The 71,005-nt window shown below is 37.9% G+C and overlaps 7 protein-coding genes, 1 long non-coding RNA gene and 1 pseudogene across 14 annotated transcripts in view; 5 read left to right on the forward strand and 4 right to left on the reverse strand.

Moving 5' to 3' along the window:
* LOC116207168 (serine racemase-like) overlaps window positions 1–890 on the reverse strand; it is a 1,070-nt gene extending 180 nt beyond the window's left edge. The window contains exons 1-3 of the mRNA XM_031540051.1: window positions 809–890; window positions 594–705; window positions 1–145 (exon numbers count right to left, since the gene is read on the reverse strand). The exon at window positions 1–145 is cut by the window's left edge and continues 180 nt beyond it. Coding sequence (XP_031395911.1) covers window positions 1–145; window positions 594–705; window positions 809–890 — 339 coding nt within the window. The remainder of the gene's footprint in view (window positions 146–593; window positions 706–808) is intronic.
* A 1,032-nt stretch (window positions 891–1,922) lies between these two features.
* Window positions 1,923–4,589, reverse strand: LOC116205275 (annotated as a pseudogene).
* A 24,768-nt stretch (window positions 4,590–29,357) lies between these two features.
* LOC116193247 (FT-interacting protein 7) lies at window positions 29,358–34,372 on the forward strand. Of its 4 annotated transcripts, none has more exons than XM_031522057.1 (5): window positions 29,358–29,583; window positions 30,430–30,548; window positions 30,733–32,156; window positions 32,268–32,927; window positions 33,243–34,372. In XM_031522057.1, the coding sequence occupies exons 3-5, from the start codon at window positions 30,777–30,779 to the stop codon at window positions 34,203–34,205; spliced, it is 3,003 nt and encodes a 1,000-aa protein (XP_031377917.1). In that variant the 5' UTR covers window positions 29,358–29,583; window positions 30,430–30,548; window positions 30,733–30,776; the 3' UTR covers window positions 34,206–34,372. The 4 variants fall into 4 exon arrangements, with proteins under 4 accessions (XP_031377917.1, XP_031377916.1, XP_031377915.1 ...); XM_031522056.1 differs by having other exon boundaries at window positions 30,736–32,156; XM_031522055.1 differs by having other exon boundaries at window positions 30,752–32,156.
* Window positions 34,373–40,094: 5,722 nt separating this feature from the next.
* Window positions 40,095–42,197, forward strand: LOC116192453 (xyloglucan-specific galacturonosyltransferase 1-like). The gene is made up of 2 exons (XM_031521008.1): window positions 40,095–40,918; window positions 41,096–42,197. Exons 1-2 carry the CDS (start codon window positions 40,095–40,097, stop codon window positions 42,033–42,035), a joined length of 1,764 nt encoding a protein of 587 aa, XP_031376868.1. The 3' UTR covers window positions 42,036–42,197.
* Window positions 42,198–43,067: 870 nt separating this feature from the next.
* LOC116207194 (xyloglucan-specific galacturonosyltransferase 1-like) lies at window positions 43,068–45,058 on the forward strand (the record flags this gene model as incomplete). The annotated part of the gene is given in 3 exon segments (XM_031540085.1): window positions 43,068–43,717; window positions 43,719–43,766; window positions 43,969–45,058. Coding segments are annotated over 3 exon segments (1,638 nt in total), but the record flags the coding sequence as incomplete, so codon positions are not given.
* Window positions 45,059–49,422: 4,364 nt separating this feature from the next.
* LOC116192068 (probable phospholipid hydroperoxide glutathione peroxidase) lies at window positions 49,423–51,071 on the forward strand. The gene is made up of 6 exons (XM_031520522.1): window positions 49,423–49,583; window positions 49,734–49,810; window positions 50,188–50,249; window positions 50,340–50,458; window positions 50,569–50,736; window positions 50,862–51,071. The coding sequence occupies exons 1-6, from the start codon at window positions 49,539–49,541 to the stop codon at window positions 50,904–50,906; spliced, it is 516 nt and encodes a 171-aa protein (XP_031376382.1). The 5' UTR covers window positions 49,423–49,538; the 3' UTR covers window positions 50,907–51,071.
* Window positions 51,072–51,391: 320 nt separating this feature from the next.
* Window positions 51,392–53,880, forward strand: LOC116190936 (probable glutathione peroxidase 8). Of its 2 annotated transcripts, none has more exons than XM_031520252.1 (6): window positions 51,392–51,580; window positions 52,175–52,251; window positions 52,425–52,486; window positions 52,744–52,862; window positions 53,324–53,491; window positions 53,557–53,880. In XM_031520252.1, exons 1-6 carry the CDS (start codon window positions 51,407–51,409, stop codon window positions 53,590–53,592), a joined length of 636 nt encoding a protein of 211 aa, XP_031376112.1. In that variant the 5' UTR covers window positions 51,392–51,406; the 3' UTR covers window positions 53,593–53,880. The 2 variants fall into 2 exon arrangements, with proteins under 2 accessions (XP_031376112.1, XP_031376264.1); XM_031520404.1 differs by having other exon boundaries at window positions 53,560–53,854.
* Window positions 53,881–54,174: 294 nt separating this feature from the next.
* LOC116214956 (AT-hook motif nuclear-localized protein 5) lies at window positions 54,175–58,332 on the reverse strand. Its single transcript, XM_031550492.1, has 5 exons — window positions 57,008–58,332; window positions 56,440–56,507; window positions 55,990–56,121; window positions 55,471–55,629; window positions 54,175–54,716 (listed from the first exon to the last, which is right to left on the reverse strand). The coding sequence occupies exons 1-5, from the start codon at window positions 57,498–57,500 to the stop codon at window positions 54,480–54,482; spliced, it is 1,089 nt and encodes a 362-aa protein (XP_031406352.1). The 5' UTR covers window positions 57,501–58,332; the 3' UTR covers window positions 54,175–54,479.
* Window positions 58,333–61,746: 3,414 nt separating this feature from the next.
* On the reverse strand, window positions 61,747–64,735 carry LOC116195923. 3 transcript variants are annotated; one of them, XR_004154739.1, is made up of 5 exons: window positions 64,511–64,735; window positions 64,209–64,301; window positions 62,951–63,133; window positions 62,579–62,657; window positions 61,747–61,808 (listed from the first exon to the last, which is right to left on the reverse strand). It is a non-coding gene; the product is annotated as an uncharacterized LOC116195923 (long non-coding RNA). The 3 variants fall into 3 exon arrangements; XR_004154736.1 differs by having other exon boundaries at window positions 61,760–61,821; XR_004154732.1 differs by lacking the exon at window positions 61,747–61,808 and adding an exon at window positions 62,772–62,832.
* Window positions 64,736–71,005: the final 6,270 nt, after the last annotated feature.

Here is a 71,005-nt window from a genome sequence, read left to right on the forward strand (position 1 = left end):
ACTTTCTGATAGAACAGCTGCAAGGCCAATGGCTCCGCTGGGCTCCACTGCCAGCTTAAGAATTTCGTAGCAGAGCTTCATTGCTTCTATTATCTCGGAATCATCTACAACTATAATATCATCGACAAAGTCTCGCACAACTGGCCTGCACGGAGACAGTGTAGACCCGTCATGATTTATAAGGTTAGGGAGTCATTGAACAAGCGTAATTATTCTAATACAAACTAGAATTAAACCTTAAGATAAGAACCTTTACACCCATCTCGGTTCAGTTGACAATTAGGTAGATCTTATTAAAACACCAAACCCAACAAGAATTACTCTTCATCTAAAGTCACAACTGCGTACTCTGACTGGAGAACTGGAAAAACTGCCCAGCTTTCAATTTTCTTCTTCCTAAGCAACATGAAAAAGAGCTCCTCGTTATTATTTAGAAGACATGCAATTTGGTTTGCATTTAGAAGACATGCTTCAGCAGTACCAGATGATATGATGCATCATGAATTGCAGTCGCATGTTTTACCCCGAATCTGTCTATGCTAAATAAGGGGAACCTTTCTTCTTAGTCGTATGGAAGATCAAACTATATTTACCATGTGAGATCTCCAAGAAAAGCTCGAAGGCCATCAGCGATTGTGTAGGTCTCGGGCAAAGTGATAATCCTACCAGCTGCTTTTGAATACAACCTGGGACTACAGATTGATCCTCACCCTTTTCTGAAAGCATTCACACTAGAAAAACAGCCTTCTTCCAGCAATTGCATTGATAGATTCTGAACGCATAACAGGAGTTTTGTGTATGAATGAACTGATTCGAGAATGCGCATCCCTGATGGAAGAAAGGTCAGCTGCATACTTCTCTTTGCAAGGGTCACTCTTTTCCTCCGTCATTGGAGCAATGTTCGAACTCTTCGACTCGTGAACTGAAAGATCGAACTGACCGCTGAACAAATGGAGGTTCTGAAAATTCAGAACCTCCCCCTACGTCAAAGATATCCATCCAATTCATTTGAAACACACTTGTATAAGAACAGAACCAGTAGCTCAATTGCTGCTCAGAACAAAGTTCCGGACTTGGTTCGAAAGAACTTCAACCATTGTCCAACTGAAGGTTTCCTACTGCGCTCAAACAAACTGAAGCTAATCGAGCACATGATCTTTGCGGAATCATCCTCCAAATAGCCAAGCAAACAATCACCATTAAAGGGCATACCCACTCAAATAACAGAATATATCAGACAAAGTCCACCCTGTCCCCAATAGGTTGTAGAAGTCCAGCTAAGGGTACAGACCTGGGACAGCCATTACTGAACGCAAGCTTTTGCTTTTAACATGCTATATCTAATGATGGAGCTCCAATGGAGAATCTATAGATTCAAGAATCCAGCTGGGTTTTCAAGAACTTACAGCTTTTGGCTGTGGAGGAGGAGAAATGATTACTCCAGACAAATTCACCCGTATGTATCAATCGAAACGGCTTCCTGCTCTTCTTCTTCAATAGCTCCCTCTACTCTTTCATTTGCATGATGCTGAGGTTGTCGAGCTACGTAACTAGGATCGAGACTTCCGCACTACACACAGATGACTGTCTCTTGCCTCAGACAAGGGAACAAGACAGAAAATTAATCTAATAAATAATAATAATAATAACAATAATAATAGTGATAAATATTAAATGCACAAGATGTTTTGATATTTTGCATAAATTTATTTCGTTGTTTTTAATTGTTGCTGTAATTTTGTTTCGTTGTTTCTAATTGTCACGGTCTACCCCTTCACAGACCTTTTTCAATGTCAGTGGTCAATAATTTGTAATGCCATCGATCATTTTGTCTAAATTGGGTTATGACGTATAGTCTGAATTTTCAAAGAAATTCCCTTTGCGTTGTTCTAAATATATATGGTAAATGTATTGCTGGAATGTATCAAAAACCGACCGCACTCTGTCTTGACTAAGAATCGATTTGGCAAAACGACAGGCATGAACTGAGTTCAGGAGCCCGGCACATCTAACGTGGCCGAATGACTATGAAATAATAAAAGGAAACTTTTACATGATGTGATTGCGACTCTCATAAAGGTACATTGGTAGGCAGATCCCTGCTCTTTTTCTATCTATATGGACTATGGGCAGATCCTTGCTATTTTTCTATCTATATGGACTATGGGGCTACATCCTTCTATTGCTCAAATGCTGTGTCATAACCCTTCAGAGCACGTAGTAGGCACGTCCCGTGCATTACATGAACTGCGTCAAGCCATATCACCTCTGCTTGCATGTTTGGAATTGTGATTTGATCACCGCGAGTACCAAAAGTTGGAAGGAGATACTGAAAAGGAGACGCTGTCCATCTTTCAAACTTCAAAGCTTCTTCCAACTATAATATGGCAGATAACAGAAATTACAACTCAATTTTTTCTCATATCCATCACTTATTATTGGCAGTTACGACGACCCTCGGGTTCGGTATGAAGATTAAACAAGACAAGATATCACAGCAAATGAACAGTTTATAGTTTCCAGCAATTCACAAGCAGCATATACTGTGGAAATTTATTTTATCTGGTCACCTGCACTAAAAGTTCGAGATTTACCTCTGAAAGATATTCAAACTCTTCGTGTCTTCCATAGTTTATCACATTTTCAAAGCCAGTAGCATTTTACTGCTTGCAGATCGCCGAGCTTGGAACTTCTTCCTGACTTTGATGAGGACCTTGTGCATCTCATCAAAGTGAGGTCCAGTCGCATTTCCCGTACTTTCGATCCACTGCTGTACTTTCTTGTGCGGACCAAGAATACGATCACGGTCCTCCTCATCCAGGATCTGCTCAAAAAGGAAAGACCAAAACAACATTGCACTCTTCTCTTAGCTATGAACTTGACAATTTATGTAAGACGAGAACAGATTGGGCATATCCGCTTTTTTCAGTAAAACAATTTACAGTTGTTCAGATTAAAATTGGAGAAGTATACAGTATTTACCTCCAATTGCATGATTTCACACACTAAGCTAAGATCGCCTATTGAAGGTTGAAAGCCACCCAACAAGAAACGGCCCTTCCCTTTGAGCCACACCGACTCAATTTCTTTCAAGGATGAGGAGAGAAGTTTCTCAGCTTCAGCCGCGGCTTCTGGATTCAGAGGACGACCAAGGGCAGGAGCCAGTATGGAATTCAGAACATAACCAGCTGAAAGAACAAGTGCACAAGTAAAACTTCAAGCCATATGATAGTTAAAGATTAGAAACAAAGCAGAGGTTTCATACATGTCGTTAATAATGCAAATTCCACGGCCGAAGATTGGAGCACATTTTACCTGCTCCTTGCCGCAGATTGGAGTGATGCCAGTCCAATACTGACTGAATCTTAGCTCTCCTGAAAAGATCTGCTGGGTACCTTCAAACATGAAGATAAGGTGTTAAAAAGGAACAGTATTCGTCGGCTGAAACTAATGTAGTACAAGTAAACTATTAAGGTACCAATACTTAAAAAATCGCTTTGTACAAGAGTGCGGCTGCACATACCAATGATCTGGAATTCCAGGGAATGCACAGGCGAGATAGAAGAGGATCGCGTGGCTGCAAACAGCAAAGCAAATAAATACTTCATTTAGCAGGAATTTCATAAACCGGGATCATTTTGCAAATAGTTGTTTTGTTTCTTTTTTACATCTTACAGCGCAAGTGAAGTCCAATTCATTGAGTAAAGTATAAGGTTCAGAGTCCAATTCATGAGTTTACAGCTAAAATCATAAAACCATGAAAACCAGACACCATTGGGCAATGAAGTTACACACTGTCGAAGAAGAACAAGCCGAAGGGGGTTAACAAAATAAAGACTTTCAACATATATTTCAGGAAAGATAACAAATTCAGGCCAAATAAGTCCTCTCCATCTGGAGCAATACGGGCATCTGCAATTACTTTGAAAACGATATATGAAGTTGTCGAGATTGAACAAGACGAAGGAACAGCCCGAGTACCTCTCAAACAGCTAGAACCTTCCGTCTACGATAGCAGGAACTTTCCCCATCGGATTAATCTCTGAAACAGAGATTAAAGAAACTCAAAACAACACAAGCAATCAACACGTTCTCCATCTCTTCTCCAACAGATAAGCTAATCATTATCTATCAAATGTGAAGACCCAATTCAGACAAATAATAATCATATGTAGTTGTTCACGAATCCTCAAGCAGAAAGAATATGAAAGACGAAGCTGAGGAACGAGGGACAACAAATACACCTTTGAATTCCGAAGATAAGTGCTGGCGCTTCGACAGGTCGACTCTAACCTCCTCGAAGTCGATTCCGTTGACCCTGAAAGCACCAAAAGAAACCGAAACCCCATCAGAATTTCAGAACAGAGGAAGAACGAGAGGAGCTATTGGAAAATATGGGAGGGGACGGAGAAACCCGATTACTTGCAGAAGATGATGACAGCCCGAGCGGGCGGTGACGTTGGATACGCATACACTTTCAGCTTCATCTCTTCCTCCCTCTCGCTCACTCTCTCTCCCCCTCTGTCTCTCTCTGTCTCAGCCAGTGCTTGCAGAAGTGATGATGAAACTCATACAACAATCAGCAACGAAGACGTTAGTGATATGTTGGATAATACCTTTTATATTCTATTATTCGTATATTATATATTTATTAGAATAAAATCCTTAACATATTTCGAATGTTTCATTCTGAGTTAAAGAATACGAATGACGGAATAATTTGATAAGAATATCTTTAAACTGTTCACGATCGTAAATGACTTAACTAAATATTATTTTTCCGAATAGGTCGTCACTTCTGTCTATATCCATGATTAATATATAAATACTAATGAATATGGAGTAGTGTGTCTCATGCTATATGATAATTATTATCATGACAGACATGTGGATTACTTATGTGATAAGTAGTCGAACGTAACGTGCAGATAATATTCGTACGGTAATTTACTAATGTCAATGAATATTATCTAGATCATATTAGTGCATATAGTCCTTAGACCTAAGATGGAATACTATCTCATGTATAGGTAATTAGAATTTGCTACTGCTAATGTATTTGTGCTTAGCATGAATATTCGACAGATAATGATTATAGTTAGTTATACTTGGAGATAGGTATCCGATCAAGATGAGATTCACTAACCTGAGTAAACAAGGAAAATGGCCTATGGATGTGAGTTTTGTTTTGGGCTGAGAAATCCTTGGCCAATGGTAGATAGAATTGAATAGAAAAGAGTTTCTGTTTAAGCTCTACAGATCTAAAAATGAAATCAAAAAGTCCATATGATCAACTATAGGGTCCGGCATTTACTGTAGCTCTGGCTGGATCGTAATCTTATGGTGAATGGACTTAGTGCATGGCATATACGATCAGAGATTCATCAGAATGTTTCAATTATACATTCGTCACCATTTGAATTGTCATAATATACTGCTAAGCATCACTAGTGAACTTTGGAAACCAATGGCATTTTGAGAATTTTGCTTTTGGTTACATAAAAAGTTTCTGGTAATGTCAAATGAGTTGATGTTATGATCCCACTGACATTTGGTGATCAACCTAGTTAGTCACACACATTGAGCGTGTCTAAACCATGAAATGAATTAATTATCGAACGTGGCTTGCAATGTGGTTGCAAGGGTGCTAGCGCATCCTGAAACTGAATTCATTATCAAGGATAAATCTAATTAAGAAAATATGAAAGTTTTATTATTTGGAGAGTTTCTATAATTAGATTGTCTATTAATGGAAACTCATGTCAAGGACTTGTTTCATAATTCTTTCTTAATACAACGACAAGTCATTGGATTAAAGTGTGAGGACTTATTTGTGATTTATTAATTAATGTGGATTAATTAATAATTGCATTTTGGTCCCTAGGATTTTTGGCTAAAGATATATATAGATATGATCTTCCAGATAACCCCAGATAACCCCAGAGAGCAATCTATTGATAAGGCATGATATTAGAGAGAGAGAGAGAAAGGAAGAGGGTTCGGCCAAGAACAAGCCCAACCTAGCCGCACACTTCCCAAGGCTGATCGGAATCATCCTCAGCTTCGGTTTAGCGTTTCGATGTTGTCAATGACGTCCTTCAAGTGATCCTTTCATTCCGTAACAATTCCGTTTCGAGATTAGTGACCTAGATCGGAGTGTACGGGTCGAGAAGAGCCTAAACTCAGTTGTGATGCGCTCGTGTGGACGAGCTAAAGGCCGGACACTTGGACGGTTAGTTTGATCGACTCGAATTGACAAGGTTAATATAAGTTCATAACTTTTCTTGTGGATTCGATATGTGATGTTATCTATTCGTTAGAAGGTGATTATCGTATCAAGATTTGATCTTGATGTTTTTGATTAAACGAGCACGCGATAAAAATTTGGTTTTTACCGTATTTAAACTTTCCACTGCGAACATGCTCGATTTTCTAACTGTGGTATTAGAGCCACCCTTCTATTCAATTAGATGGAAGTTTTATGGTTTTGGTAATTATCGAATAATTAAAAATTGTCCTTTTTATTGTTCGGTATCGGAGAAAGCACGGGAAATTGTTTTTCGTGTTCGGCCCTTAGTCGCCTAGACCGGCGACAACCCACGACCTTCCAAGGCCACGAGTGGCCTTCTCGGCCAAGACAGCTAAGAGGCTGCTCGAGGGCTCTCTACAACCCGTGATTGCAACCGAGGTGTAGAGGCTACTCACGGTCACTCGTTGGCCACGTTCGAGCCCTTGCCTATGGTTGTGCAATGCCATGAGAGGCGGTGCAAGGCCCCTGGTGGCCAAACGAAGCCTCTCCTCTGGATCATGGGCTAGAGGAGGCTGCAAAGGTTGCAGCAATCGCTGGTCTTCTAGCGACTGGTCGCGACTGGACGCGATGACTGAGCACACGACTAGACGCGGCTGTGAGCGCGCAACTGGATGTGGCTGTGACAACCACGGTGGCTACTGCTGGCCGTGAGTCGGCTGGTGGGCGGTTTCCCATGGCACACAACTGTCGCATGATGGGCGATCTCCAATTATTTTTGGAAATTGGATTTCCGAAAATTAGAAATTACCAAGACAAAGGAAATCCATGAAATTGTTTTAATGGAAACAGAATAGTTGAAAATCGACTAACTTAGATTTAGAAGATATGAGATATCTTAAAATTGCAAATTAGAATATTTACCAAATATATGATATTTTGTATGAATATTCTAAAACAGAAATTTCCTAATATGAGATATTTGGTTTTTTGAAAGAATTACAAAGCATGCTTGTGATTTATGTTTCCTTTTATGCTATTTAAAGTTTCCTTTCATGAATTATGAGCATGGTGTGTGATTATGGACGTGCCTATATAATCATGCTTTTATCGATTTTGAGTACATATTTATACATGTGATGAGTGAATACTGATAATGTGCAAAGTGAAACTAAATAGTAATTGGGTCACCTGAAAGAAAATATTCAAAATTAAAATATTAAGTTGGGAATGACACGAGGTTGCGAACCTCTGTCATGGCTCTCCACCAAAGCATTCTCTAGAGAGTTTTAGTTTTTTTTCATTGTTGGTCGTGGACACACGGGGATACGAAACAGACTAAGAGATCTTTTTGCATGAATGTTAAAACATGTGATGTTTTAAACTGTCGACTACTAATAATGACAGGCACCCAAGGTAGCTGACATTTAGAGTTTGGTGGGTCAAACTTAACTATGTATGATAGACTAATAACGGCAGGCACCTGAGGTTCGGAGTACTAAGAGTCGAATTGATTAAGTTGTACATAAAGATGTACTGAACAAGGAGTTGTTCGCTTGCGGAATGCTTGTTTCTAATAATGGCAGGTACTTGAGGGAATTAGCAAAGAATTCAATCACCCGCTAGGAATCTTTCTCGATTAGAACTCTCGTTTCCTATTTTGAAAGTGTAGGATTCCAAAAGATAGTGGGAGACCATTTTGATTGAAAGTCCATGGTCATTATGGTTTATATACATAAATTCATTAATTTAATCTTGTTATATTCTGCAATCATGATGAGTATGAAATCTATGAATCCTCTTTCGAGTATACTGAGTGATAATAGGCTCACTGGGCCTAACTTTCGGACTGTCTCTGTAACTTGAACATTATCCTAAACATGGAGGTTCTGGGATACATCCTAGAGACTCAGGTGATTGAACCCCCTGGTAAAGATGCTACGAGTGATCAGCATGACACATATGATATGTGGTCTGTTGATGACATGAAGGTCCTCTGCTACATGCTTGCTTCTATGAGCAATGAGTTGTAAAAGCATCAAGAGAACATGAAGAGCGCTCGTGAGATCTTGAAGAATCTTAGGGAGCTTTATGGGGAGAATAGCAGAACCGCACGATATGAGATATTGAAGGAATTGTTCCGTGCGAGAATGCAGGAGAGGACTGAAGTTGGAGCTCATGTGCAAAAGATGATAAGGTTGATTCAGCAGCTTGAGAAACTTGAGTTCCAAATGGATAAAGAACTTCATGTGGATTTAGTTCTTTAGCCTCTCCCAGATTCTTTCTCAGGGTTCATTGTGAATTTTCACATGAACAAGCTTTCATGTTCGCTACCTGAGCTGCTGAACATGTTGGTCACTGCCCAAAATGTTATGACCAATAAAAGGAAGGATAAAGAAGTAGTTCTTGTGGCTAGTGCTTCTTCTAGTGAGACTGATAAGAAGAAGAAGAAGTCCAAGAAAGGTTATGTTCCTCGGCATTTAGCAGGGGTGTCCAAGAACAAGGGCAAGGCGAAGGTTGTTGTGGATAAGAGAACTTGCTTCGACTGCGGCAAGGATGGACATTGGAAGAGGAACTACTCTCAGTACCTCGCCTCATTGAAAGCGAACAAGGGAAAGAAACTTTCAGAAGGTATGTCTATCTCTTGTAACGTTACTTCCAATGGTTCATATAGCTCATCTACAGCTTGGGTTCTTGATACTGGTACGAGCTTTGTACCTCTATGCAGGAACTAGCAAGGAGTAGAGTCCTCGGAAGGAATGAGGTCTGCCTGAAGATCGGCAATGGAGCAAATGTTGTGGCCAAAGCTGTGGGGTCGACTTCGTTGCACCTGGATAGACATGTTTTATTTCTAGATCGTGTTTTAGTTTTGTCGAATGCCTATTGAAACATTATTTATGTTTCTAGTTTGACTAGAAGTGGATATTTGTTTGATTTCAGATATAATGTTTACGACATTTATTATGGTAATAAAATTGTTGGGCGTTGGTTATTTGCACAATCATCTTTATTATCTTAGAGCTAGAAATGAGATGCTTCTGAATACGATTGAGATTAACACCGTATCCGATTCTATTCCAAGTCTAAAGTAACTTTGGACTGGGGCATGTTGCAGAGGATAATATAAGTAAGTTGGAGAAAAGGGGACTTATAGTTCCATTGGGTTCTGAACCCAATCCGACTTGCGAGTCTTGTCTTCAAGGCAAGATGACTAGGACTTCGTTTGTGAGACAAATGGAGAGGGCTAAAGAAGTTTTAAAACTCATACATAGTGATGTGTATGGTCCATTTAGTGAAGTGGCTCAGGGTGGTAATTCCTTTTACCGATGATTATTCTCGGTTTGTGTATGTTTATCTTATGAACTATAAACATGAATCTTTTGAAAAGTTCAAGGAATTCAATGCTGAAGTAGAGAAGCATAAAAGGAAAAGCATCAAGACTCTTCGATCTGATCAAGGAAGAGAGTACATGAGTATTGGGTTTGGTGATTTCTTGAAGGAACACGGTATTGTTTCTCAATTTACTTTACCGGGAACACCACAGTTGATGAGGAGTCATCAGTACCACAAACCGATCAAACGCCCATTTCGATGAACACTGATAAACCAGTTGAAAGACCTACACAGATTGAGAATGTCACAGAACTTCGAAGGTCTGGTAGGATAACTCGTACTCTCGCAAGATACCTTAATCTTCATGAGAACATGCAAGAGTTGTTCGTTCATGGAGATAATGATCATATGGATGATCCTACCACTTATGAGGAAGCTATATCAGATATAGATTCTTTTAAATGGCTAGAGGTCATGAAGTTCGAGATGCACTCTATGAGCAAGAATGAAGTCTGGGATCTTGTTGACCCTCCTGAAAGTATAGTACCTATAAGAAACAAATGGGCCTTCAAGAGGAAGATTGGTGCTAATGAAAAGGTAGAGACCTATAAAGCTAGGCTAGTGACGAAGGGTTATTGCCAGAGGTAGGGAGTCAACTTTGAGGAGACTTTTCTCGCTTGTAGCTATGCTGAAGTCCATCAGAATAATGCTAGCCATTGCTACGCACTATGATTATGAGGTTTGGCAGATGAATGTCAAGACCGCCTTCCTTAATGGATATATTGAGGAAGACATATTCATAAACCAACCCAAGGGTTTTGAATCCAAGGATAAGTCCAAGGTGCGCAAGCTTAAGAGATTCATTTATGGTCTTAAGCAGGCTTCGACGTTTTGATGAGGCCGTAAAAATCTTTTGGCTTAATCAAGAATGAAGATGAGCCGCGTGTGTACAAGAAGACTAGTAGGAGCATGATTTCCTTTCTTGTATTATACGTGGATGACATTCTCCTGATAGTTAATGATGTTGGTATGCTTACTTTTGTAAAGGTCTGGTTGTCTAAGACTTTATCGATAAAGGATTTGGGATAAACGACCTATATTCTAGGTATTCGGATCTATAGAGATAGACCGAAAAGATTGATAGGTCTGTCCCAAGCCCTGTATCTGGATGAAGTGTTGAAGAGGTTCAACATGCAAGATTCCAGAAGAGGATTGCTCATTGTGAGACACGGTATCCTAAAGAGATGTCTCCCAAGACTCTTGAGGAGAAAGAGAAGATGGCACAAGTGCCTTATGCTTTGGCTATAAGTAGCCTGATGTACGCTATGTTATGTACAAGGCCGAATATTGCGTATGCTGTTAGTGTGACTCGCAGGTATCAATCCAACCCACGACTTGATCATTAGACAGCTGTCAAGAACATCCTTAAGTACTTTAGAAGGACTAAGGATATGGTTTTGATATATGGAGGAGGTGAGCTAAAACTAGACGGGTTAACAGATTCTGATTTTCAGTCAGATGTGGATGTGGATGATAGAAAGTCTATTTTCGGTTATATATTCACCTATAATAGATGTGCAGTTAGCTGGAAGAGTTCTAAGCAAGAGACAATTGCACATTCCACTACAAAGGCTGAATATATCGCTGCATTTGATGCAACGAAGGAAGCAGTTTGGATTCAGAAGTTTGTGATAGAGTTCAGTGTTATTCCCTCCATATCGTCACCAGTAGAGTTGTATTGTGACAATACTGGAGCAATTGCTCAAGCAAAGGAACCGAGGTCACATCAGAAGTCCAAATACATTGAGAAAAGATATAATATTAGTGGGGAGATTATCGGGAGAGGCGATGTAGCCGTGCAGAAAGTAAAAAGTAGCTTCAGCGGACAATATCACTGATCTACTCACTAAAGCCATGACACAGCAGCAGTTAGAGAAATATCTTGAGAAGATGGATCTGAGGTACCGTATTGAGTGGCTCTAGTGCAAGTAGGCGATTGTTAGTGATATGCCCTAGAGCCAGATTTATGTATCTGGATAATTCTTTTTACGGTAGTAAAATTTATTCTATTGTTCGTATATTGTCTATGTTTATTAGAATAAAGTCCTTAAGATATTTCGAATACTTCATTCTTAAAAAGTTATGAATATGAGTGATAGAATAATTCGGTAAGAATATCTTTAAGCTATTCACAATCATATGAGACTTGGCTTAGACGTTATTTTTTCAGATAGATCGTCACATATGTCTGTATTCATGATTAATATATATATATATATACTAATGAAGATGGAGTAGTGAGTCTCATGCTATCTGATAACTGTTATCATGACAGACATGTGGATGTTTATATAATAAGTAGTCGAGCGTGACGTGCAAATAATATTCATACGGTAACTTACTAATGTCAATGAATGTTATCTAGATCGTATTAGTGCATATAGTTCTTAGACCTGAGATGGAACGCTATCTCATATATAGGTATTTAGAATTTGCTACTGCTAATGTATTTGTGCTTAGCATGAATATTCAACGGATAATGGTTCAAGTTAGTTATACTTGGAAGTAGGTGTCCGATCAAGACGGGATTCACTAACCTGAGTAAACAAGGAAAATGTCCTATGAATGTAAGTTTTGTTTTGGATCGAGAAATCATCGGTTGATGGTAGATAGAATTGAATAGAAATGAGTTTCTGTTTAAGCTCTACAGATCTAAGATTGAAATCAGAGAGTTCATATGATCAACTATAGGGTTTGACATTTATCGTAGCTCTGGCTGGATCGGGATCTTGTAGTGAAGGGACATGGCATATACGATCAAAGGTTCATCAGAATGTTTCAATTATATATTCTTCACTATTTGGATTGTCATGATATGCTGCTAGGCATCACTCGTGAAATTTGGGAACTTTGACGAGAAGAAACATGGCCAAAATTATAGATAGTCATAATATCGTGGGTGAATCTTAAAGTAAAACTATATATGGCACTTGTACGATCATGATCTTATGTTAGAGTATCCGACGGCCGAGAATAAAACAACCATGGTGGTTGCTTATACTTGTCAACCGTGGTAACATCACCCCAATTGAAATAGGTCCCTTCTAATATCTCGCGGAGCGGCATAGCATCTTAGATATTTTTATTTTTTAAAAACTTTATTTAATTTTAATTCTTTAGATTTATTGGACTTGGACATAAATTCACAGTCACATTCAGTAATTGATTCGGCAGAATTAGAGAGCTTTTCTCCAAAGGTCATGAATACCAGAAAATTCTAAGTATAGGGCAATTACCAAAAGTGGTGACATAACGTAATCAAGGACTTCATTAAAATTTTAAGTAAACTCTTTCGATATTCATGTAATTTATTAATAGTATAAGTAAAAGTTAAAGAAATTAAAATCGGTCCGTATCAAGTACATGGGAACACGTGTCCTCCATATCTTTTTAAATTTTCTTAAATTAATTATATATTTAAAAACTTCTATAAATTTATGTAATGCTTCACTTTTACCCTTTTATTCTTTTCAGTGTATTGGTTCCAAGCCTCATATATTTGCGTCTTCTCAACCTACTAAGCATATCTTTTTGAAAATTAATTTCGAAATGTAAGCATATTGTTTTGAAAATTAATTTCGAAATGGAGTATGTTTTACATGCATTCTATAGCGGTTGACTGAAATAAAAACAATCGCGGTGGTTATTTTTTTAGTCAACCGCTATCGAGTCGCCCATTTTTTACATCATTATTAATAAAAGGTATTTCTAAAATACTTACAATTAACCAATGTACCCATTTATTTTAGAATAATATATCGTCCGTCAAACAAGTCTTGAAATCATTATAAGTATAATAATAGAAAAGAAAGAATCTAAATAATACACATATAATTTTTCAAAAGAATCCATGTTATATTTATATCTTTTACTTATTCATCCTTTTTAGGTATCAATTTTCTCGTTCTTCCATTTTATCGTTCAAAATAATTTCAAAAATAGTATGTTTTTTTTATTTTCAAATATATTGAATTATAATAATTTTGATAGAGGCCATATTCATTTTCTTTTTACTTTATTGGAATATTATTGACTTTCTTCTGAGCATTTTCAATCTCTAATCGTGGCCCAATATATGCTATTTTAATTAGTATTTTTTATTAAAATAATATAAAAAAATATTTCGTAATTTATAATATAAAGATAAATGGATAGTATATTAAGATTGAATACATATATATTAACTGTATAAACTTTCTAAGATACAAGGTTTTTTGCAATAGGAAAAATATGGTACTTCATTAAGAAAGCAATCAGAGTCGAGAAGAATATATATACAAATAATACAGTTAATACAATTAATCAAGTTCGATGATATAATATGATAATAATTAAATGATAATGATTAGATGCAATCACGATGAAATAATATAACACACATGTACCACATATGTTTTTAAGTTACTTATGTATTTATGATTTGTTATTGTAGCCTATATGTACCTAAATAATAATTATTAATTATTATTTAAGTCTATATCCGACATCAATTATTTTTTTACATAAAAAGGAGAGAAAATATAAATAAATCTTTTGCGGCTTAATTTATATTTAGAGCTAATTAGTGAATGTTATTTTGACCCGCGGCGTCGCGCGGGGTTATTACCTAGTTAATATTATCGTTGGACAAACAGATAGTAGTGGAGGATTCACATTCAATACATACATCAGCGTCTGCCATATAGCCACGTATATGTGGGTGTATGTGAATATATAAATTGACCTTGATGGCTTCGCAGGCCCGGCCCATTGCAAGGTGAGTCCGATGGGCCTGTCGGCCCTCGATCCGCCTGAGTGGCACCCTTGTAATTTATTGCGAAATAAAGGTTTTTTTTTTGTTTTGTTTTGGGGGGGTGAATTTCTAAGGGCATTTATTAGCATAGATGAACACAACGTGCTGGATGATGGGGAGGGAGGACATGGGGGGAGCCTGTCAATATAATTGATTTCTTGTACAGAACAGGAAGCATATTTAATATTTCCCCTTTCTGTATGCGAAATTAATAGTCGACCAAACTATATAACAAATTCAAAAAAATCTTCCCATATTAGTACCTCACCTTCTCTTCTTGTATTAAAAAGCCCCCATTTATGCATCCCTTTAATTTGCCGACCTACTCAGGTCATGTTGTCATCTATATCTACAAAGCGAGTGATGGAAGATCCGGAATTTCGATAAACCTCATACGTGTAATATCGAATAACTAGGCTTTTGAACTCGTGCCTTGTTATTCGGATTTGTACTAGGATTAAGGTTAAGGAATTAATAGTTTTGAATTAAAATAATAGAGTTATATATATATATGTGTGTGTGTAACTTATCTTGATATAATTCTCAAAACTTATTTAACAAAAGTTTACATCTATTGAGGATTGAAAATATTTTCAGCCTCTCTCCTCTTCATGTATGTAACTGAAAACTATAACCTAATGATAAGTACGTAATCAAATTGGCATTGTATGTCTTTCCCCACGGATAATAACATGTTAAAAAATGAAATATTTCAAACCGAAAAAACAGAAAACCGTGAAATGAAGATTTTATATATGAGATGGAGATGCATATAAAAATTTGATTTACTAGATTAACCACGTCGTATTCAGCACTCTAATTCTATTGTTTGATAGCGAGAGAAAATTTAAATATATATGGTTGATGAATATGTATCACGTGAGAATGAGAATAAAACTTTTAAGCCTTATATTGTACAGTTCTTATATTAATTGTATTAGTAGTCATTTTCTACTGTTATGAGCTCGATTTTATGAATAGTCGATCCATATCTATATGAAAGTGAGCCAAGTTGGGTCCGACTTGATGGTATCACAATACTTGGATCACTCAATGTGATTTTTGTCAAGATCAAGAATTGTATCTGTTATTCTATTCATCAACGATGAAGAGTCTACAAGATATACAAGTCCTCTCTACTTCACAATAGGAAACAAAAACTAACTTTAGAAAAATATCAAGTGATGCCTAATCTAGAAGATTAATGAAATATTTGCAGAATATTTACAGAATATAGCATATCTCATAATACTCCCCCTCAAGTTAGAGCATGAGATTGTCGAATGCCCAACTTGCCAAGGAGAAATGTAAAACGATCTCGACCCAATGCCTTTGTGAATATATCCGCAAGTTGCAGCTTGGTGGAGACATGTGCAGTGGCAATGAACCGAGATTGGATGTGCTCACGAATAAAGTGGTAGTCCATCTCTATATGCTTAGTTCTTTCGTGAAACACTGGATTGGCCGCAATGTGTAAAGCAGCCTGATTGTCACAAAATAATCGCGTCGGATGAGTAACCTTCACTCCAAGTGAACTTAACAAACTCCGCAGCCATAGTATTTCGCTCACAGTAGCAGCCATAGCCCTATATTCAGCTTCTGCAGACGAACGAGACACCGTAGACTGTTTTTTAGTTTTCCATGAAACTGGCGATCCTCCAAGTGTGATGAAATATCCCGTAACCGATCTTCTAGTTATAGGGCAACTAGCCCAATCCGAATCACAATAGGCCACAAGATCCAGAGAGTTGGGTTGTATAAAAATTCCTTGTCCAGGAGACTGTTTCAGATAACGCACAACTCTTATGGCTGCATCCCAGTGAGGCTGACGTGGATCCTGCATAAACTGCGCCAATACGTGAACCGAATAGCTCAAATCAGGTCTAGTAATAGTCAGATAAATTAATCGACCAATTAAGCGTCTGTATCTGCTAGCATCCTCAAGCCGTGAACCCAAAGTGGCAGTGAGTCCATGATTCTGCTCCATAGGAGTATAAGATGGCCGAGACCCTAGCATACCACATTCGGTGAGTATATCAAGTGCATACTTCTTTTGACATAAGAAGAGACCTGAATTAGTACGAGTCACCTCAATTCCCAAAAAATACTTCAATGGACCAAGATCCTTAATCCGGAAGTATTGATGAAGATACTTCTTAAAAGAAGCGCAATGAGTAGTGTTGTTACCAACAATTATGAGATCATCCACATAGACAAGAACCCCCATAAATATGTCTCCTCTTGAAAAGGTGAATAATGAATGATCGGCACCTGACTGTTGAAATCCATATCCTCTTAAGGCATCAGCAAATTTAGAATACCAGTTGCGAGAAGCTTGTCGAAGACCGTAAAGGGATTTTCGGAGACGACAAACTACCCCTTCTCTACGAGAAGAGAAACCCGGTGGCAGCTTCATGTACACTTCCTCATCCAGACTACCATGTAGGAAAGCGTTCTGCACGTCCATCTGATGTATTTCCCATCCCCTTGCCACCGCTACAGTTAGCTGACATCTCATAGTGACTAATTTCGCTACGGGAGCAAAAGTCTCGTGAAAATCAATACCTTCTACCTGAGTAAATCCCTTGGCAACCAAGCGTGCCTTATAGCGCTCAATACTCCCATCTGCTCGCCGTTTTATTTTGAACACCCATTTACAATCTATGGGTCGTTTGCCATGGGGCAAACTCTCTAATGTCCAGGTGTGATTCAACTCTAATGCTCGAATTTCTTCTGCCATTGCCATTCTCCATCTAGAATCACGAACAGCCTCCTGATATGTCTTGGGCTCGTTATCCGAATCGATGGCAGCCAGGTAAGATAAATCAAAATTGGAAGAACCCGCATGAGCTAGATATGATTCAATAGGATACGGCGTACCTGATGATTTCGATGGATGGAATGAGCAAGGGGGGTAATGGGTGGCAATGTGAGTAACAAAATCCTTATTTTTATGATCAACGAAATCCCTTAGATGCCTGGGCGCCAAAATTTCCCTGCCCGATCGTCGTGAAAATACTATTCCTCCATCTCGGGTAATCTGCTCAGTTAGGAGATTCTGATGGGCTTCAATCTGCTGGACATCATGAATTTCAGTCTCCTGGGCCCTAAGAAGTTGCCTTTCGGGCTGATGTACTGACATTCGGCCTGGGCTGGGCAGATCCATGGTGTCCAGAATGTCCCAAGGCTTATTGGGCCACCAACTGGGCTGCATTACTCGGGCTTCTGTGGGCCCGTTCAATGGCGAGCCATCCTCCATTTCCTTTACTGGCCCACTCTGTTCATTTATTCGTGGGCTGGACATTCTGTCACGGGCCCCTTCTTTGTCTCCAAACGATAGCTTCGTCCAATTCCGTCGGGTGTGTCCACCACCGTCCCGAACTTCATCTGACTCCCCCTCAGCTTTAATGTTTTCTTCATTCCACATTTGATCGATAAATAAAGGATTTCCAGTGCTCATCGTAGGACGGCCAATTTTCTCAAAAGGAAATTCACTTTCACAAAACCGAACGTCCCTCGAAACAAAAAAATCTTCTTTCTCCAAGTCGAACATCCGCCATCCTCTCTTCCCATGAGGGTAACCTACAAATATACACCTTCGAGATCTTTTCGCGAACTTGTCTTTATCACGCGGTCGGTGATGAGCATAACATAAAGATCCAAATACCCGTAGGTTGGAATAATTCGGCTTCCTTTTAAAAAGAACTTCATAGGGACTCTTACCTCCTAGCACCGGTGTCGGCATCATATTAATCAGGTATGCCGCTGTCGCAACACTCTCTCCCCAGAATCGTGTTGGAAGAGATGCCTGAAATAACAAGGCACGTGCAACGTTAAGAATATGTCTGTGTTTTCTCTCGACCCTTCCATTTTGCTGAGGGGTATCTGTACAGGTCGTCTGATGTATAATCCCATTTCGAAAGAAGAAATCCTGCAAATCGCGAGATAGAAACTCCAACCCGTTATCACTTCAAACTACCTTCACCATTATTCCAAATTGGTTTTTAATCAAATTACAAAAACCCATCAAACTTTCCTTTGCCTCCGATTTGTCTCTCAACAGATATAACCATAATGCCCGACTATGATCATCCACAATGGTCAGAAAATAACTTGCTCCAGAAATAGTTTTCTCTCTATATGGACCCCATAAATCACAATGCACAAGATGAAACGGAAATTGAGCTTTATTCAAATTCAAATTGAACTGTGAGCGAGTCTGTTTGGCTCGAAGACATACATCACAATTCTTATTTCTCATGCAACTAGAATCGAAATCAATCTCTTTTATTCTAATACCACTGGATGGATGCCCAAGACGTTTGTGCCAGATATCTCCCGAGCCTATTCTTAGTGCCTGACATGCCAAAGTCGAAGATGCCACCCATCACAAGTAGTATACCCCCCTTCGGAGCTCACCCAGTCCAACTATCCTCTTCGATATGCGGTCCTGTATAAGGCATAACTCAGGTAAAAATGTCACAAAATAATCCATGTCCTTGCTTAGTTGACCAACTGAGATCAAATTGCAGTTAAATGTTGGCACGAACAATGCATCCCGCAAAATAAATGAACCTCCAAGTCGAACATTACCAATATTTGTTGCTCGAGTGGAATTCCCATTGGGAATATAAATAGGAATTTTATCATCAATCGATCTCAAATCATCCAAACAATCCACACAACCCGTCATATGCCTCGATGCACCAGTATCAATTATCCAATTAGTATTCTCAACAGAAATGAAATCAATATTACCGACAAGTGGTTCGCTTCGTCCTTCGTGGGCTGCAATGATACTCAGTAGAGTCTCATACTGTGTATTGGATAAGCCCGATAATATGTTCCCTGCACTGTTTGAAACCCTTCCTTCATGTACAGCATTGGACAGACCAGAAAATTGTCTGTTTTGTCCAGAGGAGCCGCCCGAAAATTGCTTGGTTTGTCCCGAAGAGCCGCTCGGCACCGCTGCCTCTTGTGCAGCGTTGGCCATTGCCATCTTCCCTCCATTCCACTAGCCCGATCCCTTCCACTGTCCTGTGATTTGCTTTCCTTGACCTCCCAATTTCTTCCCTTTCCCTCTGTTATTCCCATCCGCAGGTTGCCCATGGAGGACCCAACAGGAGCTTTTGACATGCCCCGCTCGACCACAGTGGTCGCAAATCGGTCTCCCTTCCGTGGTCCATCTCTGCCCTTGCCTGTTCTCGCTTCCGGTTCTAGCAGCGAAAGCCCCCAATTCAGCTCCTCCTTCGGGCATGCGTGCAACCTCCCTGGAACGCGCCACAGTGTGTTGCTTTTCCTCTTCCGAGACCATCTGATAGATTCGGCTCATCGAAGGTAAGGGTTCGGCTCGGAGAATGTCAGACCGTACCCCTCGAAATTGCTCGTCCAACCCCATCAAGAATTGGTAAATTTTCTCCTTTTCTCTCTGGGCTGTGTAACGGGCTGCTACATCGCACGAGCATCCCAGTGACTCGAGATAATTCTCGAGCTCATCCCATAGCGTCTTGATGCCCGAATAGTATTTCTAAATCGTTTTGCCTTCCTGCCTGTAAATACTGATATCCGACTTCAATTGGTAAATCCTCATTTCATTCCCTTGGGAATATCTTTCCTTGAGATCATCCCAAAGGGTCTTCGCTTCAGTGGCGTAGGCGGCACTCGGCTGAAGTTCTTTCTCCAACCCATTGAATATCCATGCCAACACGAGGGAGTTGCACATCTCCCAACTCTCCAGGTTCGGGTCCCCTGCTGGTGGTTTCGGGACTCTGCCCTCCACGAACCCTAACTTCCCTTTGGCCGTGAGCGCAATCCTCATCGCTCTTGACCACGTCAAATAATTATCTCCATTAAGAAGACAGGAAGTAATCTGTAATCCTGTTGAATCCGAAGCTCCAATCTTGAAAATTGCTGAAGTCTGCACTCCTTTGCCCGAGTCTTCAGCATTATCTTCCTTTCTCATCATCCTTCCTCAAACAAGATCCCGGTCTCAGAGGTCTTTGAGAAAACCTTGCTTTGATACCATGTCAAGATCAAGAATTGTATCTGTTATTCTATTCATCAACGATGAAGAGTCTACAAGATATACAAGTCCTCTCTACTCCACAATAGGAAACAAAAACTAACTTTAGAAAAATATCAAGTGATGCCTAATCTAGAAGATTAATGAAATATTTGCAGAATATTTACAGAATATAGCATATCTCATAATAATTTTCCAAACTTTTTTGGGCTTTTATAAATAAATATAATTTTTTTGGATAAGTTTAAATATTTATTTTTTGATAAAATTTGATTATCCACAAAATATTTCGGAATATTTTTTATGTTATATTTTGTAAAATGCGGAAGATTTTTTAATTTTCAATATTTAATTCTAAATTTTAATATATTACGATAAGAAAAATGTAATATTTAGAAAATATTTTGTGAATTTATCGACCGACTCTATCACTATATTATATAAATATATAAAAAAAATACTTAGAGTGTGATTAGTCTCACCATTAGAAAATGTTGCTTCCAGTTCACGTGAAAATGCATATTTTACTTATGATTTTTTATTTTAATTTTCTGATCCGGTACATGTGTCAATTTATTTGCGTACTAATATTTTATCTTCTTTAATATAGTTTTTCTCTTATTGATGAAATTCAATTACCATTAGCCATATATATCTATATTAAATTTTTATTGATTGTAAATTTTTATTTAAAACAATTTAAAAATATGCATATAGTTGTAATAAAATTTACATGTGCATAGTATGGCCTAACCCGCTCGTATCGCGATCCAACTATAATATTTTTTCCAATACGCTTATGGATGGATTAATTTAGAAGAAGGAAGATAAAAAGAATATGGGTAAGGAAAAAAAAGTAGAGATAGAATTTGAAAAGGAAACAAAAATAATGTGATAGAATTTGAGATTGGGAGGATGAAAGGAGAGGGAAAAATAGAAAAAGTTGACACATGGGAGGGAAGAGAGGGAAAAATAATATTAAGTGAATAATATTATCATTCAATTTCTCTCTTATTTTCTGGGTGAATTCACTCTTTTATTTTAAATTAGTCGTGGAGCCTGTGCATTACACAAAATAGAATTTGATAGTTTTTTTAAAGAATTTTATTATATAGTGTTTTAAACATTTATGTATATTAATATATATCATTATAATTTATATTTTCTTTAATATTATTATTTAGGAGATTAAATAATAACTTTGATCATAAAGATTATAAAAAAAACTCTTATTAAAAAAGTGACAAATTGAAATTAATATGTCAGTGTATAAGTTATAAAATGGGAAAATTTTTGAAAAATTCACGTTTTTAAAATGGAAGAGCTCATGTCCACCTTAGCAAAAATGATAGACATGTTTGGTCTTTCACATTGTCAATATTTTTATGGTGTTATATTGTATTAAAATGTGAGATTTTGAAAAAATTAGTTTTATAAATTTGTTCTTGGATAAAATTAATACATTCAAAAGGATAAATACTACTATATTTATATATATGTATGCCATGATAATTAAACTTCCAAGCAGAACTATCAAGCATAATTAAAATAGAGAAATGTGATTAATAGAGTATAAACATCTCTTGGTTTGATTGCCTTCCTCAACTATACATACAGTGAGCAGCTAAAATTATTATTATTATTATTATTATTATTATTATTATATATGCAATTGGAGTTGGAATGATAAATAATAATGAACTTCAATTAATTAATGTTGAGTCAAGAATAAAGGAATTCAATTATGAAATTTGCACTCGGAAAATTATAAATCAATCAAGATATAAATATGGCAGAATTAATATATATATATATATATATATGGCTTCACCCAAAAAAATTAATATATATATTTATATATGTATATGAAGCTAGCATGCAAGTCAATGAGATGCAAATTGATTAAATGGTAATTTTGGAACATGCAATGCTATGCCATGCTACGCCAAGATCATATCAAATTAACATGAACGAAAATAATTTTAAAAGAATTCCACAAAATATGAACCACGGTTCTCGTGCATAAGAGATGTACCTGTGATTTTCTTATAGGTTTTGCAGGTTGATGGAAGCAGAACGGTGAAATTAATAAGAAGCAAAAAGCGCGGGAGACTCGGGGATGCAAACCTCTTACCTCTAACACTCCTCGAGGTTAGAGAATTATGAATACCTATTACCTAACTTGGAATTTCTAATATATTTAGTTGATCCATAGAACTCGACAGTTTAGGAAGTAAATCTGATTATGTGAAATTGATTACGATTTGGTAAAGAATTTCAAAAAATTTTGTAGATAATTTTATAACCAAATATAATTAATTTTTGAAGATTTTCTTGGAAGATTTGATTGATAATTTTATAACATAAAATAATAAAATTAAAAATTTTAACTTAAAAATCCAAGAAAATTCCATTCAGAATCGGAGCATTATAAGGCAATATGATTGGGCCTACTTCGTATTTTGCTTTCTTATATATATATATGTATATGTATAGATATAGATATGGACATGCATATAGATTGTATCATATTTGAAATAAAAATAAGGAATACTTTTGACTTTTCAATTTCAAATAGGGTGACAGTTACCAAATTGGGCTTTCACTTAAATAATAGTACGAGGTCACAATTGTATCGACTGGAAGCATTGCGATTGCTGTCACCATTGCAATGAAACCAGCAAAGGGAAAGCTCCCCCACACTTCGGCAGTCAGGCCGGGGGACGTCAAACTCTCGCATGCGTCTGGGAAGACATGAATGTATCCCGTGGCTAGGATGACCCTGGAAGCAAAAGCCTTCACGATAATGAATAGGTCGCTCCCCAAGCTGAGAGTAGGCAGCCTTTGCCAGGAAGGGAAGACAAACACCAAGAGCTCCCCCAACTAGGAAGCAGGCAATCGTGCCGAGCTTGTAACCGAGGGCGCCATTGCTATTTTCTTGGTCGGGGTTGTCCTCCTCGCAGGTGCAGTCCCCGAAGGCCAGTACCAGCAAGAGGAGGAAGCAAAGGGAGAGGCCAAGGAAGGCCCGATGGTTGCATCCGAGGCCGATTTCTCGATCTGCCAGATTAACATTGTAAAATAACAACTGGGCCTACATATATTTGAGCTCATCTGCAACTCAAAGGCTTAAACTGATAGGTTGCTGGACCCAAGTCTCATATAAGTTTGTGGTTTCTTTATTAACTTTTTCATGTGGGACAACATATCTCAACACTCGCCTTCACGTGGCAACATGTGGTCCAACATGTGACACGTATCCTTAAATACCTGCCTTTAACAACTGAACACGAGCCGACATCCTCTTCCGTGCTCGGGTAAGGGGGGACAAACACCAAACTAGCCTCGAGCTCCACATTCGAGCCTAACTAGAGATGCACCTTAAGCTACCTCGGAACTGGACCGGGCCACTCTTAAGCCTGATTAACATGAGGTGCCATCTTGGCTGGCTCGAAACCTAATCTAGCGTTGTGTGAGGCACGTGAGCGCGAAAGCGTAACTTGTTTTGATACCATGTAAAATACCTACTGAACCTACACAGACTTGAGTCCATCTGCAACCCAAAATCTTAAGCTGATAGGTTGCTGGACCTAAGTCCTATATAAGCTTGTAGTTTCTTTCTCAATTTTTTTATGTGGGACAACACATCTCAACAAACATTGAGGGTCCAATGCACAAATTTAACATTGCCAAGCCCATGTGAAGCTCTGACAATGAAGGATGATACTCTTGATAATTCATAAGTACTGTGATGGCGCGGGAAAATCATATGATACCATCGGAGTATCGTGCACCCTTACTTAACAATTTGGATCTCGTCAGAGAAAGGATGGGACTAAAGGCAACAGTGCCTTAATGGCACGGCACCAGAGAAAAGTCCCAAATAGGCACGTTTCTCTACTTTGTAACAATTTAAGAGTAGCTGTGGAATGTGTGGAAAATTGCTTACATTGCAGAATTAGCTTACCACCACGCATAATTTCCGATTTAAATGTCGGTTTGTTGTAAAAGCTATATATCTATATATATATATATATATATATAAGTATGTCACAAAGTTTCATTGTAAGTTTTTTTTACTACTTCTAAAGCGGGACACTAAATAATATCTCATGGTGAGACACTAATCATATCAATTAGATATTTCAACATGTAACTTTGACCATTTATAATTTACATATTTTATCCCTTAAATTGTAGTCATTCAACTATTAATTTTGCAGTTTTTGCCCACAATAATTTGTAATTGTTCCTCCCTTGTCTGATAGGTGGCCTAATTTCACACGTGTCCACTCGCGGCCAACATGTAATCGGGTAATGGGCACAACCGACCCTAATTAATCGAAATAAAATCGAACCGGTAGACCGATTTTTTGCAACTCTAGCTTGGTACTATTTATTAAACCTATTTGTTTGGTTTTCCACTTGTTCATATATCTTTTCTAATCAGTTTTTTCAAGTCTTCATTCTATCATTTTCAATTTCATCACCATGTTCAATTATCATCTAGCAATTGATACAAAAGGTTTCTACCTTTTTTATCATCAAATTGCAATCACAAACAACTGATTTTCTCATCTCTTTGTATATAGTCGAAAATTTTATTCACCGAAATTGAAACTTCAACTCCATCATCAATTTCGTGATGCATTTGATATGAAAATAGCCCATTGCCGGATGTTTTGCTGTTGTAACAGAAAACTGGTTTGAATTATGATGGTCAATTCCTATTGATATGTTTTGCTTCATTTCATCAAACCGCGTCATGGCCCAAAGCTTTTCATACCATACTCAGAGAGTTTGCCAGTAGCCGGCCATGTTGATCTTTCTAACTTTTTTTTTTCTAGGCTCTTATCAGTTTTTCTTTTGGCAATGATGATTTCCTTATTTTATTCTCAAATATTAAGGGATATTTTGTAACTTTTTTTTCGGTGAGTTGATACTTTCCAAGGATATTTTTTTCGTTTTTTTAAAACTAATTTGTACTATTCGCTCAGGCTAATATGCACATTACATTTGGGAGAATTATCAGTGACTTGTAGAATAATCGAATTTATCATTATCACAATATTATTTGCCTTGTTGGTTTAACTGATTAGGCTCAAGCCAATATTGTATATCAATAACATGATATGGCCCTCAGCTTTTTTTTTTCCACTTTCTCACGATGTAACTTCCCAATTATATTCCCCAAAATCAAGGGATATCTTCACGAAATACATTCCACGACATGTTTGGTTCCTCTCATGATTTTATTCCCTAAAATCAAGGGATATTTTAAGGAAACCACTCGTACTGATATATATCTCTACTGTGAAGGGAAAACTTACGGGCAAGACTGGTGTACGCTCTACTGGACAAGAGAGAATAGAGCTACTTGAACAAAAGAAGAAACTGGAGAAATATGTCCCAATACGACAATCTAGCGCATGCCCTCAAATACCGCATCAAGGAATGTCACTGCTTAATTGAGAACTTGAAGAAAAAGGACGACGTATGTAAATCTTTTCTTTGTGTAATGGGACCGTCAAGGGATAAGCTAGTTTTAGGGCTCAGATGTGTCTTACATGACATAAAGTCTTCTAGTTCTGTAATCCTTGTTGTTCACTCGAGTGGCAATGAATAAGAAGTACTCTCATATTTTGATATTTTAAAAAAATTGATTCATATTTAAATGTATGGGCCCCAAACTGATCGAACCGTTAGAAATTAAGAATAGTGATTTATTTCCATTTCGACGGGAAAAACACGGCTTATAATAGTATAATAACTGTTGGATCGGGGGCGTAGCACAATTTTCTCCAAACTACGATTTCTCAATAATGTATGGCTTAACATAATTATTATGACAAATATAAATTTGAACACTGCGTGCATGCAATAAGTCCTTGTGAGTGAGTTGGTGCTTGACATGTTCATTATAAATTGGCCTGGGTCTATTATGTGACACGTCATGGCTAATGCTCTATGTCTGATACTTTTTTCAGACTTGCTTAAGCTAGTTATGATGTTGGCTCAAGCTATCAATCAATCGGTGGGGTTTTTATCACAAAGCATCACGACACTTTGTACTCCCCGAATAGATAAAAATCCTAAGCTCCCGAAAAGGCATTGATTAATGACGCATCTCTTCAATACATGCTATCCCGTGGTATTCTACCTCTCTTCCTTGTCAATAAATAGGTTATCAACATGTTGATGACTCAAATTTCTCTCATTCGTCCCCTATTTCAGTTTGCACAAGTTATGGATCTAAATTTCTTTAGTTTGAGAGAATAAAATTTGATCTGAATGACTTTGAGCAAAACTGATTTCGATTGATTGAATGACTTGCCAGGGCCGACCTTCATATTTTGTTCCTATAATACATCAATGATAACAACCATCCGATAGAAACAAATATTTAGAATAAGACTAACTTTTCTTCTATTTATTTATATTGGCTCCATCGAATGTAATGTTTGTTGGAGCTCATTTGGTTAGCCTTAGTAATATGAATTTCTTTAGATAGGAAAACTAAAGCATCACTGAAGTGAACCCTGATGAAAAACTGCCAAGTTGGTATATTTACATATTGGCCTTAGCTAATTCTTGAATCTGCTTAAGCCATTATGAGTACCCTGATGAAAAACTGCTAAGTTCGTATATTTATATATTAGCATTGGCTAATTTTTTTAATATGCTTAAGCCGTTATTAGGACCTTGATGAAAAACAACTAAGTTTGAGTCTTTATATATTGGCTTTGGCAAATTATGTTATTCGCTTAGGCAATTCGTAGGACCCGGATGAAAAACTTATGATTTCATATTGGCCTCGACCAATTCTTCAATATGCTTGAACAATTCTAGATAAAAGGAAAACAATGAGTACTTCTATTAGAGTAGTTTACATGAATCGTGTTTTTCATATTCTTTTATTTTTTTCCTAAATTTTTTTACTTTTTAATCCCATAATTTTAGGGATGGTGATCCCATAAAAAACTAACATTTCATATTTTAAGGAAGCTAAATTAGGGAAGTTATCCCCCCCCCCCCCCCCCCGGCCTTTTTCTTGCGAACAATTGAAGAAAAAGGCAATCGTTTGTTTACCGGAAGCCGCCATTGATGGCAGTGTTCATCATTGTTAAAATATGTCAACAGTTATTGCAACAATCTTGTTTCCTTTCCACAATCTTGTTGTTGTTTAATGAATTCGTGTCTCGTCATGCTGTGTGCGTTGAATTCTGATCTTTGTCCAACTGCACGACAAAGCAATCACCAATGGTTGTTGTTAGCACGTAAGGGCATGGCCAAACAAAAATCGTTCATGAAACTAAATTATAAGATGACTAAATTCATTCATTTGATTCATTGGATTATGTATTGTTTCATTCGGATGTAATTCTCCGATGAAAACCTAATTCCGTCTTTCTATTTTCTGGAGATGATGGAAGCCATGGCCGACAATGGTGTTTCAAATGAAAAACTAAATGTTTAAACTGAGTTTACGAATCAAACCAAAAAATCCCGGCCGATTTAATTATGAATCACCTTATATTAAATCAGTTATCTTGAAAAACCGTTCGGTTAAAAAATATGGGTTGGGTTTCTGGTAGTACGGGTAAGAGCGGTTAAAGGGTTGAGTAGTAATTGTAACACGTGTGGGCTTTTAAATGCGACGCATTATCAATCAAACATATTTGATTGTTTTGGAAACTGACCTGATGATATTGTAACGAGATTAAAAAAATTGCGGGTCAAAATATAAGTCTTATTACTTAAAGGATGTAAAAAGCATGTGTTCTACCATGGGACATTATTTAGTATCTCATACTAGAATTTGTCTAGTTTTTTCTGATAAGCAAGTTTCATTATAAGTTACATACCTATTAATTTATCTGAACACGAATTTCATTCTAAAAACTCAATAGAAACCGTTTTGAACGGACATTATCCCCGTCCTGCAACTTAACAATTGCCTAGTACATGCACTGGTTCTGTTTCATTCGTCAATTCGAAAAGCGCATTTTACGTTCCGTTTTGTGCATGATCCGTGTAGGCATTTAGGTGAGTGAGAGCCGCATAAATACTAAATAGGGAGTGGGCGCGAGATGCATGCTCGTGGCTCGAAGCAAAAAGCATTAATATAAGCTATTCTCCTTCTTTTTTTTTTAACCCCCTCTCTTTTTTCTTTTTTTTCCTCCAACATTTTTCCTTGAATTCAGTGAGCTTGGTCATATACCATAGTAACAATAATATTATAATTTTTTTATATACATGGTGATATTCTTAAGCCCAATAAAATCCTCAATAATTACTATAGCATAAAACCCTTTAACCCATATATTCTTTTTATGCACATGACTCTATCTCAAGAATTATTTAGACGGAATAAGCGCCAAACTACTTTATTAGTAATAATGACAATCTTAGATTGCCAAGCAGGGAAGGATCCAGGATTTGGAATTTAGGGGAACTCTTTGAGAGGGAAAATAAGAATCAGATGATAGTTTTCACGAGTTAGGGGGTTAAAATAAGAAATTTCATAAAAAAATTGAACAATAATATATAAATTTCCTTTGCATTGAAATTATAGGAAGCAACGTCTTCCTTGACCTGTTCGGTTCATCCCTGTTGCCTAGCTAAAGTAGCCGAATGTGATCCATGTCACACCCGGAATTTACAAGACCGGTCGATATCATCCTACGTAAAGAATTCCAATTCGGGCTTATCATGTTGACTGTGTTATTCTCAATTTCACAGTCGATGATCATCTGCTGATTATGTTAACAAAAATGTAATGTTTAACAGAGAGGGAATTTGAAACTTCAAGAAGCCAAGGGAAAGAACCTTCATCAGAAGCCAGATAGCGACCCTGTTCCTCTCTGGGGGCACTGTTTCTGTATCATCTGCCACTCCCTCCCTATATTAAAAGCTACCCACTTCCCCCTACCTCTCTCTCTCTCTCTCTCTCTCTCTCTCTCTCTGTCTTCTACATAGCCATCACTTCAATGGCTGCCTGCGTTGTTCTTCTCTCCATTCTTCTTCCCCATCTCCATCCTCGTTCCTCGTGCCCTCGCTTAACACTCTCTCACTCCCCCTCCTCTCTCTGTGCGTTAATGGCTGAAATCTGAGAAACCCAGCTAGCAAATGGTGAGTTCTAATCTTGCTGTTCACTACCTTGATCTCTGGAACTCCATCAGTGCATGCAAGCCATTGCTGGGTTCTCTGTCTCTCTCTGCATTTTCCCTCTTTGTTTCCTTAAAAATGCCAGCTTTTTCTTCTCTGACTTGTCGAGCTCACTCACTCGGGATATCCCCGGGGATGAGAATAATCTCGTCGTTCTTAATCTATATCTCGTGTATGTTCATCAGATCTCAGTGCACTTTCTGTTACAGTATGCTTATGCTTTTGTGTCCTCGGCTCATGTGTCCTAGCCGTGCTTTAAGGATCTCTGGCTTAAACCTCAGTGCAACCCCATACATTTTTTATTAACCCATTTATGCTTTTCTTGCTTATCTTATTTAAAATGTGTTGACCAGTTTAAGGCTTCACTTTCACCACTTGAAGCTCTGAGCTTTCTTTATCAGTTTGAACTGCTAAACTATTTCCCATCATGAAGATATCATGGACCCAATAATGCATTATTTGGAATAAACTAGAAAAGGAGAGATCTTGTGGGCTCTTTTGCCGTGTAATATTGTATACTTTGCTTTGTTTTCAATCTCTGGAAAGGCTCGAAACTCTGTGATCTATGACTATACGGCCTCGGTATGTGGTAAGTTAGCAGATTTCCATGTTCTTGTCCCTGTACTATGTGGCGGAATTCGCGGGGGGTGATCCGTTTTTTAAATCCTCATTTAGTAACTGTAAATTTCTTTAGTTTTGGAAGCTGTGTTGGTCGGCTCATGCTTGTTTATTAGCTTAATTCATGGAAGTATGGAACTGACCTTTGATCTCTAGAACTCATTCCTTTCCTTCTCCTATTCATTCTTTCAGGAGCAGCACTGAAGCTTTTCATCCTTTTTATTCCGGGGTTTGGAAATTGGTGATCAGAATATCAGCTGAGTTGTTGATCCATTACCAGCCTCTCGAGATCACAAACTCTGCATCTTCTGGTGAGTTTATTGACTATTTAGTATCGAACAAAGGATACGAGTCTTAATCAATATTTGAGAGTTCTTTTAGTGCTCCTTGAGCTGTGCATTAGGTGCTTTTATGTTCGCTGTTACTGAAACGTGTTGTATATCCTGCTGCAGTTTAAGGATTGAGCCTGAAGATCTTATTGACTGATAGAAATAGTAGTTTTCGTGCTTTGCAGGTGAATATTATTGTTCCCTCCTTTCATGATGAGTAACCTAAAGCTTGGGGTTGAGGTAGTCGGGGCTCACAATCTCCTGCCCAAGGATGGGCAGGGCTCGTCTAGTTCCTTCGTAGAGCTCTCTTTCGATGGTCAAAGGTTCCGGACTACGGTCAAGCAGAAGGACCTCAATCCTGTCTGGAACGAGACCTTCTACTTCAACATCTCCAACCCAACCAACCTCCACAACCTAACCCTTGAAGTTTATGTCGGATCCGCCGACTCCAGAAACAGCTTCCTTGGGAAGGTCAGCCTCACGGGAACTTCCTTTGTCCCCTACTCAGATGCTGTTGTCTTGAACTACCCCTTGGAGAAGCGGACGATTTTCTCTCATGTGAGGGGAGAGCTTGGGCTTAAAGTCTACATCACTGATGACCCAAACATCAACTCCTCTAACCAGGCTCCTGCCTTTGAGATCAAGGACCCTGCCTTGGCCCAATTCAAACAAAAAGTTGAGGCCAGGCACACGTTTCACCATCTCCCTAACCCCGACCACCATAGCCATAGTGCCAACCGTCCTCCTCCTGCGCCAGCAATCCCTCACAGAGATCATGTCCCCGAAAGGGACCTTGGGCCAAAAATTGTTGGGGTCGATCAGATGAAGCCGGACCCACACCCTCCAAAGCTGGTCCGAATGTACTCTGCCGCATCAGCCCAGCCTGTGGACTATGCTTTGAAGGAGACAAGCCCATTTCTAGGTGGTGGACGAGTTGTGGGAGGTCGGGTCATTCGACCGGACAAGAAAGCCAGCACTTATGATCTCGTTGAGCAGATGCATTTCCTCTATGTTCGGGTTGTAAAAGCTCAGGAGCTTCCTGCAATGGATGTTACAGGAAGTCTCGATCCTTTTGTGGAGGTTAAGGTTGGGAACTATAAAGGGATAACGAAGCACTTTGAGAAGAAGCAGAATCCGGAGTGGAACCAAGTCTTTGCCTTCTCGAGGGAACGGATGCAGGCCTCAGTCTTAGAGGTTGTTGTCAAGGACAAGGATCTCATGAAGGACGACTTTGTTGGAATTGTAAGGTTTGATGTCAATGAGGTTCCACTCAGGGTCCCACCTGATAGTCCCCTGGCACCAGAATGGTGCCGCCTTGAGGACAAGAAGGGGGAGAAGATCAAGGGGGAGTTGATGCTTGCAGTTTGGATTGGGACTCAGGCTGATGAGGCATTCTCTGATGCATGGCATTCTGATGCTGCCACGCCTGTTGAGAGCACCCCAACAGCATACACTCTGATAAGATCAAAGGTTTATCACGCTCCAAGGTTGTGGTATGTCCGGGTCAATGTCGTTGAAGCACAGGACCTGGTTCCAACTGAGAAGAACCGGTTTCCTGATGTTTATGTGAAGGCCCAGATAGGGAACCAGGTAATGCAATGCAAATAGAATTGGCCGGGAATCTTGTTTTGTGGAGAGAAGTGTTCTTAATCCCTCAGACTACATCTACAAATGTCATTCTGATTATATTTCTTAAACCAGGTTATGAAGACAAGGACTGTTCCAGCTCGTACACTGAACTCGATGTGGAATGAGGATCTTTTGTTCGTCACTGCAGAACCTTTTGAAGATCACTTGATACTCTCAGTAGAGGATCGTGTGGGTCAGGGTAAAGACGAGATCATAGGAAGAGTGATCATCCCTCTTAGCTTGGTGGAGAAGCGGGCAGATGATCGGGTTGTCCACTCCCGGTGGTTCAACCTGGAGAAGCCTGTGGCGGTGGATGTGGACCAGCTGAAGAAGGAGAAGTTCTCAAGCAGGATCCATCTCCGGATCTGCCTTGATGGAGGGTACCATGTCCTTGACGAATCTACACACTACAGCAGTGATCTCCGGCCGACAGCGAGGCAACTATGGAAGCCCTCGATCGGGGTGTTGGAACTCGGGATTCTAAATGCCACTGGCCTCCACCCAATGAAGACCCGAGATGGGAGGGGGACTTCAGACACATACTGTGTTGCCAAGTACGGCCACAAGTGGGTCCGCACGAGGACACTTGTGGACAACTTATGTCCCAAGTTCAATGAACAGTACACTTGGGAGGTCTTCGACCCAGCCACAGTGCTGACTGTGGGTGTCTTCGACAATAGCCAGCTTGGAGAAAAGGGATCCAATGCGAGCAAAGATTTGAAGATCGGGAAGGTAATGATTGAGAACCATGAACTCAAGAGAATCAGAATAGACATTCTTGAGGAATGTGAATGAAAGACTTGTTTAGGAGTGGAACATAAGATTAAATAGTCCGTTTCCATTCTATCATCCCAAATGAATCACCAGTTACAAAAACCACCAGGGTCTGTGCCTCGTACCCCTGTATGGTCGTCGAAATCTATTTTGGTGACAAGTCTATTAAATACATGCACCTAGTTAGAAAAAGAACGATCTATGTTATGGTAATTGAAAGATATACGGATGCATCGATAATTCTTCCTTGATATCTGATCTTACCACATCCAGGTGAGGATCCGAATATCAACCCTTGAGACGGGCCGTGTCTACACGCACTCCTATCCATTGCTTGTCCTGCATCCCACTGGAGTAAAGAAGATGGGAGAGCTCCACCTGGCTATTCGTTTCTCCTGCACTTCCTTCATGAACATGCTCTACATCTACTCACGGCCATTGCTGCCAAAGATGCATTATGTTCGCCCCTTCAATGTGATGCAGCTCGACATGCTCCGTCACCAGGCAGTAACGATCGTGGCAGCTCGGCTCGGGCGTGCTGAGCCACCGCTACGGAGGGAGGTGGTTGAGTACATGTCAGATGCGGACTCCCACCTTTGGAGCATGCGGAAGAGCAAGGCAAACTTCTTCCGCCTCATGTCAGTTTTATCGGGTCTATTTGCGGTCGGGAAATGGTTCGGTGATGTCTGTATGTGGAGGAATCCAATCACAACTGTCCTCGTTCACATCCTCTTCCTGATGCTCGTCTGCTTCCCAGAGCTGATACTCCCGACTGTGTTCCTCTACATGTTCCTTATTGGGGTGTGGAATTTCCGCTACCGTCCACGTTACCCGCCACACATGAACACGAGGATCTCCCAGGCTGAAGGGGTCCACCCTGATGAGCTGGACGAGGAGTTCGATACATTCCCAACCAGCAAGAGCCCCGACCTGGTGAGGATGAGATACGACAGGCTGAGGAGTGTGGCAGGCCGGATACAGACCGTGGTAGGTGATGTGGCAACCCAGGGGGAGCGGATGCAGGCGCTGCTGAGTTGGCGGGACCCACGTGCCACGGCAATTTTTGTGACATTCTGCCTTGTGGCAGCGCTCGTGCTGTACGTAACGCCATTCCAGATGATCGCAGCCCTGTCAGGGTTTTACATGATGAGGCATCCGAGGTTCCGACACCGTCTTCCCTCTGCGCCTATCAACTTCTTCCGCCGCCTGCCGGCCAGAACCGACAGTATCCTGTAAATCCAACGTGTTTTATCTGAATTACGATAGTGTAGCGAAGCGAGCCGTTGGTAGTCTTGAGCTGCGGCTGTCTTTGGGCCAATAAAGTCAGTCCCCTGTTTCAGTTTCATTATTGTAAACTTTCACTAGCTTTAATTATTTGATGATGAGTAATGATTTAATTATTCCATCTGCTGTTGTGACAAGCATTTTAGATTTTCCCATACAATCTTATATAACATTCACAAGTCTGCAAGGCAAATAATGCATATATTATATGGTGGTCTCCGTCAGATGGCCTTAAAATGTTTCGTTTTCAAATAGGTTTTTCTTAATTTTCTGAGCTTTTTTAATAAAAATATTTTTAAAATATTTAAAATATATAAATATAAATTTTGTGGAATCGTTTATTAATTTTTCGATCTCTAAATCAAATAATTAGATTTTGTGGAATAATTTAACTTCATTGATGAGGATATGTGTACTTATATAGGACCAAACCCAAGGACAATCACGGGAAGAATCCGAAGAAAGAAAAAAACTATTAAAATTTTCATTGGGCTTATACGGGATTGTATTCATTTCCACTTAAAAACTTAAGCTGATAAGTGGTAATACTCAAGCCATATATTAACCCATGTATTTTCCTTTTTCTTTTTCGATGTGAGATTTATTCCATTTTACTCCTCAACACCCGCTCTCACGTGCAACGTGCAGTCTATTTCTGCATATACGTTGTCACGTGCCCTTAAACACTCGCCCTCAACAATTGATCTCGAGCCGGGCTCATCTTCCGTGCTCGGGCGAGGGGGACACTAACACGAGGTGCACTTTTGGCTGCAGTCGACATACTGGGCCTGGCGTGGTGTGGGTGTGCACACGCACATAGGCACGCATACATGTAACATAGGTTCTGATACCATGTGAATAATTGGAAGAATCCGACTTAATATTCATTGAATCGTTCGATACAGTTTATAGACTGTGTAGTCTTACAAAAGGGGAAACTAATTAATGTCATAATCCTAATATCTATGACGGTATATACAAGTTCCTAATATACAATCTGTAATAGAAACCTCCAAAAATTGTCTAATATACGTGAATAAGAATATATACAAAACTCTCATAATACAAATCAGAATATACTTTTTAGATTTTGTATGATATGTTATAAATAAGAATATAACCCACATAAATAAACAATGCTTATTCAATTTTTAAAGAGCACTATTGTTATAAGTATGCTCTCAAAAAGTGCGTCTATTACTAAATGTGAGTTTACTCTGTTATTGTTTCACTTGAAATTCTTTCCCATATGCAATGTTATGCTTTGAATTTGTTTTTTTCTTTCATTCCTATGGGTTTATGAAACTCTTTTCAACTAAGGAACAAGCAAGCGGCCAAGAATATGAGAATTCGCTGCATCATTCTTTTTAGGTGGGTTCAGTAATCAGATGGAATTTTTTCGGTTACTAGCTATGAAATTGATTAGTGGAATTTCTCTTATCTTTACTATGTTGAAGAATTTTATAAAGATAAACCAACTTCCGAGAAGAATCATTGTTCTTAAATTTTTGGTTTTTTTTTATCTCACATTCTATTTTTCAAATTGGTTATGGTGATTTAAATATCTTAAGATAATCTCTTCTATATTTTTATTATATATAGTTTATATTATTGGATCATCTCAACTTCAAGGTTAGCACCGTATTATCCAGGTTTATTGTTTCTTTAAAGGTTTGACTAGATATGCCTTTTGATGAGTTTTTTTTTTATCCTTTTTTGTTAATCTTTGGCATGATATCATACATTTATGGAACTATATATTAGTATCATAAGTTTTCATACTTGTGTAACGCTAAAAGGAATTTTTTTGATCTCTTGAATATTTTTAAAACAACAAATATTTTTAATTATTTTAATTTATATATAGATATAGATTTATGAGACAATTCGTTATCTTTTCGATTTTTTTAGCTTTCTTTAGAAAAAGAATTCTTAAAATTTTATTTTTAGAATCTTTAAGAGATATATATATATATATATAAATTTAGGAAAAATTGCAATGGTGGTCCAAAAAGTTTTACAAATGTTTCAATATGATACAAAAAGTTTTTTTTTCCACTTGATGGTACAAAATGTTTCAAAGTTGTTTTAGTATAGTACGAACCGTCATCTTGCAATTGATATCGTCAAATCGACACTGATGGTGCAAAATCGGTTTTTGTGGAATGTTACATGATAGTGCAAAATGTTTTAAAGTTGTAACTTAATAGTACAAAATGTTTTACGTAAGTTACATGATAGTGCAAATTTTACAGATCTTGTAAAGGACGGCTTGACAGCATCAATGGCGAGATGATGGTTTGTACTATACTGAAACAACTTCGAACATTTTGTACCATCAAATAACAAAAAAAACTTTTTGTACTATATTAAAACATTTGTAAAACTTTTTGATCACCAGTACAATTTACCCATAAAATTATTAAATGGATCATTTATCTCTCGAGTTTTGAGCTTCTTTACAATACGAACTTTTTATTTTTTAATACATAAGGTCTTTATTAGACTGGTCTATTTTTTGTTTTTGCATTTATAATACATAATTTTATAATAAAAATAGAAAAAGAAATCACATTCTATGTTGTTCGACACACTAGTATATATATATAATTAGAGGCGAATTTAGGACTCAAAACATAGTGGGTGCATAAATACAATCTATTTTGATCTTATAAAATATTAATATTTATAATTTTAGAATACTGCTAATAAAAAGGCAAATAAAAGCTTAATCGCGAATATACGAACATATTGTAACATTTTACGATGTTCTCCAGATTTCTGTAATTTTATATTGGGATTATCAATTAATCTATCTAATACTCAAAAAGGAGAAGGAAAGTTTTGTCTAAATTTATCTTTCCCATTTTACCTACAATAGATATATTCAAATTAATAAGAGCCATTCATATAGAGTTAAAGTAATAAAATGACTTAAAAACTACCCATTTACATTTCAAATCTCTATTTTTTCTCTCCCTCATCTCTCTCTTCTTTCCTCTCTTTTCTCTCTCCACTCTTATCTCTTTTCCTCTAAGTCACTTTTCCTTTTCAAAAATTTTATATTTTCTCTTCACTCTCACCCATTTCTCTCTATGTCACTTTTCTTTTAGAATTTTTCTAACAACCCTGCACGTAGTGCGGGTATACGTATAGTATATATGAAAGCAACATACGAGGTGGGTTTGGTCAGATTACCTTAAAACGCTTCGTTTTTTAATGAAATTTTCTCAGTTTTTTGAATTTTAAAAATTTTAAAATATCTTTTATTATGAAATTAACAATAAAATCTTTTGAAATTATTTTAGAATATAATATTCCATTTTAAAAACACCGAAAATATCATAAAATCTTTGAATACTAGGTGATCTCCTATTGCACTTAGAATTTTCTAGGTTTTATTTTTTTTATTTTTTAAAAATATCTCATCATAAAATTCGATTTCTTGATGTCATTAATTTTTATAATATATATAACATAATGTATTTTAAATAAATGAGAGGATTTTATAATATAGGAAAAACTGCACCATATATCATAATATTTACCTGTTGTCTTAGTTTTATCCAAACGTTGATTTTTTTCATAAGCTATCCTAACGTTAACGGTTTGGTTTCAAATCTATCCCGTCGTAAAAATTCTGTCTATTTTTTACGGAAATGCTGACATGGAGAGTATGTGGGTCCGATATAAGGGAAGAATTACACTACGCATCCCAACCTTTTTGTTATTTCTCAATTTTATTCTAATCTTTTGATGCTTTCTCAATTTTATCCTAACATTTTTATAGTTTCTCAGTTTTATCCTAATATTTTACTGTTTTCTCAATATTATCCCAACCAGTTGGGATAAATTTGAGAAATTATGAAAAGATTAGGATAAAATTGAGAAAAAAAAAGATCGGATAAAATTGAGAAAATATTAAAATGTTGGGATACATAGTATTATTTTTCCCTTGTATCGGGACCCACACACTCTCTACGTCAATTTTATTAAGCAATTAACGCGTTACGTTAGTTTTTCCATAAAAAATGGATAGAGCATTTATTGCATGATAGATTAGACACCAAACCATTGACATTAGATACCTTAAGGAAAAAAAGACGTTGGAATAAAAATAAAATAATATGTAAAGCTTGGAATATATGATGTTATTTTTTCAATGTAGATATTATTTAATAATCTTGAATTCTTAATATTAAAGTTATCTCATCATAAAATTTATTTTCTTAATTTCGTTAATATTTATAATATATATAACATAATGTATTTGAAGTAAATGAGAAGATTTTATAATATGTATAGATATTATGTAATAATCTTGGATTTTTAAAATAAAAATTATTATTTCATCACATAAATTGTAACATCAAAAAAAGTATATAGTCATACATAATATAAGTATATTAATAAATGATCTTAAAACGCTCGGTTTTTTAGTGGAATTTAATAAGTATATATTAGTATATATTTCATGAAATGAATTTTCTAGATTGTTATTTATTTATTTATATTTTTGGAATTATTTTTAACAAAAGTATTTTTTAAAGATATCTCATCATAAAATTCTATTTCTTTATTTCTTTAATTTTTATAATTTATATAACATAATGCATTGAAAATAAATTATAAGATTTTATTTATATGTATAGATATTACTTAATAAACTTGAATTTTTTAAAATTAAAATAAATATTTCATCACATCAATATTAACATGAAAATTAGTGTATATTAGTATATATATGTATACATAATATAAATATATTAATATATGGTTACGTGGATAACCTTCAATATATACAGGAAGAAAAAATATCTATAAATTGTACGTTTTTATAGTTATTTATTTTTAAAAAATAGATTAGGTAATATTTTATAGATATGTATGAACTATATTTTCTTTAAAAAAAATTAAATTTGTTCACCAAAAAAGAAACACAAATCAAATTATATTTTATCTAGATTTTATTTGATAGTTATAAATAGGAATTATCATACACATGCACATGGGCATATTCAGCTCTCAAACAATACACTACAACTAGACACGAGCTCTTGAAATGTATGTCTATCCCTAAATGCAAGTGAGTAAATTAAATTTATACTTTGATTTTTTTCTCTTATTTTTATTGTAATTTTTCATTTTTATCTAATGTTTGCCTTTTTTTTCCTCACATTCTTTCTCAAAATTGGTGACGTGAGTGTCATCTCTCCAACGGCTATCCATATACGCAAGCTCTCAGAAGTAAGCTCATCTACCACTAAACATGAATGTTATTTGTTTATTTTATTATTTTTGTTTCACTTTTGACTCTCAAATGAATTTTTCTTTATAATTTTTAATTATAATTACTTTTTAGATTGGTGTACTATCTCATATAATGCACGGGCTTCACGACTAGTCTACGTATATATTGAAGTCTCCTAGGAACCAACATGGACTTAAATAATTCCTGAAATTCAAACCTGGAAGTTCATGGAATATAAGTCTTTCCTAAGCTAAGAGTTGACAATTTTATGCACAGTTGTAAAGTTGAACATTATAGGATGAACAGAATCAGCGATAAACTAAAAATATCTCGTGAACTTGTCCAAAAAAATTAACAAGGATATAAATTAAAGAAAACAAATCACATATCAGATCTCATTATCTCTATAAAAAAAAAATGTCGTGTTCAACAGCAGACATTTTGACGTGCATGCAGACCTTTCTCCTCTTCTGAAGCTGCTGAGACTTAGGGAACGTGCATCCAAGTACACAACCGATCACAGGAGAAGCTACTAGAAAAACCATGGAGCAGAGCAGCAGTGGAGGCACCAGCACCGAAGAGACTCGGACATGGCTGTTTCATTGTCCAAGAAAAGGTCTTCTTCCAGCAGCAAAGCAGCTGCTGAAGATGTCGTGGAGAGACCGGGACGGGACTATTGCTATCTCTGCAGCGTTCTCTGCAAAGTCCTGTACAGGATTCCTGTTGCTGTCCTCCTCCTCTTCCTCCTCTTCCTCTGGTCCTCCTCGACCACCATCATTTCCGGGAAGATCGTCCATGTCTGCGTCTCGTCCCGGAAGCTTAACAACCTCTACTGCCTCTCCGCTGGCGCCCAGTCTCAGCCCAGCTTCGAGCTCCCGGAAGTTCCAGTTTTCAGGAACATCTCCAGAGTCTTGAGCAATGATGAAGATATTACGAAGGAGACTGCTGGTGCTGCTCGGGAAAGTTCACTCCCGGTTTTGACCTTCTCTGGAATCCCGAGCATTGACCGCAATAGCTCGAAAGCAGTCTCTAGTGTTGTTCCAGAAAACCCAGTCCCCGTTCCGGTCCCGATTATTAAGACCAGTGTTGAAAAGGAGCCGGAGGAGGACACTGCAGATGCCATGAAGGCCGTTAAGGAGCAGCTGGATGTGCATAGATCGTGGGTTTCATCACATTCTGGGAATAATATGAAGTGTGACGGGAAGGGGATTTATGTCTATGATTTGCCGTCAAAGTTCAACAAGGACCTCATCGGTCAATGCAGTGACATAGTTCCCTGGATTGATTTCTGCAAGTATTTCGAGAACAATGCCATGGGAGAGCCGATCCCAAAGCTCGGAGACCATTGGTATGGAACGCACCAGTATTCACTGGAGCCAATCTTCCATTCCAGGATCCTAAAGCATCCTTGCAGGTAGCGCTTACAAGCTCTGAAATGATAATATAATTCTGAGCCGCATATACGATTGCACTGAAAGACAGGAAACGATTCAACTTGTTCAATAATTCAATCCACGTCTTCCATTAACTTGTTTTATACATTATGCCGCCAATCTCACCCAGCGGTGTAAACGGCATCCGTTGCTTGCAGGGTTTACAATGAGAATGAAGCCAAGCTCTTCTATGTTCCCTTCTATGGAGGACTAGATATCCTGAGATGGCATTTCAAGAATGTCTCCACTGAACTAAAAGACAGCCTGTCTCTGGAGCTGATAAAGTGGCTCGAGCAGCAGAAACTGTGGACGAAAAATTCCGGAAAGGACCATGTCTTTGTACTAGGCAAGATCTCATGGGATTTCAGGAGGAATAGCGACTCCACTTGGGGGACTAAATTCCTGGAGCTCCCTCAGATGCAGAACCCAGTGAAGCTCCTGATCGAGCGGCAGCCCTGGCATGTGAACGACATTGGGATCCCACACCCGACGAGCTTCCACCCGCAATCGGACAGCGACATCATTGCCTGGCAACAGAAGATAATTCAGTCCCCCCGCCGGAGCCTAATCAGCTTTGCAGGTGCCGCCAGGCCAGGTGCGCCCGAGAACATCCGTTCAGTGCTCATTAGGCAATGCATGGAGGCAGGAGAAGGCAAGTGTCGGTACCTAGATTGCCGGTCAGAGAAGTGCGACATGCCGGAGACAGTAATCGAGACTTTCATGGAATCGGAGTTCTGCCTTCAGCCTCAGGGTGACAGTCCGACAAGGAAGTCACTGTTCGATTCCCTCGTGTCAGGATGCATCCCGGTCCTATTCGACCCATTCACAGCCTATTACCAGTACCCCTGGCACTTGCCTGAGGAACCGGAGAAGTACTCAGTGTTCATAGACCACAACGAGGTGAGGAAATCGAGAGTGAATGTGATGGAGCGGCTCATGAAGATCTCCAGGCAAGAACGAGAGGACATGAGGAGCTACATTGTGTACAAGCTGATGCCTGGACTGGTGTACGGCGATCCAAGCTCCGAGTTCAGTAAATTTCAGGATGCGTTTTTTATAGCAGTGAATAATCTTCTCGAGAGGGCTAGTAGAATATGACCATGAAATCATATGCGAATTTTTTGTATTTAGTTTTTCTTGTTAATTATTTGGTTTTGCTCAAATGATTTATCCACAATATCACTATGTGTGAAGGAAGGAGATTCCTTGTGATATACGAAATTCAAACATGTATAAAATTGTTCCAACCATTGCAATGAAGTAATTTACCGAACATTTAAGTAAAACTCTTCAAAAATTCCTTATTGGGTTGGGGAATTTCTGCTATTGCCCTTGTCACCCACCACACATGAATACAAGGATGAGGATGAGGTACGGCGGGCTAGCTGAGGGGCTTGGTAGGTGACACTGCAACCTAGAGGGAGCGGGTGCTAGTGTTATAGCGCTTGGTGGGACCCACGGGCCGCAATGACAATCTTCATGACATTCCGCCTCATGGATGTCCTTGTGTTGTACATGATTCTATTCCAGGCGATGGCGACCCAGTCAAGGCTTTAGGTTATCTGAACTATATGTCATGTAGCGAGTAGCGAGTATCGAGTAACTAGCTAGGTACAGTTGTAGTCTTGAACTGCTGCTGTTTTCCGCGTAAAATGAAGTTAATCCCCTGTTTCAGTTTCACCATTGCAAAAATTCCACTGATCTAATTATAAGTCACTCCTGCAAGTTCGTGGAAGATGAGTCTTTCCAAGGCTAAGAATGGACAACCTTATGCACAATTGTAAAGTGGACCATTAGAAGATCAGCAAGCAACATAGATTAATCAAGGAAAAATGAACTGCACATCGGATCACGTGATTTCCAGATCCCTATTATGCTTCACTTACACGTCCTGATAATGCTGTCGCTTTTCATCAACTGCTGCTGCTATAACTTAAAGGAGTGTGCATCGAAATACACCACTGAGAGGTGGAACTACGAGAAAAAACCACGGCGCAGAGCAGCTGTGAAGACCCAGAAATGGCGGTTTCCTTGTCCAAGAAAAGGTCTTCTTCTATCAGCAGAACAGATAAAGATACTGTGGAGAGATCGAGATGGGGCTACCGCTGTCTCTGCAAACTTCTGTACTGACTTCCTGTTGCTATCTTCTTCTTGTTCCTTCCCTTTCTCTGGTCCTCCTCGACCACCATCATTTCTGGGAAGATTGTCCATGTCTGCATCTCGTCCCGGAAACTAAACAACCTCTACTGCCTCTCCACTGGCGCCCAGTCTCAGCCCAGCTTCGAGCTCCAGGAATTTCCAGTTTTCAGGAACATCTCAAGAGTCTTGAGCAATGATGAAGATATTTTAAAAGAGACTGCCCGGGAAAGTTCAGTTCCAGTTATGACTTCCTCCGGAGTCCAGAGCATTGACCACAATAGCTTGAAAACAATCTCCAGTGTTGTTCAAGAAAACCCAGTCCCAGTCCCAGTTCCAGTTCTGGTTTCGGTTACTAAGAGTTCTTCTGAAATTGAGCTGGAGGAGGAGACTGCAGATGCTATGAAGGCCGTTAAGGAGCAATTAGAAGTGCATAGATCATGGGTTTCATCACATTCTCGAAATAATATGAAGTGTGATGGCAGGGGGATTTATGTGTATGATTTGCCGTCGAAGTTCAACAAGGACCTCATGGGTCAATGCAGTGACATGATTCCCTGGATTAATCTCTGCAAGCATTTCCAGAACAACGCAATGGGCGAGCCGATCCCAAAGCTTGGGGATCATTGGTACGGCACCCACAGTATCTCTGGAGCCGATCTTTCATTCCAGGATCCTAAAGCATCCTTGCAGGTAATTCTCACAAGCTCTCGATCGACAAAATAATGCAAAACCAGTGGATAGATTGCACCGACAGACACGAAACATTCGACTTGTTCAATAAGTCACTCCACGTTCCCATTAACTACTCTTCTATTTACTTGATACAGCCCGAAAATGATAAATCATGCCACCAACCTCACACGGCAATATGAACGGTCTCCGTTGCTTGCAGGGTTTACAATGAGAATGAAGCCAAGCTCTTCTATGTTCCCTTCTATGGAGGTCTAGATATCCTGAGATGGCATTTCAAGAATGTCTCCACTGAATTAAAAGACAGCCTGTCTCTGGAACTGATAAAGTGGCTCGAGCAGCAGAAACCGTGGCCGAAAAATTTTGGGAAGGATCATGTCTTTGTACTGGGCAAGATCTCATGGGATTTCAGGAGGAATAGCGACTCCACTTGGGGGACTAAATTCCTGGAGCTCCCTCAGATGCAGAACCCGATGAAGCTCCTGATCGAGCGACAGCCCTGGCATGTGAATGACATAGGGATCCCACACCCGACGAGCTTCCACCCGCGATCGGACAGTGACATCATTGCCTGGCAACAGAAGATAATTCAGTCCCCCCGCCGGAGCCTAATCAGCTTTGCAGGTGCCGCCAGGTCAGGTGCGCCTGAGAACATCCGTTCACTGCTCATTAGTCAATGCATGGAGGCAGGAGAAGGCAAGTGCCGGTTCCTAGACTGCCGGTCAGAGAAGTGCGACATGCCCGAGACAGTAATCGAGACTTTCATGGAATCGGAGTTCTGCCTTCAGCCTCAGGGGGACAGTCCGTCAAGGAAGTCACTGTTCGATTCCCTCGTGTCAGGATGCATCCCGGTCCTATTCGACCCATTCACAGCCTATTACCAGTACCCCTGGCACTTGCCTGAGGAACCGGAGAAGTACTCAGTGTTCATAGACCACAACGAGGTGAGGAAATCGAGAGTGAATGTGATGGAGCGGCTCATGAAGATTTCGAGGCAAGAACGAGAGGACATGAGGAGCTACATTGCGTATGAGCTGATGCCCGGGTTGGTATACGGCGACCTGAGGGCCGAGTTCAGTAAGTTTCAAGATGCCTTTTCCATAGCAGTGAACAATCTTCTGGAGAGGGCAAGTAGGATATGATCATAAATCAAATACAAGCTTTCTTTATTTACATTTTCTTGTTTATTAATTGGTTTTGGCCGAGTGACTGCACATAATTACTATCGCTTGTGAGAAAGGAGATACCCTGTGATGTAAGTCAGTCAAACTTGTATTGTCTCAATAATTGCAGTCGAGTAATTGATTCAAAATTGGGAAAAGGTCATATTTAGTCTTTTAATTGGGTCATGGGCAACCCCAACAGTGGCCGCTGGTGAGAACTCTACCGCCCTGAGTTGGCGAGACCCCGACCGCCCTGATTTAAGAAAAAGAAAAGAAAAGATATCGATGAAGGGAAGAAAATATTTATATAATATTTCTCATTCATTTTGGATGAGTAATAATCAATCTGAATGTTTATAAGTGAGAGTTTGTGAACCTGTTGTGGAGCCAGCTTTTTATTTTCAAATATTCTGATTGGGAGGGAGAAAAGAAGGGTACGACGGAGCCAATCCAGTGGCCACCTCTGCTCCGGTTTGGTCGTTGGCGACTTTAGGAGGATGGCCACTTTGCAAGTCCCCACCGCCCCCCTTCTCAGTTCGATTACTCAGGTTTTATTTTTCATTTTCTATTTTTATTTCGAATAACTTTTTTTTGAAAAAATATTTTTTATTGAGGACAAGTTTCAACTTAAAAAATGATTTAGAAAGGAAATAGAAAAAGATCGAAAGGTTGAGGAATGGGGACTAAAATCGACCTTTTACCTTCAAAATTGAAGTAAAAACTCTTCAATCTATATATTTGAGTAACGAGAGCTTCGGCATAAGCATATTACACAAATCCTTGGCTCGTGATTGATTGTCTTTAAATCTCCACATTATTCTATATTTAGATTTTCCTTTTTTTGTCAAATTTCATAATATATTTGTAATTTTATTAGATGTTCTAAGGAGTCTTTAACAATTTATTTAAAGAAACTAATTAATAAAACTACTTCCGATATTTTTTATTTATTTCTTATTTTTTGCATTACAAAATTAGTAAACTTAACAATACCAATAACAAATACAATATGCAAATGCTCTTGTAACGCACGGGCTGCATGAATAGTATTAATGTTAATTTACACCTTTATAAGCAACCAATAGGAACTTACATGGTGAAAGAATTATAAGAGATACGCAAAAATTCCTTAAAAATCAGAATATCTTGATTCTATATTATAAGCGGTTATTATTGCACTAGATAGCCTTTTAATATGCCAAGAAAAAAATAGCATTTTAATATAATGAAAATGGCTTCTTGAAGAATTGAATCAGATCAAATCTTGGATCATTCTTCGTGATTCAACCCCATTTTTATTCTCGAAATATGCTTAAAGAAACAATCAAGAGAAAAATTAAATAATCTTATATTAAATGTCAGTTGACCTTGCTTAATTAAGGTTTCTGGAAATCATAAATGAAAAATCACTAAAAAACTACTACTTTATATATTAGGAACGTGCGCTATACTTATCAGAATATAAAGTAAGCTCTAAAAATAAAAATAAAACATTAAGAAATCAAATGTAATTATTTGGAAATGTATGTTAAATTAAATGCGTAGCGGCAATCGAAATAAGTAGACTCAGTTGTTATGGGCCATATAGCTAATATATTAATTTACCGAAGAAAAAGGAGACTATGATAACTTTACTTCAAGATGTAATGTCATATTAATACCTACATGCACTCCGAATCAATAAATACATTTCCCACGCTGACTGGATCATTTATCAAAGAAAAAAAAAAGTTGCTTACCGGGAAAAAAAAACAAAAACAAAAGGGAAATCAATAGCTGCACGACAATTGATAAAATCGCTAGAAGATTTTCATTCAGGTAGATCTAATCATCTTGAGATTTTCATCGGCGGGTCAATAAACAATATGTCCAGTTCAAGTGCTTTTATATGATTTATATGATTTATTTATCGTTATAAAATAAATAAAAGTTCATGTGACTCAAGAATTTATAAGTGAGGGAAAGTAAAATAGTTGACCAGCCAAATGAAAAACAAGTGGTTGCACCACACATGCAAATAAATTACTTATTGTAATAAAGCAGTTCAATATTAAGTAAATTATACATACTTCGAGTATTTTACATTTATTTTGAAAAAATAATTGGAATAAATTACTTACATTTGAAGTAACCTATGTGGATTTCGCAGAATTCTTACATACACAAGTCTCTCAATATGAGCGTAACCCAAGGCGCCTATAATTATTTTTTTCACACTAATGGATAGATTGATTTGGATGAGAAATACTAGTGAGAAAAATAAAAAGTAATAATTGGAGATAAATTTTGAAAAAGAGTTGGAAAGTTGAGCGAAAAGAAAGCAAAATAACAAAAGGTCGACACGGGAGAGAAAAGAGAAATGTGAGAATAATGTTAAATGAACAGTATTATTCTTCAATTTCTCTCTTTTATTTTAAATTATATTACATTATATTTAGAATTAAAAATAAGGGGTATTTTCAATTTTTCAATCACCATATAATTGAGGCCATCGTATAAAATCAGATTTTTGCTTAATCAATGCTATAAAATATAAAATATATTTTCTCTTCAGAATCTCAAACAGTCTATATATATATATATATATATATATATATTAGCCGGGGGAACCAACACAGTGCGCGGGTCTGAGAAATTTCTTTCGATTAGAAATACTTTTTATCACATCATATCAATCTATGCAATAATTTATATGGCTTATAGAACTTAGTTAATGATAAAAATTAATAATACAACGAAACCATGAAATTTTAGTTTTTTTTTTGATAGTATGAAATTTTGGTTGTTACTAAATTTTTTGTAGAGTCTTGAAGGAGTAAATCAATTCGTACATATTAAACAAAAATAAGATGATGTTTGTTTGAAGTGTTGAAAAAACTTACTGAAATAAGTACTTGATTAAGCAAAAAGTGTTTGATAGAAAAATATAAATAATAAATACTGTCCCGTTTATTTCAAATTTAATTACAATATTTCCTTATTAGAAAATAATATTGGTTTAAAGTATGTGAATATTTAAATTTATCAATAAATTTAATAGTTTACACATTTTAATTATTTATATTTTTCAAATATTGATTAGTTAAAATCCAATTAAGTTATTTTTAATACTTTGTTTTACAATATAGAGAAGGATTTAATAATATTTTTTCTAGAAAAAAGAAAAAGAAGAAAATACAGAAGACAAGACCGAGAGATTGAGAACTCAAGGCATCCCAATAGGGAAACATTTTGGCACTCCCATAACACTCATTTCCCCGTTTCATATTCATTAATTTTATATAAAGAAAAGCTGCATGTATTATCATTTTATGAATAAATAAATTAGCCAAACCATGATTTTGAAGAAATTTACTAAATATTGTTTCTGCTTAAAACATAATAAAATAAACACTTATTCAATCGGAACCGCACTCCCAAATAAATTAATACAAATTGAGTCTTTCTTATGATTACGAGTAGTTTTTATAAGTACCTATCAACTTACTGGAGAAAATTAGATTTCCAACGGCAAAAATTAGCCAAATATGATTTTGAAAGAATTCACTAAATATTGCTTTTGATTTAAACATAATAAAATAAACATTTATTCAACCGTCACCGTACTCCCAAATAAATTGATACGAAATGAGTCTTTGTTATGATTATAGGTATTGTCAAGACAACAGTCTCACGTGTAGTTTTGTTCAGAACGAGAGAAAGAAGTCAAAGAGTACATGTTATCTCGGACTCACAAATTATAGTCATTGCTTTTCATTTTGTTATTTCAAAATTTAAGTAACTTTTTTTTTCTTTTTTGGGTTATAAAAATAGGTATATGAATATTATAATAAAATAGAAAATTTAACTAAGAGAAAGAAGCACGAGTAATTCCATAACCAAAATATAACATGGCGTGCGTCACTGCACCTTTATTTTTCAAGTGACTTCTAACTTTAGCTGCAACCACTCTAGATCTCCATTATTTTTTTTCTGCACTTATATCCATTCGCAAAACCTATTTCACTTATATATCATTAGGTTCACTTAGGCCAACCAAGCATTAAAAGGTTAATGACTATCCACAGATAACCAGTTATGTGATAGTTCGGGATGGTTGATGGCTCTCTTATGGTAGTAGCATTGTGATATTCTTGAAAACTTCTTAGTCATAGCTCATTCCGATCTTATCTGAATCAAAAACTCATATATCTTCTTATCATGCACCGCACCGGAGGAGAAGATCATCGACCATATGAATCATATTAGGGAGCCGACCTATCATTCCTAATCTAAACCACGTACGAACAGGACTAATAATTCATTTGCGTTGCATAGTTGCTCAACAAAAAATTAGCATTCCTCTCTCTCTCTCTATATATATATATATAACCCCAATCACTGGTCAAACCTTCCTTTGGAGTGAGACCCTCCCCGTGTCAAATCCTCAGACACATACCCCGAGGAACCAGCCGAATTTTCCGATCAATATATAAGTGGAATTTCAAAGTCAAATTTCTTGCAAATTCAATCCCAAGCAAAGAAGAATTCTTTCAAATTTCAATCGTCGGTGGATACGAGTTCTCTAAGTTTGCATCCTTCACGAAAGTGTCAGGTCATTACACAATTGATGGGGGGCCAATCCTCGAAAAGTGTTCACGAATTCATAGTCAAGGTTAGCCCTTCAAAAAATTGCGAAATTTTACATTGTAATCACTGTATGATACAATCACCAACATATACATATTGCTTTACTATGTCGGTTGTTGTTTCGTGTTAGTAAACCTATCGAGCTATCTATTCTGAATGTATGCTTTGTTTGAAGGATGCCAAGGGGAATGATGTCAACCTCAGCCAGTATAAGGGGAAGGTTCTGTTGATTGTCAATGTTGCATCTCAATGGTAATCTCATGTGTCCACCTTTTATATTTCCAGTAGTTATCTGATCACGATTTACATTCTTAAGATTCAATGAAAGGAATGACAATTCATGTCGAACATTATATACATGGTACCTGGTTTATATTTAAAACGGGGCAAATCGTGTCGTATTACGACTGGAACAGCTTATCCATGTCAAGGAAACGGACTACGACCCTGGATCGACCTAATCCATATTACGACTGGAACGACTTATCCACTTTCTTTAACTAAGTGAAAAGCGGAAACCTTGCCGAGGAAGAGTGTTGCCGGAGTAGCTCCGTGCTGTTTCTGTGGCTTGTTAGCATCTGTAACATTATTCACGGCTGAATGATGGTTCTTAATCCTGCTGTTTCCAGTGGCTACACCGACCAACACTATGCCGAGATGGCTCAGCTGTATGAAAAATACAAAGACCAAGGTTGATTCGGATCAATTTCTTTTCTCCAATCCCCATTTATACGAATTAAGATGCTAACTTGCAGAAGTGAACGACCATATATCAATGCAGGATTGGAAATTCTGGCATTTCCATGCAACCAGTTTGGAGCTCAGGAGCCCGGGACGAATGAGGAGATCCAAGAGTTAGCTTGTAATCGATTCAAAGCCAAATATCCCCTCTTCGCTAAGGTATACTTCGATTAGGTTTTGCAGCAATCTTGTTAGTATACAACCGAGAGTTCATTCATGAAACTAGTACTTATCTTGTGATTTGGTACTCCGTACGTTATTGTCATCAGATCGATGTGAACGGGCAGAAGCAGACTCCGCTGTACAAGTACCTGAAGTCGAGCAAAAGCGGGTTATTTAGGGAAAGCATAAAGTGGAATTTCACCAAGTTTCTCGTCGACAAGCAGGGCAACGTTGTTGGACGTTTCACACCCGAAAACACGCCCCCTGGTATCGAGGTAAAACTTCTTGTGCCAGTGCCCTCCCAAATGTTCATTTGATAGCGCGTGTCTACGTCTTTAATTGATTTACAAGTTACAGGTTTGCTTACTCCGTAGCCATTTTTGGTTTCGTGCGGTTGCAGAAGGACATAAAGAAACTGCTGGGCGTTGCTTCGACAAACGAATGAATGACCGATCGGCACACCAAACAAAGCTACACAAAAACAATTCGGCTAGTTTAGGGACATGCCATATAACAGTGAATGTGATCTTAGAGTTGCTAAACTGAACCGATTATCATTCTGATAATTGAGTGCATTGCATTTATTATATCGTACTTTGTTTCTTCTTTTTCCGCTCGTCTTCGTGCTTTACAACAATTCTGTTTCGGCCACCTACAATTTTGCTCCTCTGCCTTCATCTGAACATGTTAAGGCGAACACCACTTCTTGATATCCTTAGGAACGGTGTCGGGTTATAAAAGAGTCGAGGCACGTCTTCCTCATAAAACCGACGGATAGTGACCTCTACTGGAACGCCACGGCGTTGTTCCGTTATTATCGGATAGATCGAGTTATGTCTAGTTTGACGACTATGTTAAGTATGGATTTTAGCGGGAAATAGGCGAATGAAGAAGGTTGTACTGCTTGGCCCGATTTGTTAATTTTACGGGTCGGGCTTCCTTCGAATGGGCCACCGTTTATTCGATCCGACCCGATCACTGGCCCCCGTTTTATTCCCCGCTCTGCACTTCGAAGGTTCTCCGACAACTGGTGACAGGAAGTCAAAGAGCTGCCGGAGTTTCTCAATGGCAAGTCAAACCATGCAGGACCCACGATCGATTTACGACTTCACGGTGAAGGTGAGTTCGGCTCCGGGACGACCTTGTTGATGAATATGTCTTGGTGGGTCTCTGAGCTGTCTCCTCGTGCATCATTTCCTGCTCCAAACTAGCTTTAGAAAAATTAACGGTTTGTGCTTCTGTTGCTTGTATGGATGACGATTTGTGTTTGCGATCAGCCTATCAGCAGCTAAAGTTGAGAGCTTTACGTGTCTTTAGATGCATCAGATGTTGAATATTTGCTCCCTTAGATGGGCTGGTAGCGATTTAGCAGTTGCAAGGAAGTCTGATGATGGGGTCAAATTTGGAGTGAAACATAAGACAAACGTAGGAGTTGGCTGTTATTTGTTTTGTGGGCACGGAAGTTGTCGTGTAGGAGTTCTTTAGGAGCCCTAGTAATGGAAACCTGAAGTTCTGCAGGAGTTCTTTATGGATTCCTCTTGTCAAGTGGAGATGCTCTCGAGGATAAATTATCGAGGATTGTTTTAAATGGATCTGTGTTTACAGTTTTACCTATTCCACTAGAAGGGAATTGGCTGGCTTTGTCTCCAATAAGAGTTTTCTTCCTTTTCATTTCACGCGTGATGTTTCTGTATTTCTTGTCAACATTCTCAGGATGCTGATGGGAAAGATGTGAGTCTCGATATGTACAAGGGAAAGGTCATGCTCATTGTTAATGTTGCCTCTAAATGGTATTATACACATTCCACTTTATATTTAAGTTCTTGCCTACCTTTCACGGACTTATCCTAACTTCTTTTTTCTTTTCTATTTTTTTTTCCCTTTTCGTGTGTTGAAATGACTCCTGTCTCAGTTTTGTCTGATTACTTTTAAATGTCATTTGCTTCTGGTTCGATTCTTGCAGTGGAATGACCAATTCAAATTACACTGAGCTCAACCATTTGTACAACAAGTACAAAGGTCAAGGTTAGTTATTCACATCTTCAGCTTGGTGCCTATTCCTCTTTGCATTTTTGTTGAAGACTAACTATTCTGTTTCGAATTCCAAGATGATTCCAAGCTCATGTTATTATTTGGATCAGAGAAACCATGCCTTGTCTTGTGTTAAGCTATAGTATCTTCTGCTCCGGTCTTTCTGATTTGATTTCTTTCAAGAGATTTCCCCTTGACTAAATAAAACAAGCATCATAATGCTTTTACACGGTATCATAAGTTTGATGCAGGCTTAGAGATAATGGCATTTCCATGCAATCAATTCGGTGATGAGGAACCAGGAACTAATGCACAAATCACGGAATTCGTCTGCACTCGCTTCAAATCAGAATTTCCCATCTTTGGCAAGGTCTAATAGCAGTTAAATCTCTCCTTTTTCTTCTTGCAAGTGCCGATGAATGATCCAACAATTTTATTGCCCTAGAGAGATGTAAATCTGAGGCTCCATAAAAATTTCAAGTTTGTGAATATTTATCCAATACTAGAGTGCTATATTCTTAATTCATTAATGTTTTACTTGTGGACATTTTGATATTAGTCATTATCCTTTACCCACTAAAATGGTCCACCATGCATCGAAGCAAAGTCGAAAGTATAACAACTCAAAATTCTATCATGGAAGCAAGATCGATCTAAATGGTCATGCTCTGAAGGCCTCAGTAAGATTGCGCAGAGTCCGATATGGTTCTAAAGCTGTTTGCTTGGGATCACACTCAAAGTTACGATAGAACTATTGCTGGTTTGAATGATAATGTAGGAGACTGGGCGAGACAATTCCCATTCATGGTCTTTTGTGCATTCATTTTTCAGATTGAAGTGAACGGGCCAAATGCAGCTCCACTATATACATTCTTGAAGTCAGGCAAATGGGGAATCTTCGGAGATGATATTCAGTGGAACTTTGTCAAGTTCCTGGTCGATAAGAATGGGACAATTGCACATCGTTACTACCCCACAACTTCTCCTCTTACAGCTGAGGTAAATTTTCTTTCTGTTCCTTGTGCAAATTATCAAGATTACTAAGCTTCTCAATGAACTTGCAGCAGGATATTAAGGAGCTGTTGGAAACAACATCATGAAGAAAATCATTCGAGGCCTGGAGGAGTCGTGTGCAATCCAGACTTGTTTGTGGTGTATTGCCAATGCATTGTTAATGTAATTTTCGGTCTTGAGACGCTGTATGTGGTTTGTTCCCTCGCTTCTGTGTAGTGAAAGAAACCGTGATCCTTTTGTACAAGTCTGCAAATGTGCTTTTCTCAGCCTTTTGGCTAGAGTGCTGTAGTGCTGTATTAACCTTGAGACAAAGCATTGATGGCTGAATTGAAAATGATAATAATGATAGAGAGGCTGTCCAAAGTTATATCAAATCAGAAATCGATCGAACCCAAACTAGAAGAAGTTACAAAGAGAAGTTCGAGCTCAACCTCGAATAGCAGATCCAGTATGAGTACAGTGTTTAAAAGTGTAACAAGTTTATTATGTGTTTTTCATGTTCTTCCTGAATGATAGATGTGGAGCGGAAAGGTCAGACTACGTAAAGGTCCTGAAAAAGTGGATTAGATTTAAGTTTTCCATATTTCTGAAATATGAAAATTTAGAAACAGGAACAGAAATATTCAATAAACCCGAGATTTTGCAGGGAAACCTTAAAAACAGCCAACTTTAATGCCATGCTTGATCTGATAAAACATCGAAAATATCATATTTCAGCACACAATTAGGCTAGCTTCTCTCTGACAGTTAAAGAAACTCTTGAAAATAAGTTCCCTCAGAGTACCATCCCTACATCACAACAATAAAATAGGCGACCAACAGTTCATTCAAGCAAGTTAGCGACGAGCCAGCAATCCTGAGAAACAAATAGAGAGGTTAACTATGGGACCAATCCCCTACTACCAATCTCACTCAGTTCAAATATACAACAACAACGGCGCGAATATATACAAAATTGGCAGGGCCCACATCGTCAGCCACGCGTCAAGTCAATCCCGGTGTGGAGATGTTTCAGATCAACGGTGGGCTGGGAATTCTGCCAAACACCAATGGCAGATGATGCAAAGTTCTGAGTGGGCCCACTGCTTAAAGCAAAGGATCTTTCCCCAGACTGGGATTTGGAGGAGTCTTCCTCAACTTTAGGAGCCGCAACCACGATCTGCTTATCCTTGGCCTTGGAGCTGCCGTATACAAAACTGCATATAACCACCTGCAGAAAGCAATGAACTTCCACTAAATCTAAATATTGGAGATTGAATGCATAAGATCCTATAGGAAGGTTATTTACTATATATCGGACATTAAATGCATAGGATTTTTAAAGGAAGATTGTCCACTAAATATCGAACATTGAATGCATAGGATCCTAAAGGAAAGTTGTCAATGAGTGCGACTGAATCGTAATGTGCCCAAAAGGCTCCTAAGCCTTGCATAAACTTTTTGTGCTTTTTTAATTCTCAAATTAATCTGAATTTGACACATCAAATCCACCCATGTCTTCCTATTGCTTCAATCGACAAAGGCCTAGTCAAGTCAGATGGCATCTCTAAAATGTGCCTGGTCTCATTAACCGATAATAAAGACTCAAGTGCAGGTCTGCCGTGCATGACTTCTCTGACCTCCAGCCCAAAAGAAGATATGACAAGCTTGAGCTGGACTTCAAGCTTAAGTATTTCAGTTGTGCCAACTCGAGCTTGTCTCAGCTTAGTCCAGCTTAATTGCACCTCTAGTGATCAGTATTAGTACAACATAAGACACTACAGGGATATGTAAAAATATAGGGGTGTGCCCAAATATCTTCTGTAAAGCAACATTATTCAGCAAGACACATCAAAAGCACACGATAAAGAGATTATAACCTGCTCTTTAAATTAAACAGTTGAATAACGATAATATGCCAGGTGATTGACCAAACACATTAGGAGTAATCAGAAGTAGAAAGAGAGAAGACCAAAAACAAATACCTGGACGGGACCCGCTGCAATAAGCATCCCAACACTGCCACCAATAACATGGCCATCGGGACTTGAGAGCGAAACACTTATACCTCCAGTTCGGTTACGGGGGCCACCTTCTTCAGCGAGCAAATATGAACCCGACAAGCACAATATCTCGAATCGGCCCTACGTAAGCTAATTCAACCAAGTAAGTTCCCTTCATCTGTAATAGAATAATCGCCACAGAAGATAATTGAAAGTAGCTTACTAAGAGTATTTGAATCTACATTCGTCATATTCCCACCCCATCCCCTACCCCCAGCAATTTTATACTGTCAGATCCCACCCTTTAGATGATAGCACAACTATCAGATACTTTCTTACAGAAAGAGGAAATTGACACAGAAAGAGAAGGCTTCAATTGCACCTAATCAATGAGCTAAGGAAGAACGGAACTGTAAATACTAAATAGATTCCTCTGAAAATAAAAGGCAGAAAAGGGGATAAATAATAACAAAACAGGCAAACTAAATGGAATGCTTCAACCTCGTATGTGATTGTGCCACCAGAAGATGCGGGTTGCCTAAGAGTCACCAAAGAAATTGTGCCACAGCCAGATAATATGCAGATAGCTCTTGGCCTCTGTTGGGAGAAAGACAAAATCTTTGCTGCAACATCCTGCAATATAAGATACAAGGTGCCTTCACTTTTCCTTTTATAGAAGACCATATGATACAGAAAAAAAATTATCCTTCATACTTCTAGATAGTGGAGCATCCCATGCACGAAAAGGAAATCCTTTATATATGAGAAACACATGCATCTGAATATTCTTGGGGAATAACCAACTTGAAAAGCATTGCAACAATTAAAGTCTTCATTCACCTCCATGACTGACCAAGAAGAACTTAATTCCTCATTTTTTAAAAAGATGGCATTAATTGTCTCAAAGTATCCTTATGTACACATGTCTGACGTAATAGAGGAAAAGCATACCTCCCCAGCTCCTACTCTGATCACATGTGGTGCAAAAGCAAGTCCAGCTGAAGCATTCATCCATTCACCTGAGAGGAACAATTCATAGACAACGACATTCCTAAATGAATCTAAGATTAAGCAGTCTCCCAAAATCTTACAACATTGAACGAAAGCATAAACCATACCATTAGAAACCATATTCTGTAAATCTTGCCATACATAACACTAACATACTCCTTAACTCCTACGTCTACTAAGCCATAAGCTCATCGAATCAGATGCAACATGGCAACAAAATTTGGAGTAATGAAGTTATAACATTCATCTTTCCTGATCTACCAGCAAAATCAAACTACTATAGATATCATTAATATATTAGTCACTCTCAGCCTACAACAGATCAATTTACTAATCAGAGTGAATAACACAAGGAGTTAAGTATTGCTGCCAAAAGAATCTATAGCCACAATGAAATTTACAGTTTCACCAATTAAGGCTCCAGCATATCCAATTCTAGACAGATATAATTGACCTTCCAACCCCAGACATGGAACCAAAAGCATCAGAGTAACTCAACAAGACGTACCAACTGCTGCTAATCGTTGCTTCCGCCCGGACCCAGGTGGGCGTCCTCGGGCCTTCTTTGGCAAAGGCGTGACTGAGCCAGGCGTGGAAGTAGGAGCGGCTCCCGACATGGGCAGAAGGCCCAGAGCCACCTTACCATCAGGCCCGTATTTCCTGGGCCTCCCCCTCTTCTTCTTCGGGGGCTGTTCACCAGAAGGCGGACCAGCAGAAGATGTGCCAATGGAAATGTTCCCGCGGCCAAAGCCACCATGTGTTGGTGGCGGTGGTGGCTCCACCGCGAATGCCTGCCCACCCAAGGTTGTACGGATACTGGACTGAGCAGCGGCAGCTGCAGCCTGAACATGATGATGGTGGGTGTTCGACAGTGCCCTAAAATGAGGCGGCGGTGCATTCATCCCACTGGGTTGTTGCCCAGAGCCAGACCCTAACCCTGCTTTGTGTATGAAATACTGAGCTGATCCACCAGATATTGCCATGGCTTCTCTTCCATCCATGCATTTACAATGCCTAGAACCTAAAAGCTAACGAGCTCAAACCTCGAATCGAAGCTAAAGAAGACAAATTCACCGGCTAAAACTACGAGGCAAAGAGGAGACCACAGGGCAGAGGGTTTCAGGGGAAACCTAGCGAACGAGCTGAGCTAAGCTGAAGCATCAAGGGGTACCCATCAAGCAAAAGATCTCATCTTTCTTGAACGGAAGCTCACAAACAACAAAGAAAGGACAAAACCCAACAAGAATGAGATGAAACTGAGGGCAGAAGCAAGGTCCCCAAAAACTTTTTTTTTCTTTTTTGGGTACCCCGACCGCTGAATCTTCACAAAAAGATAAAAGAAGGATGGTCGGGGTGGCTCTTCAAAGGGGTCCTAACAGCATTATTATTCAACTAAAACCAAGAACATTCAAAGAGCAAGCACAGCTGGGAGAGTCGAACAAATCCCACCCCCGGAGAGACCAATTAAAGACAAGGACCCGAAGCAGAGCGTGAGCTGTAAAGCCCCCACCAAACAAGAAGAGGAAGCGGAAGAGGAAGAGGAAGAGGGAAACAAAACCCTAGACTCTGCAAATCTAGGGTTTTGGGGAATGCAGGGGAAAGGAAAGGGGGGAGGATGGGGGAAAAAGAAGGGGCTTTTGAATTAAAGGGGTTGAGGGGGGTGCTTACATGAATGAATGAATGAATGTAGTAAGAGTAGCAGTCTATAGTGTGAAGACAAGGACCCCTTTCTTTTTCTTTAATGGAGAAGTCAGGAAGGAAGAGAGAGAGAGAGAGAGAGCTCTGATGTACTGTGAAAGTCTCTCTTGACTCTTATTAGGGGAGAGAAAGACAGAAGGGGAGGAGAGAGAAAGTAGAGAGAGAGAGAGAGACAGACAGACAGACTGGGTACTGTAATGCAATGCAATGGGTATGTATGTTTTAGGGACAGTGAGGCCTACCAAAATTACCAACTTTGCCTGTCCTTTTCAGATTTTTCCATTTTCTTGATAATGCCTCTGCAAATGTCTGATGACAGCAGCAGAGGTAACTTAATTTTTCCCTTTTCCCTTTTTTGAATTTTCAATGAAATAAAAATTGAATCTTGTCAAAGATCTTTAGGGATTGGATTTCTGTTAATTATCATTATTCCCAGAAAATACCCATGTTTTCAGTCCAAAATATAATTGCGTCATCAAGTAATAATTGGAAAGGAAAAAAAAAATGCAAACCCAAACCCAGCAAGTCAAATTCTAGGCATAGCAGGTCTGAATTTAAGTGGACTGATTAATTGATTTGCCGTGCTGCCAATGCAACTTCCTCGGACCTTCAAAACACAGTAGCTAGAGAACATAACCTGTGCGATTGACCCGTCGAGACACGGATATAAAATTTTAAAACTATAATTTCTCTATCATGTAAATTTTCACTCTTTTATGACGGTGATGATGTCTTTATTGTAAAAATGTGACAAAATTATTTTACATAAAATAATTTCTCATTATGTGGATCTTATTTAAAAATACTTCTTTATATATATGTGTGTGCGCGCGTGCGCGTGTGAATTGATAAGCATCATTTTAAGAATTAAATGAGCGTAGATAATACATATGGTGCCAAAAAAATATTTAAAATGAAATAATAATGAACAAATTCCATACTTTTCAACTATAAAAATTTGCAAAAATAATTTTATTTTTTAAAGAGTGACAAACTATAAATTTTTTAAAATTGTATTTATATCCTCCTTGAAATGTATGTTGGTCGTGTAAGTATTATTTCTAGGATAAAGACTAAATAATTTATTGATTGTGCTTTTTCTGCATGTATGTATTCATCAGATGTAAATTGATATTATAAAAAGTGTTCATATTAACGAATCATAGAACTTATTTTGAACTTTATATATTGTCTAAGAATTACTTTATAAATTAAAAGTACAAAAAAAAAATTGCATTGCCTTTCTATTCATCAATTTGTTGTTTAAAGGTACCAAAAAAATCAAATTTTAGCATAATAAATTTTTATATATTGATGAAAATAAAATATATTTTCTTTTGAAATTCTACATAGTGACATGTGACAAGTTAAGAAGAGTCTTTTGACACTCTCCTTTAGCTTAATATATAGATGTAGATATAAATATAGATTCTTGCCTATTTCCGGAATCAATCAATGGCTAGTGTTTTCTCGATAAAGTCAGGAGATCTAAGATGCTCTCTAGTTATAAGATATCTAATGAAACCGTCACTGAACCCGAGATCTTATTCAAAGAGAAAGATGTCAACTACATGGATATAATCCAGAGGAAAACGACATCCCCCCCATGATTATTTTCTTGAGTTGAGAAGCAACGAAAACACGATTGAAAACTAGTCTTAAGAATCGATCCGAGAATCAAATCAAACACCTAGTGAACGGGACAAAAACCATACACTAATGCCATCCGACAATTGTGAGTGGACGAAGAACCTCCCAGTCCCCCGCAGGAGGCTTACAAGTGGGGCAGATGTAGAACTTCGGAACTGAATTCGATCTAACACATTCGATATTGGTACAGTTCATCACAGTGATCGGATGTTTTCCAAACTCCTTAGTCATTTCTTCTGTATGGCTTTCGGCATATGCATGAAGCTTGCACCTGAGATCATAACCTCTGCGGAGCAGAGAATGGTTTAGTGATTAGATAGGAGACGTGCCTTCATTAACCCAATCTTTGAAGCCATTTTTAGACAGATCAATAATGAACTTGGAAATTAATGGTTGTCAATAGTGATTGATCCAACCTAAACGAATCTTTCAAAACCAAACAATTATAGAACATGCCCAGTTGGAGATGGGCTCCCATACCTGCGGTTCTTTCTCGACAGAAACAAACAGATTTCAAATCAGTTCAAAATCTTTGTCCAAGCTTAGGGCCCCATCATCTCTCACAACCTACATAAAAGGAGATTAATATCACGTCCCAACAGTGGACGTTCATCTGAACTTATTGGCAACACTCACCCACCTCTGGCCAAAATCCACCAACTCCACAAGCTTTCCCCTGAAATGATCCTCGGAAGATATATTGATTGCCATTTCCTGCCAATTTAATTTATCAGATGATATAATCACACAACGAAGGCAAAAGCAATTGGTTCCTTTACGATGCCAATGCAATGCCCATTTTCTTTAAATGACCTATTTATAGTGCGGTATTAGTCAAATTTCAATGATGAGTTAGATTGCAAACCTAGTTGTTTTTCTTGAATAGGAGTATTTCATTATTGGATATCCACATCAAAGTAAAGAAATGAATTGAGGCAGGATTAAATCCTACTCTTGGGAAAACCCGAGACCAAGGAAGGGCGGGCATCTCCACTAGCAAGAGAAGGCCTTAGAACCTCTTTCAACAACATTGTTGAATCTGCTGGATTCTGGGATCATGCGGGGCCTTCACATAAATTGCATGCTCTAACTCTCCATGAATAACTTGCCAATGCTAGCTCAAGCCTGCAGTTGCTCTATCGATCAGTACACGAGCCATTTCTACAGCCTGTGCACCCTAACAATTATTGTCAGCAACAATTTTCCCTGACGTTTAACATAAGATTAAGAGAGTAAACTAACAGGCAATTCAAAATGATGCAAAACAAATTATTTCTCTAACAGTAAAGATACATCAGGGTCAAATAATAGCAGGCTAATACCACAGGTACCTTTAGAGCCGTGGTGAGCTGGAAATGATATGACTTATGAGATCTTCACCTAAGTAAGCCGACCCAAAATCCAATAATCTCAATGGAGCCCACCTTACATGAAAGACCATGTTCTATAAGTTCCCGTAATGGGCCTTTTGCATCAATCCTGACAAAAACAAATGAAATGACTTTTACCATGGCACAAAATCCAGGTGATTCAGATTTGACTTGTTACGTTACAAAGTCTAATCAATTTTTCCCCTCTCTTGTACAAAGCATTACATCAATGAACCTTGCTATTTGGGAAAATACAGCTAAATTGAAGATTAACATGCATAAATTGATGAATGAATAGCTCATGAATAAGCAGCATGACATATGGTGGGCTTATTACCACATAAACAGATCCTCAGCCCGTGAAAGAAATTCAACGAGAAGATTTAATTTGGGGTGCTTCACTTCATCTTGCTGAACAGAAAAATAAATGGGTTAGAAATTGCACAAGCTTCGCAATCATAAAAATTAATTCATATAGTCTCACCAATTTGACCCTCCTGTTAGAGATATCAAATCTCCATTCAAAAATTGGCGAAAGTGGCACACAAACACTTCAAGTTGTATTCTATTGCCAGATTCAGGCTGTAGGCACTGCAGATGATAGCTGTCCATAAGATATAAAACCATGAAAAGTGACCAAGTAGAGAAATAAGTGTTCAGAGTGTGAGATGACAAAGATGACTTTTTTGCACAATTTAGAAAAAAGCATAACAAATATTCAGCAAAATATAAAAAACTTTACCAGTCCTTGCATGTAGCACATGCTACAGATGCAGAATCCATAAAAGCAGTGGAGAAGCTCATACATAGATTTTAAAGCATTTAGCTCATACATGCTAGAGTAACTCTAATCTGTCTAATGTCCGAACAAGAGAAAATGCAAATCTTATTCAAAACTGGAAAGGAATTTTTTTTTTTTTCAAACAAACTTAATTTTTTGAATATGTTAAAAATAAATGGGTGTACTTAAGCACCTTTTCTACAACCATCAACAAAGGAACTTGGTTCACTAATATACACACAACTGTATCCCTCTAAGAGAACTATCTCCAGCTTAAACAACTAAAAAGCAGCATCCTTCCCTATATCCCGAAAATGAGCACACCAATTAGCTCGGACCACACTAAAGACGGAAAATAATCTCCAAGGAAAAGGAGGATAGAGACCAACGAAGTATCAACCAGATAAACTACAGACAGAGAAGAATGATCATTTTCCAAATATATTATAAAAGATTTTAGCTTCTTCAAACAGAAATTCATAACTTCAGAATATGGTTAATTATAACATTTAACACCAAACATCTCATACACATCATCATCTATGCAAGTGTAACATATGCAAAAGATGGAACAACATACCTTAAGCTGTAACAATTGAGACCACATGCTTTTACCAGTTGTTTTGCTGAAAAATTAATGCACTTCTTCCTGCCACAACCTACACATCAGGTGAAAATCTTCATCATAAGAATCATGAAAACAAAGCCAAAAGTGTCTGTGCAAGATCCATAAAGCAAAAGTAACAGTACAAGAAGACAAAACAAGACTCCACCTATGATTCTGAATAAACTTCTAAGTTGACCAACCATCACTGGGAAGGAAATACAGATCCTCTGGTACACCAGAAAAGAAAAAGACGCCATCAATTGGCCTAGGTTGGATGACATCAATTAAAGAGGGCGAATTTCCTAAAGGTGGGTAAATAAAATAGTGCATCTTCAGAATATATACCTAACATTCCGAAAGAATTTCTTTCGCATCTCTTGAACTACAGCTTCTATAAGTTGATGGCGTATGAATTGTCCCCACTGCTCTCTTAACCCACTCCATCCCATCAATCAATGCACCACGCAAAGCACAAGAAGCACTAGTAACAGGGATGCGCTCACAAAACTCCATCGACGTCTTGACCTCCTAGAAGTCGAACAAATGAAAATGTCATGATGTCCAGCACGAAGTAGCAGAGTCAGAAATGTTTTGCTTGTGAGGCATTCTTTTTTGTAACTTAAAAGCCTTGCCCCTGCAGCAAGCTTCTTCAGCATAAGCTCAAAAAAGACAATTCCTTAACTGTTCGAAATCGAAAACGAGCATAAGGAGGAATTGTACAAACACCAAATGGATGTCCACATATTGCACAGAAGAATATCATTTTTTGTTGGGAAATGGTTTCTTTAGATATAAAGAAACACTCTATGGATATCTTATAAATCTACAGTGGTCTATCAGCAGTTTCATGTAGCAATTACCGTGTTTTAAAAACCTAAACTTTATTGTCCTTCACATAGAAATTACACTGTATGCATGAATTGTTGTCTCAAAGAATGTGAGGGACAGGGAACAGCGAAAAAGAGAGGAGAAGTGGTGCCCTCTCAGTACATACAGGGAGTAAAACTTGTGCTGACGTAAACTAACCAGCCAACATACGGATATAGATATAGATCCAAGGAACAGAACGAACATAACAGCCTAGATTATCAAACAAAGTACTCCATAGTGGGTGGGTGGGGGGGTGGTGGAGGAAAGCCTATAAATTTTTTTTGTTTTTGAAAGCAGCCATGAATCTACAGAGATGCTCCCTGACATAAGATGCTTTTCAACTCATCAACCACAGCATCTTGATCAACCCATTCATGAACATTATTGTGAATGTCTTTTAAGCGAGAGGTCAAAGAAACAGTATCAGCATGGTATTGCATCAGAAGCTGTAACTCTGGGAATGACCGAAAAACTATCCAATTTATTGAATAACAATCTCAACAAACTGCAATTGGAATAGTTAACGTTATCAAGGAGTCGAAGCATATTGCCCACCGGGAATTACTCGGCATGAAAAAAAGAGAAAAAATACACAAAGCCGACCTTCTAATCCAGGGGAAAGACGCTTGAAGCTCATACATCTATCCCAAGAACTGTTTACTAATAAGTCCCACAGGATGGAAAGCTGTAGACATGATTCAAAGACCATAGACAAAACGAAGTTTTTTTGTACCTGCAACTTCTACTCGTACAGATAATCAATCGCGATTGCAGCAGGGCGTCCGCCCGAGTTTGAGGTGCATATTCTTACACTTTTGATCCAAGCCTGCATCAAATTTCAAATTTTTGAATTTCAACCAATCAACAGAGCATCTGCATTTACAATCACATAGCTTTACCGAACAGCTTCTCGACAAGAATTGGAAAATGGCAGCTTCTTGACCAGACAGCTTCCAACTCAAAGATATATACAAGAAACAAAAAAAAAAATCGAAATCTCTTACATAAAGTAAAGAGAATGAGGAAGTGTGATACCTCTGAACACGATGAAATGGCACAAATCGATTTCCTCGACCAACTTCCGTCCATGCCTCCTCCGTGTGTATATATATATATATATATATATATGTAGAATGTTTAACACCGACATGAAAGTGATCCGATTGTCAGTTGCGGGATCGATTTCGGAACCATCCCCAAAGGAATTGTTCAAGCTTCTAGAAAGTCGAGCCAAAGTATCATATGATCCCCGTTTTATTTATTTTATTTTTGTTTTTATTTTTTGTCTTGATTTTTATGTATCGTCCCGATTCAAAACCTGACTCCAATTTTATCTTATGGATTTCCAATTTTGTTGAGGGTCTTTTCCCCCCGGCGGTTCGGGTTAGTCTGACCCAAACTTGAACCGCCCGTTTAATTTTACAATTAAATTTTTAAAATTTTAAATCTAATTTCAACTCTATATAAATATAATACCATACCGGAACAAAAAATTGAAAAAAAAATAAAGAAAAGAAAAGAATATATATATATGTACACACGCGAAGCTTTCAGTTTGCCATAACATCTGAACTGACCATGTGAAAAATCACAACCAAAAACCATGCAATCTACTCTAGCTTAAACACCGAGGACACAAATTAATAGTATAGATATCAATCACGTATGGTATAAATAAGCCATGCATACCAAGGTTAAAGCCACGACATGAAATGGTCTGTAATGTATTAACAAAGTTTTCAGGATCAAATTAAGAAAAATGATCATTCCAAAGAAACACTGGTATGTCTTTAAATATTTCCGCGTGTGTAAAAAGAAAAATATGAAATAATATGAACTCACGAGGAAAGGAAAAGGGGGAAAAAAAAAAAAAAAAAGAGGATAGAAAGGCTTGAATCTAGGCATATGCATCAAACCTGAACTACAGTATCGAAATTAAGTTATAAATAACACTTTAATTTAATTTGACCCAATCTTTATAGACACTAAACCCTCGAGAGAAGTATGGAGTATAACCGCCAAAGAAATCATATCCACTGGAAATTCTGTGACGGTTGACTATAAAAAAACACCAGGGTTATTTTATTTTTGGCCATCAAATCTCTTTACTTAAAATCATGATCATACATGTGGCTTAGATTCTTTTGATTTAAGATTCATTCATCATAGTTTGACAATCTATATTTTTGGTCACACATCTTCTTATCGACACTATGAACGAGCCGAATCCGGCTTGCTATTAAATTGACGAATTGCACTGGTCAACCAAGTAAAAAATAATTTAATTACTTAAAAAGATAGTAAGGAAAAAAAAACAAAAACAAAAAAAAAAACAAGGACTCCAAGATTATGTTTCTCTGCTTTACTTTCTGAGGCTACTTTTCCGTGTCACTTTTACCACGTAAGACCGATCATCTTGCTTGATGATAGAAAGCTGGAAGAAGAAAAATAGCAGCTTAATTGAATAGAGGAATTTCGGGGTTAACTAGATGAGTTAATGTGCTTCTAATATTAAAGTCGTGTCACCTCGGATTGAAGCTTTCGAGGAGGTTATATAATGAAAGCTTCTTCAGTTCTTATTCATGTTCTATAAATGATCATTGTTTGCTTGTTGGGTCAAATTTGTCGAGAGAGACCTTCAGAAAATAGAAATCGGGACAAGTTGATCATCGATATATGTCCGCGAGATTACAGCTAACAAAAATGTATATAAAGAGTACTAAGTACTGGAAGTTTTAAGCAGGCGCACAAGACCTCTATTGCACATCGACAAATTAAGAAATTAAAAAAAAATAAAAAAAAAATCTTCCGTTAAGATTGCCATCAATTATTTCCCCTGCTGATCATAACCAGTCTTTGGACTCGTAAATGATCCGAAAACCCTCAGGCCTGAGCAGGTTTATCCTTCCCCGTCTTCAATACCCGAAATTGTAACAGCAATCAACTTTCACGTTCATGAACTGAAACGAATCCACCGACCTTCGTAAAATGAATCTTCTATTCCTAAAACTGTCCTTGTCTGGTACCCTGAGATCATTGGAAGAAAGAACCGTCTTCACTTCTTGAGAAAATTTCGAACGAACTCCTTTACACCGGCTCATGGGAGCTGGAAACAGCTTTTGACTGTATCTACTGTGCCTTCCCTGGGTGGGTTGATGGCGATGTAAAGCAGCGAGACAGTTAATGACAACAAACTCAATAGCAGGGATAGAGGCAGAGTCGGGAGGAAAAGAGGAGGAAGGGGAGGAATCGGGCTCAGAGCTGGAGGTAGAGCCCCAAGGGCGGGTTGCCACAGGGCGGTGACGAACGTCGACGGATTCTTTGAGGTTGTATGTTGCCTTCAATTGTTTTTGTTCGATTGGAGAAAGATGAACATAAGAAGACCATGTTTATTGCTTTTTTCAAAGTAATTAAATTATTTTTTATTTGGCTTACCGGTCGTCGATTTAATAGGAAACCAAATCTGGTTCGTTCAGGAGCAAAATCGAGTGTCAACAAGAAGATGCGTGGTCGAATATATGATTTTATCAAACTATAAGAGGTAAATCTTAAATCAAAAGAATTTAAGACACGCATACAGTGAGAATCTTAAGTAAGGAGATCTGACGGTCAAAAATAAAATAACCGTGATGATTATTTTTAGATGTCAATCATTGTAGCATCACCCTTATATCTACACCTTCTATACTTCTATATATATATATATATATATATCCATATTATAATATAAGCCACATGAAACCTTTTTTATTTTAGTAGGAAGCGGGACAAATCCTAGTACAAAGAAAAAAAAAATGTACGAGCTACAAAGACGGGGTAGAGAGCCCCAATTATATCGCCTCACTAGGACCACTCTTGTTAAGCCACAGGCTTTGATCTCACTTTCATTTCCAACTTTTCCTCTATAATCCATTCAAGCCAATTAAAAATAAGAAATATAATTCCACCGAAAAAAAAATAAAAGAAATATAAGGACAAAACTGACCATGTATATTTTCTCTCTCCCTCTCTCTTCTCACTCTCCTAAAATACTTCTCAAGGTCCTTTATGCTCTTAATTCGGCTAAGGGGAAAAAAATTGCATATTAAGTTGCAAAAACCTCCCCCACATTCAAACATTCATGCAAAATAGATGAGGGTGCAAATGTTAACGAGCCTCTCCCTTATAATTTAGACGGTAAAAATGTATTTTTCCGTAATAATAATAACAGGAACACGGATAATAATTGAGATTTAAATGATTAACTGTAATTCTTAATTTGAAAATTTTATTACATAAATTTAAATTTTCTTTAAATGATGAATAGTTATTACTGATGAGACGGAATGAAAGGAATCTTCTTTACTTCTTCTTTGTATATTTTATTTATGTTCATATATTATTATTAATTACAATAATAATTTATTATTTAATTTCTAGATATAGTATATGACATTTTATATCCCTTCTATAATGGGGAGGGGAGCCAAGTTTATATATACAGATGACCAGTTGATGTTTCATTAGGGTTGGTGCTCTCAATTTTGTGGCGCTTTTCCCTGGAACTTTATTTGTTCATTTGGGTATAACAATTGAAGTTCAAAGAGCTTTTTATCTTTCTGTATGAACTCGTGAAAGTGACACCCAATTTCCACTTGTTGTTAGTTACATCTCTTCTCTTCTATACTATTATAAAGCACAAAAAACACTTTCGTCTCACTTTCCATTGCCGAAATTACCCATTCCGTATATTATTTATTAATATCAACTATCTGACTAGGATTATGATGGTAATTTCATTATAAATCTATCCACTAACTCTATTCTCCACTCGCATTCCTTCTGTATTTTTTTCTCGTCTCCTAATTTTAACTGTTATCTTCATTTTCCTTATTTTCCTTATTCGTAGGATTTTCTTGTTCTACTAATAAGGTAAGTTGTCCAATTACCTACTTAATTTTTTAGTATTTCTTACATAATGGGTACGCTACGTCTATATTATTTAATAAATCACGAATTTTCAAGTTTTTATAATGAATGAATATTTTATGATAAGATTTTGAAATTTTTGAAATTTTTAATAAGATTTTATTATTATATTTATATTTATATTTATATTTAATAATATTGAATTTTATTTAAGATAAAACATTAATACCTAACCACATGAATATTAATATTAAAATAAATATATATTTATTCTAATAATATATTATTACAAATCTTTAATACATTCGTTTACTTATTTTATTAGTGAAATTCAATTACCGTCAATCATATATGTTTAATGTTTTTTATTCATTATAAATTATGATTTATATATAATATTTTAAAACACACATATAACATATAATAAAATTGACAAAAAAGAAAGATGGATTACGCTAACACACAGGGACATGCTTAGTGGTTATAGTTTCGGAACAGTAGTTCCTTGTCTTTTTTTTTTTTTTTTACAAAACAGGCTCAATGCCTAGTATAGTAAAAGAAAAGTCCTAATAATTAATAAAAAGACACGAATAGTCTCACTAGGCATCGAATATACGTCATTTAAGTCAACAAGCGAAGGTGCCCGCCATTGCACTGCACCATCTTTTGATCTTTCACCTTTCATTTGTTTTCACAAAGCAACAAGAAAAAGAAATTAGTAAAGGTAAATTGGGTTTCTTTCCTGAAATGCTTCGCCCTCCGATTGCTAAATTCCTTCTCTTCCCATTTTCGAGTAACGACGATTTACATTAGGCAGTAAGTTTTCTCACATAAGTCATGAGCCATGAGAGGTGGGAGAGGTGGGAACGCCCCCGAGAAACTTGGGACAAGTTCCGCAGGGGGTTTATTAGCGGTGTTCCACGCAGAGAAAGCTCGGTGATACGTCGCATATGGATATGCCTTTGGTCCTTCATTCATTTGATGGAGAAGTTGGGAAATGTTGCACACTTCCGTAGGGTTAATTACACCAGTTGTGCAAAAAGTTTGCTATGTGTAACAATGTTGTATAAAATATTCTTTTTTTTAACGATTTGATAAAAAAAAACGTTTCAATTTGATTTCAATCAAGTGCATTCCATCAATTACCCCAGATGCCATTAACATTTTTATTGATATGATGCATCCTATGTGTCACATTTGTTCATAAATCGTCATGCCATTAATGGAGATGTGAAATCTAAAAAATTCAAATAAAAATACCAAAAAATAATAAAAATCCAAAAAAAAATATTTAAAACGCAAAAACAAAATTTAGAAAATTCAAAGAAATAGAAAAAAATTCAATGTCCAATAAAAATTAAAGAAATTAAGAAAAAGAGAGATTAGGTTTGTAGCTCCGATGAGACCAAGTCAGATCCTGTGCATCCATGGAGGTTGTCGGAGCTCCGAGATCTGCAAGAGAGAGAGAGAGAGAGGAAGCGGGCAGAATAGGGAAATGGGAAGAGCAAAAGAGAGAGGGATCGAGGGACTCAAATCTGTCTTGGAGGCTTTGTCTGAGGGGCTGAACACGGCTGAGGCAGAGCCAAACTCTAGACTCGAGTAGCAGAAGAGGGGAAGCTCACGACTTGGAGATGATAGGACCCCGGATCTGCAAGAGAAAGAGAACGGAGACAAAAGGGAGCGGGAAAAGAAAAAGAGAAGAGGCGGAAGAGCGGGATTGAGCTCGTGGGCTTGGGAGGAAGAGGAGGTGGGCCAATGATGACTGGCGGACCTCTAGGAATCTGAGCTGAGTGCTCGAGATCAAGGAGGAAGAGGAAAGCTCCTGCAACCATTGATGCGATTGAAAAGAGGGACTCGGGGAGACCACGCTAGATCCGAGGGGGGATTGAGGCGGAGATGAGATGCGTGCTTGAACTCAGGCTGGTGCCAGACCATAAGGACGCCCATGAACCTGCAGCGGTGGAGGAGAGGAAACTCACGTCAGCACCATGGTCTTTAGCTCGGGCTGCAAGTAGAGAGAGAGGAGACCGCTGGATCCGGTCCGATGGTGGCAGCCAAGCCGCTGTTGCAGCAGTTTGTGCTGCAGAGGCATGAGACTGTATCGTCAGCTACAATGGTTTCGTTCGGAATGCATGATCGTAAAAGTGAGCTGACCACTTTCTCCGCCTATGTATGCATGCATATATTCTTGAATGATGCCTGAACACATGCATTTCTTAGCTTCCCCGGACAGAAGCCAGGTTAAAATTTTCCTACTTTAACAATCAAGAAATGACAGATAGTAAAATAATGGGGTATTTACCTAAAATAGTTTATGGTTTGTCCGTTTTGTCAAATCTATCATATGCTTCTTTTTTTGTCAAATTTATCCCATGGTTTACTTTTTGCATTAAATCTATCATGGCGTTATCTTTTCCATCGACATCTAACGGCAGTGCTGACATGGCGCCTACGTGGCAAGTGTAGCCCACTATCTCTTCACGTGCCACGTCAACACGGCCGTTAGATGTCGACGGAAAAGATAATATCGGGATAGATTTGATACAAAAAGTAAACCATGGGATAGATTTGACAAAAAAAACATATAATAGATTTGACAAAACGGATAAACCATTGGCCATT

This window comes from Punica granatum, chromosome 1 (genome assembly GCF_007655135.1).
Source record: "Punica granatum isolate Tunisia-2019 chromosome 1, ASM765513v2, whole genome shotgun sequence".
NCBI lineage: Eukaryota > Viridiplantae > Streptophyta > Magnoliopsida > Myrtales > Lythraceae > Punica > Punica granatum.

Bases quoted from the DNA above. Each gene is read 5' to 3' on its own strand.
- LOC116193247 (XM_031522057.1), top strand. From the start codon at position 30,777: ATGATGAGTAACCTAAAGCTTGGGGTTGAGGTAGTCGGGGCTCACAAT. The intron at 32,157-32,267 runs GTAATGCAATGC...TTCTTAAACCAG, and splicing joins AGGCCCAGATAGGGAACCAG to GTTATGAAGACAAGGACTGT. The intron at 32,928-33,242 runs GTAATGATTGAG...TACCACATCCAG, and splicing joins AAGATTTGAAGATCGGGAAG to GTGAGGATCCGAATATCAAC.
- LOC116214956 (XM_031550492.1), bottom strand. From the start codon at position 57,500: ATGGATGGAAGAGAAGCCATGGCAATATCTGGTGGATCAGCTCAGTAT. The intron at 55,630-55,989 runs GTTGAAGCATTC...TAGCTTACGTAG, and splicing joins GTGGCACAATCACATACGAG to GGCCGATTCGAGATATTGTG. The intron at 54,717-55,470 runs GTATTTGTTTTT...TGCTTTCTGCAG, and splicing joins TTGCAGCGGGTCCCGTCCAG to GTGGTTATATGCAGTTTTGT.
- LOC116192068 (XM_031520522.1), top strand. From the start codon at position 49,539: ATGGGGGGCCAATCCTCGAAAAGTGTTCACGAATTCATAGTCAAG. The intron at 50,250-50,339 runs GTTGATTCGGAT...ATATCAATGCAG, and splicing joins TGAAAAATACAAAGACCAAG to GATTGGAAATTCTGGCATTT. The intron at 50,459-50,568 runs GTATACTTCGAT...TATTGTCATCAG, and splicing joins AATATCCCCTCTTCGCTAAG to ATCGATGTGAACGGGCAGAA.
- LOC116192453 (XM_031521008.1), top strand. From the start codon at position 40,095: ATGGCTGTTTCATTGTCCAAGAAAAGGTCTTCTTCCAGCAGCAAAGCA. The intron at 40,919-41,095 runs GTAGCGCTTACA...CGTTGCTTGCAG, and splicing joins ATCCTAAAGCATCCTTGCAG to GGTTTACAATGAGAATGAAG.
- LOC116190936 (XM_031520252.1), top strand. From the start codon at position 51,407: ATGGGCCACCGTTTATTCGATCCGACCCGATCACTGGCCCCCGTTTTA. The intron at 51,581-52,174 runs GTGAGTTCGGCT...CAACATTCTCAG, and splicing joins TTTACGACTTCACGGTGAAG to GATGCTGATGGGAAAGATGT. The intron at 53,492-53,556 runs GTAAATTTTCTT...ATGAACTTGCAG, and splicing joins CTTCTCCTCTTACAGCTGAG to CAGGATATTAAGGAGCTGTT.